The sequence below is a fragment of the Hemibagrus wyckioides genome, linkage group LG14 (assembly GCF_019097595.1).
Source record: "Hemibagrus wyckioides isolate EC202008001 linkage group LG14, SWU_Hwy_1.0, whole genome shotgun sequence".
NCBI lineage: Eukaryota > Metazoa > Chordata > Actinopteri > Siluriformes > Bagridae > Hemibagrus > Hemibagrus wyckioides.
Genome location: NC_080723.1, coordinates 3,754,337 through 3,826,425, shown reverse-complemented (window position 1 = coordinate 3,826,425; position 72,089 = coordinate 3,754,337). Strand labels below are relative to the sequence as shown.

At 38.7% G+C, this 72,089-nt stretch overlaps 3 protein-coding genes across 4 annotated transcripts in view; 1 reads left to right on the top strand and 2 right to left on the bottom strand.

The window, feature by feature from the left end:
• api5 (apoptosis inhibitor 5) overlaps positions 1–6,670 on the bottom strand; it is a 7,751-nt gene extending 1,081 nt beyond the window's left edge. The window contains exons 1-13 of the mRNA XM_058408887.1: positions 6,370–6,670; positions 5,286–5,447; positions 5,097–5,190; positions 4,511–4,576; positions 4,141–4,292; positions 3,392–3,598; positions 2,451–2,555; positions 2,165–2,254; positions 1,636–1,814; positions 1,459–1,552; positions 1,296–1,352; positions 1,069–1,175; positions 852–991 (exon numbers count right to left, since the gene is read on the bottom strand). Coding sequence (XP_058264870.1) covers positions 852–991; positions 1,069–1,175; positions 1,296–1,352; positions 1,459–1,552; positions 1,636–1,814; positions 2,165–2,254; positions 2,451–2,555; positions 3,392–3,598; positions 4,141–4,292; positions 4,511–4,576; positions 5,097–5,190; positions 5,286–5,447; positions 6,370–6,441 — 1,525 coding nt within the window. The 5' untranslated portion in view covers positions 6,442–6,670. The remainder of the gene's footprint in view (positions 1–851; positions 992–1,068; positions 1,176–1,295; positions 1,353–1,458; positions 1,553–1,635; positions 1,815–2,164; positions 2,255–2,450; positions 2,556–3,391; positions 3,599–4,140; positions 4,293–4,510; positions 4,577–5,096; positions 5,191–5,285; positions 5,448–6,369) is intronic.
• Positions 6,671–8,081: 1,411 nt separating this feature from the next.
• On the bottom strand, positions 8,082–18,132 carry prr5l (proline rich 5 like). 2 transcript variants are annotated; one of them, XM_058407383.1, is made up of 9 exons: positions 17,961–18,132; positions 15,289–15,485; positions 13,602–13,682; positions 13,435–13,483; positions 12,288–12,345; positions 11,994–12,082; positions 11,750–11,884; positions 11,306–11,426; positions 8,082–9,683 (listed from the first exon to the last, which is right to left on the bottom strand). In XM_058407383.1, the coding sequence occupies exons 2-9, from the start codon at positions 15,399–15,401 to the stop codon at positions 9,334–9,336; spliced, it is 996 nt and encodes a 331-aa protein (XP_058263366.1). In that variant the 5' UTR covers positions 15,402–15,485; positions 17,961–18,132; the 3' UTR covers positions 8,082–9,333. The 2 variants fall into 2 exon arrangements, with proteins under 2 accessions (XP_058263366.1, XP_058263365.1); XM_058407382.1 differs by having other exon boundaries at positions 8,085–9,683; positions 11,994–12,085; positions 17,961–18,131.
• Positions 18,133–35,238: 17,106 nt separating this feature from the next.
• Positions 35,239–56,668, top strand: tafa5b (TAFA chemokine like family member 5b). Its single transcript, XM_058407384.1, has 4 exons — positions 35,239–36,027; positions 42,184–42,333; positions 55,411–55,538; positions 55,631–56,668. Exons 1-4 carry the CDS (start codon positions 35,937–35,939, stop codon positions 55,637–55,639), a joined length of 378 nt encoding a protein of 125 aa, XP_058263367.1. The 5' UTR covers positions 35,239–35,936; the 3' UTR covers positions 55,640–56,668.
• Positions 56,669–72,089: the final 15,421 nt, after the last annotated feature.

The following is a 72,089-nucleotide window of genomic DNA, read 5'->3' as shown; positions in this document are numbered from 1 at the left end:
CAAAGATTTGAGCGAGTGTGACGAAGGTAAGTGTGATGTCTAGACCACTGGATCTGAGCATTTCCAAAACTGCAACTCTTGTTGGGTGTTCCCGGGCTGCAGTGGTCAGTATCTATCAAAAAAGTGGTCCTTATCAAAAGTAAGGAACAGTGGTAAACCAGCGAACAGGGTCATGAGCGGCCAAGGCTCATTCATGCACGTGGAGAGCGAAGGCTTGTGTGGTCTGATCCGACTAACAGAAGTTAATGCTGGTTCTGATAGAAAGGTGTCAGAATACACAGTGTATGATGGGTCAGGGGCCATTTTGGCAGCAAAAGGGGGACCAACACCAATATTAGGCAGGTGATCTTTGCCGTAAGATCGGGATAGAGATTTCATTTCACGTTGATTAACTCTAAACAGTCTCCATTTACGGTGAGAGAAGCAAGGGTACTGCATACAGAATGCCATATTGACACTGATTTATTTAGCATTTTAAAGGTATTTCATAGGTAACTTTGCTCCAGTTTTCTTATCCTATGCTTCTTAAAGTCCTAAAGTACTAACAGACAGCATACAGCTGTCTTCTGAGTCTAGCTTTTTCAAGTCCTAGGATCCAGGTCATGACAACCATACTTTGGATGACAATTAGGAATACAGTGGGATATTTAGGTCACAATTTTTTGTGTTTGCCATGGACACTAGACTTTAAGTCATGTATCAACAGTGGCACCCACTAGAGATGGGACTGATATTCAACACCTTACCAACACTAACTTATTCCAAAATTTATGAGGTACCAAGGAATGCCATTCTATTTTCTTCTCCTTTGAATGGCTACAGTTCACAAAATTGAAGTTTACCAAACTCACCATAAGTAAAGTTCCCAATGCTAGCACTGTATTTCCCACTCGGGGGGTTATATATTTGTCTTGCATCCCTCCTGGGCAAAGGGGAAACTTTCTTTCCAATGGTTCCTGTAGGCACATCCTCTCCAGAAGAGCGTTTTTGTCTACAGGATAGATAAGAGATGTCAGACCATGAGCGTATCCCCCAAAAAATACTTGCAAGTAGGGATAATTTGTTTACCCCACAACAGCTGCTGCTGCTGCTGCCACCGCCGCCTCGGTCTTTTGCACTGGTTTCCAGGACAAAGTGACAGTGCTCTTGTAGGACGGAGGGTTGTGGAAGAGATCCTGAAACAGTTAGCAAGATCAACATTTAAAAATGTAGAGATCAACAATAAGCAGCAGTTGATTTATATTATTTTTCCATTCACTTATGAGACTATGAGAATGCTTAATTAAAAGCATTACCTTGATTAGGACATTGATGTTGTTGGTAATTTTCAAAGCCACCACTTTGATTTTATTCTAAGGGAACACAAAGCACAAGTTTATGAAGACCACTAAGCATTCAAACACCAAAAGAGGTACTATATATTAATCCATAGGGGAGGAGTTAACAGTTTAACAATACCTCTTCAGTCTTTAGAGCATCACCAGTTTTGCCTTGCAAAGCCACACGGAGTTGGCGGATATACACTTGCAGTCCTCGTGCAAAGTACTGCAGCCTGTAGATTCAATGACAGGAATGAAATTCACTGGGGATAATACACAAAATAAACTGACCGGCAGCCAGGGCAGAGACACAAACCTGATCTTGAAGTCTTTTAATTTCTCAGCATTGACCTTGTCAATAAGAAAATCTGGTAGCTTTTTGCCCAGCTGGTGGAAACTGAAGAGCAGGCATTCCACATAGCTGAACTGGAGCTTTGGTTCCTCATTCCCAGCATTTTCTCCATTCTCTTCTTCAGGAGGCAAAGGCATGAACTCCTAAACATCAAGGAGAAGACACAGTCCATTATTTATATATAAAAATGGTACTGGTTACATTTTACACAACAGCAAGATTTCCAATACTTCTTCATATGCAATTTAAGCTCTAATTTGTTGTAATGTATGAAGTAGAAATCATTTTAAATTAACTCCAGTTTCAGGGAAAGTATTTCTGTGTATTCTGTAAGCAGAAAAGACAAAAACTACAGCATCGACACGACAACAGTTTTATTCCATCTCCTCTGAGCGATCAGGTAAATCCAGCGTGAAACAATGAGTACTTAAAGCTAAAACGTAATTCCACACAAATAAACACTGTTTAGTTCCACAGTTGATTAGAAGTTTACCAGAAGTTTCTCAAACAGCATCATAAGGTTAGACTCGAGTTTGTCCATGTCACCACAGTACGGACTCATCTCAGCCAGCAGTTTCAGAACCTGGAGAAAAATGATAAGGGATAACATATAGGGGTCATTTTGTTTTTTAGCTATGCATATATTAGTTACAACATATTATAGGAAGAGAGCGACAAGATGAAAGTAGTGGAATTTTAATAGCACCGTGTTTATCTATTTAAAAATGGGAAACGTCTTTTAAAAATCAGATTTGCTGATTTATACACATGATGCTCACTTCAAGCTGGATGTCCAGTTCTGCCACAGGGCTGGTGAGCATGCTGAGGTTAGGCAGAACATGTTCGCAAAAGTACGTCACAAATCGAGTGGAATGTACATTTTTCTGTGGATTCAGAAAAAAAAACAATGTCAACACGTTTCATGCAAACTGACTGCCTTTTAACATACACTATGTTGCCAAAAGTTGTGGGAAACTCCCCCAAATCTTTGAATTCAGCATACCAAGACATTTTGGACAAGCTTTGTGGAACACAGTTTGGGGATGACCCCTTCCTGTTCCAACATGACTGCACACCAGTGCACAAAGCAAGGTCCATAAAGACATGGATGAGCGAGTTTGGTGTGGAGGAACGTGACTGGCCTGCACAGAGTCCTGACCTCAACCTGATAGAACACCTTTGGGATGAATTGGAGCAGAGACTGCGAGCCAGGCCAAAACTTAGATGTCTGCCTTTACATTCACATGAATGTAATATGGAGTCGGCCCGCCCTTTGCATCTATAACAGCTTCAACTCTTCAGAGAAGGCTTTCCACAAGATTTAGGAGTGTTTATGGGAATTTTTGACCATTCCTCTAGAAGTGCATTTCTGAGATTAGACACCGATATTGGACGAGAAGGCCTGGCTTGCAGTCTCCGCTCTAATTCATCCCAAAGATGTTCTCTATAGGGTTGAAGTCAGGACTCTGAAGTTCCTCCTGTTTGTGCAAACAGTTTGGGGATGACCACTTCCCCAAACAAAGTCCATAAAGTTGGGAGCATGAAATAGTCCAAAACGTCTTGGTATGCTGAAACATAAGAAAGAGTTCCTTTCACTGGAACTAAGGGGCCAAGCCCAACCCCTGAATTCAATGATTTGAAAGGGTGTCCCAAAACTTTTGGCAATATAGTGAATATAAAAAGACAAAAAGGATCTTGATTGTACTGCAGTCCAACTCACTGAGAACAATGGAAGTGCCTGGCGAGTGCACTGCAGCAGGCGGTCCACGCTGTCAGCATCAGCAGGGTTGAGGGCCTGCTCCAGGTAGGCCTGTTCCACCACCAACTCAACCAGCTGCTGCCTCCCGCTCACCGTCTGCAAGCTCTTCAGGCCGGACAGAACCCGCATCAGAAGCACAAACTCCTCTCCAGTCACATCCTCCAAAACCTGTGCCACAACACAGTACATAGCAAGAAATGATCATCTTAACTGGGACAAAGTGCCCCTTGATAAAACATTAATTCACACATTTTACCTTGCCGTGACCATGAGCCTGTTAGGATCAATTCCAAAATCTTATTAACTCATCTGCTTGATAAGTCCACATAAATCAAACTTTCTAGTATATTCCATATAAATCTTAATCATAGACAGAGAGATAATGGTCCTTGATGCGCTGAAGATGAAGTAACATCTCTGTGTGACAAACAGGAAGAAAACTATTTAAGAAATAACATTTCAAATCTTTTTGACCTTGCTGTGACCTTGCCCCTGTTTGGATCAATTCCTAAATGCAATCAGTTCACCTGTTGACTGATTCCATATTGATCCTACAAACATTGTGTACTCCAGTGTTAAAATGTGGAGCTCAACACAAAATGCATGAAGGTAGGCAAGTCTGCCCTGGTTGAAAAATGAATGAATTTTCAGCTTCCCCAAGAATACAAACAAAATGAAAAGTCATCTAAACTTGAATCAGGTCATCTAACCTTTTTTGTCTCTGTGAAGATAAAGTCCTCCACTTCCTTGGTCAGGGTTTCTTCTGGCATTGCCTTCAACTTGGCAGAGAGGAACTTGATGGCTCTTTCTCGTACAACATCCTCTCCCTGTAGAATTTGACTGAAAAGACCTCCAAGTGTCCCTTGGAAAAATGATTTTAAAAAAATTTTGCACACTGGACTATTTCACAAAAAAAAGCAAAAAACAAAAACAATACAAGAAAATCTAGAGGAAAAATACATGCCAACTAGTCACTGTTTTCTTATATATACATTTTTACACTTAGAATTTAAAGTTAACCAAGCTTTTACAACTTGCAAATTGAGTTCTAACAGTGAAAGAAAAATGAGAGTAAAATACCTCTAGCATCAATTTTGAATATGGAAATCAGTGCTGTGTTTACTTGGTTGAATTCTGCTGCATCATCTGGGAATGGGTGAGAAAATGCTCATAGTCAAAAAGGCTTAAACAGATCACAATATCACCACATCACAATATATTTTCACATGCACAGAGCAGAATTCTGCAGCTAAAATAGCAGTAAATAAAAGCCAGGTGAAAATGGCTGTCAAAGACAATGTGGACATGGATTAGTTTATCCAGATTAGCGTAGACATAGCCTTACACTAACAAGGTAATTTTTCTACGTTGCTGTCGGACTGGATTGATGTTTGATTTTTCTTTTTTTAGTATTTTTATTGTGCAGGTTTTAGGCTATACTGTAGACATCCTAAATGTTGAAAACATGATTTTATCTTTGTTGCGACCTTGATACTTTCTTCCACACTGGAGCTCTGGTCACTGAGTTAAATTCCTTGTGTGTGTAAACATACTTGGTAATACATTTCTTTCTGACTTCTGATAGAGCTTTTTATAAATCCTTTAAAAATACACTTTTAGCTTGTGCTCTCTAAATTTTACCAGCACTTTTAATTCACACAAATACCTGTCTGCAGTAGTTGTGTGAGGATGTCTGCTACTCTTGGTAAATTCTCTCCAGCAGCAAAGCGTGGAAGTTCTTTGATGGCCTGTCGGCGAATCTGCAAAAGACATGATACAAACAGCCAGGTATTGACATGCATTGAGCGCAACAACTGAGGATTTTTTTTTTGTGCCCAGAGAGACATGACCTTACCGATACATCTTCATCTTCACACAAATCCAACTGTGCGTTAATTGCTGCATCTGCCAGGTCTGGAAAACTGCTGAAGAACTTTGGAATGAACTGTGCAGCCAAACGCTTCTCCTTTGGGCCTCCTTTCACACCATCCAGAATAACCTGGTATGCATCTTTATGCTGGAACACAAATAGTTAAATGACATTCTGATCAGTGCAGTAATGAACCGAATGGCATCGCCATCTCACAGCTCCAGGTTTAATTACGACCTTGGGTTACGATCTCTGTAAAGCTTCTTCACATGTTCTCCTTGTGGGTTTCCAGTTTCTTCCCACCTCCCAATGACATGCTGGTAGTAACACTGTCTACAATTTTTTGCCTTTAAGTTTGAAGGAGTGTGTTCATGGGGGCCGGTCATGGACTAGTGACCCTTGCTAGGTCTATACAAGCCTACCAGTGTTCCCAGCATAGGTTCTAGACCACAACCAGTCTGATCAACATAAACCAATAAGATGAATGAATGAATGAATGAATTTAATGAATGAGGAGTGGGACTTGTAAATCAAACGTCTTCCGAACAACAATCTACTCATTCCTACGAACATTAAAAACTCGCTTCTTAACTTTTACACAAATCAGCTAGCTCTAATTACCAGGAATATTTATAGGTGGATAATTAATCTGAGCATGTCTTTAAGTAAGACACATAACGCATCCCCTTTAATCATGTTCTGAAGCATAAATATGACAGATCACCCTTCACTATTTACTTTACAGCTACAAAGTGTTAAAGTAGCTCAAACCCTAAACACTACAGATTATATATTACACTAAGGGACTGTAGAAGCCTTTCACAGCCTGCAGTACACCTTTAAAAACGACTGCACTCTGGTAGCTACATGGCTGCTGGTGAGGTTAACGTTAGCTTAGCTTCGTTAGCTTAGCTCACTGCTGAAGGCCGTGTATGCGTTTTCTGCAAGGTAAAGACCACCAATTGAGTTAACTAATGCATCATTAATCCACTCACGTGTGGCAAACTACAGTGCATATGTATCGCATGTGGAAATGGTGCTTGTTTATAAGTCCCGGATGAACACAAACCTGACTGAGGTCCTCCTTGGCGTCGGCAAGGATGCCGTAGTTACGGTAAAGCTCCTCCACTGTAGCCGCCATCTGAGTCAATGAGTGCGCGAGCAATGCAAATGAAACGCCTGCTTATTTTCCCTTAAAACCCCTCCCTGTTAGCGCGTGCTGCTCTGGCTCGTCCGAAAACGGCGAAACATCAGACTTTTCCTCTTAAATACGACACTAAACGCTTCCGTTCGCGCGCTAGCTTCAACGGCTCGTGCGCTAACTCGTCGCTGCTTTTCTGACGCGCGGGGGAATACATCAACTTTCTATGTGACGCTGGTTTCCTCATCCGCCTGCACAACAGCTGTTGTTGCACTGCCCCCTTGTAGCACGGAGTGGGATTTACACACAACCGCCCATCTATCGCCCTATCTATCCATCCATTTTCTATACCCGCTTTATTCCTGATTAGGGTCACGGGGATCTGCTGGAGCCTATCCCAGCGCACATTGGGTGAAAGGCAGGGGTACACCCTGGACAGGCCACCAGTCCATCGCAGGGCCACTGCCCATCTAGTGTAGGTCAATACACTAGTAATGTAAATGCTGCCTCACATGCATGTTTGTGAAGACTGGGCATTTGTGAGGGTAGTGGTAGTTTGGGAAATATTTACAGTTTGGTTAATAGGTTACAGAATGTCAAGAGTTAGGAGGTTTGTGGGCCACCCTTGCAAGTCACTCAGGTTAGCTCATTAGGGATAAAGTAGTTTAATAATTTAATTTGATATTTTTTTTCTCTCCTTTCTCTGTTACTCTTCTTTTGTAAAGCTGCTTTGAGACAATGTCCATTGTAAAAGGCGCTATACAAATAAATTGAATTGAATCGTGGGCCAATTTTCATTTTAATAGGCTCCAGAATCACTCCTTTCCCAGAAATGGTAAAGTAATGAAACCTGTTCAGTAACCTGAACATAAGTAAGATAAATAAGTAACAAATACTTATGTTCAGAATCCTGAATTATTCCAGAGAAGATACAGGAACTCTATTTGTTGTGTTTTGACAGGAAAATAAAACTGAACTGTATGTCAGCTGCATGACATTAGAGTCATCCACAATACCAGCATATCTTATAAAAAACAGTCTGAAATGATCCTGGCAGAATTTTAATTGGCTGGTTGAAATCTCTATGTAGTGAAATGTCAGAATTCTCCATCGCCCTTATTGTTATTGCCTCTTCTTCTTTATTTGATTTTACATTCTTACCTGAACCCCATATTAAGTTCTAAACAGCCCCTTTTCAGGTACACAACCTTGCTGACTTATGAGAAACCGGTGCATTTCTCTTTTAATTCAGTATATTCAGAATTCAGAGATCTGACACACTGCTCAAACACCCCTATACCTTTACACTGGCTTTTTTAATCTCTTCCTGAATAAAGCCATGCTTCTGCTAATTACGTCCAAAGCCCTGCCCATCCTTATACTCCAGCCCACACACTCAGATACATTGGTACTGAAGGGTATCGATACCATTGTGACCTTTGTGGGTGGCTGATGATTCAGTGTTGTGGCCTCCAGACCCTGGAACATCTGCTCATCTCAAGACTCCTATATATATTTTGTCCTCCTTGCGATTTCACTGTATGACTGATCAAAATCATACACTTTGCTGTCACCCAGAAGACACCAGTAGTAGTATTTGTTATCCCCTTGATTTTTAATTGAATTGCAAAACATGTAAACGTTTATGAATGGCATAAGATAAGTAAAAAATAAAACTTCCCTATATTTAATACACAGAACGTATCCATGGTCAAAGTCTTCTTAAGTATAACCCTCAACTTTGCTTAGCAGGGTCACACTCTGCAACACTCCCACACAACACTCCCCCATTTCTCTGCAAGGATCAGCATTCAAATAAGGCCACAAAAGCTCCTTAACTGCTTTTCTATTCTAGGAAGACTACATTGATTAAGACTTGATTTTAGTCCTGAAGGAAACAAGCCTACACGTGAGTGTCCCACTGGATAGGAAACACGAACATCAGACATGCAGTCACGACTGCATCAAAAGAAATATAGTGACTAACCAAGAACAGAGAACTAACACTTTATTACTACAAATGTGTCCCACACTGCACATTGATTAAGACAATATTGTTCAAATTGAAATTAGAATTAAAATATTCCATGCAATACATTACTCTGTAGACCAGAACATCAGCAACTCCACTACAAACAAAGTGTACAATACATACTAAAATGGCTCAAAACAATTAAGTGTCACACAGTGTAGTCGGGTCAATAATCCCAAACAGCTGAAAGCTCAGGAAGATTTTGCCTAATACTGCATCTGTGTAAACAGTGTTAGCTCAGCAGAGCTGAAATTCCACATAGCTTTGCCACTTCTACAGCAGAAAAAGAGCATGCCTCTCTTAGAGCGCAGCACAGGACACGACTCAGCTATTTATAGGAACTCCTCATTCTCATGCTTTAAACATTCAACCGAATAATAATGTTGTTTCTAAATGAGCATTAAAGCTGTTCTTGTACTTTTCCAACACTGGTAAAAAAAATTTTGTACAAGACACAGTTGTGTACATGTGATAAATGACTATTTATGTAAATTGATGGCCAGAAAAACAGTACACAGTCATTGATATAATCAATTTGACAGATCGTGTATAGCCCCTCTGGCTGATTAGGAGGACGTGGAATGCTGCTGAATACTTTAAGTAGTCAAATCGGCCCATTCTGCACTTTAACTGCTGTGATAATCCCAAAGGCTCCACTAATGTGATTAATATAAATACCTGAAATAACAACAGTTTTTTTTTTGGTGGTGGTGGTGGGGGGGTAATGATTCTTAATTGTCCATTCTGCAATGTGTAGACTTTTGTCAAGCACTGCGTCTTAGTGCTCACACTGAGTCTGTATCTGTATACAGTATCGTTTTTTGCTCAAATGCAATACTCCATAATCCATCAAACAGTTTTCAGCTCGTCTCAGCACTGTTCTGGCATATTTGTGGTTTTGTCATAGTCAAATGAGAGTCCAGGATGACCAGTGGCCGGGAGAAAGGCTTGGGAGAAGCAGTTCTCTTTACTTTTGTCACCTGCCCATTATCACCACCATCAGTTCTGTTTGTCATGGAGAGAAAGTGGATGTCTGAATGAACGTTGGCGACTGTGTGGCGCCGTATTCCACCAACCCTCTCCAGATAGGCCTCGCCTTCCTGCTCCATGAGAGGCGTCAGCAACGATTCTGTAGCAAAGTGTGTGATGGTGATCTCCGGCTGGCCAAAGTGAGGTGCAGTCTCCAGACTGGAGTTTTCCAAATGACACCCTGGTGCAAGAGTAGAAAGAACTGGTTACAATTATGTCTTAATATGATTGACTGGAACAGTGTAATGCAGGGGTGTAAAACATACAACCCACAGAACAGGACTGGTCCCACAAAGGATCTAATCCAACCCACTAAATGAACTGATAATCTGTGTTCTGGATTAAAATGGTTTTGTGGATTGTAATTGAATTGAAAGATCCAAAGTGTCCACTAGGGGGCACAATAGCACATTAAACTAAGGGCCTTAAACTTAGCTATCAACAAAATAAGCTAATGATACAGTACATAATTCTGTTATAACCATGTCTCTTTTCATAGGAACTAATAAGAGGAATAAAAGTAACAAAATTAATAAGCAGTTAGTGTCACAGCAATTAGGTAAACACGTATCCAATAATATGTTTTATTTGTAAGTAATTTGTGAACTATTTTGGGTTTAATTTTCTTGTTTGGCGATGAATTTGCATTTCATTTGTTTTGGTTGCAATCAGCATATCATGTGGCAGTAGCACAGTGTAGATGCAGGTCAAAGGCTTCAGTTATGGCTCACACTGAATATCAGAATGGGGCAGGAAAAAAACGGGACATGGTTGTTGGTACCAGATGGACTAGGTTGAATATTTTAGAAACTGCTAATCTCTTTGGATTTACACTCTCTCTCTGACAAAGAATGGTGTGAAAATCAAGAAACATCTTGCAAGCGGAGAATCTGCAGACTGTAACACCTTGATGATGCAAGAGGTTAAAGGAGAATGACCAAACTAACTCAGATAAGCAGTCTTTACAACAGTGGTAAGCAGAAAACTGCAAAAAAATTCAGATTCCTGTTCTCGGCTGTCAGGAGCGGAACTGTATGTGGTCTTTTGCTGTTGTAGCCCATCCACTTCAAAGTTCGATGATGAAATGCTTTTATGCTCACTACAGTTGTACAGAGTGGTTATTTGAGTTATACTATATTGGCAAAAGTTTTGGGACACCCCTCCAAATCATTAAATTCAGTCCTTTCTTTGTGCACTGGTGTGCAGTCATGTTGGAACAGGAAAAGGTCATCCCCAAACTTTGTGGGAACATCCCCAAACTGTTCCCACAAAGTTGGGAGCATGAAATTGTCCAAAATGTCTTGGTATGCGGAAGCATTAAGAGTTCCTTTCACTGGAACTAAGAGGTCAGGCCTAACCCCTGAAAAACAACACCTGAATTCAATGCTTTAGAGAGGTGTCCCAAAACTTTTGCCAATACATTGTACTATACCCTTTCTTGCAACTCAAACCCATCTGCTTATTCTCCCTCTGATCTCTGCCTCTTCAACAATGTTTGGGATTTCCACACACAGGACTGTTTTTTTCCACTCAGGTTTGTTTTTCGGCACCATTCTGTGTGAACTCTAGAGACACTCTGTTGTGTGTGAGAATCCCAGGAAATCAGCAGTTTCTGAAATACTCACACCAGCACATCTTGACCTGGATCTTGCGTGACATTTTTGGACTGCGCTGTTGTCACGATTGGCTGATTAGATAACTGCATGCATTTGCAGGGGGACAATGGTTTTATGTTCAATACTTTTGTGCATGTACCTGAACACTTTTGATACTTTCTATTAGTCTATTAAACTAATATCTTACCTGAAGAGGAGTCTCTGTGGCTCTTGTGGAGGTAGTTACTCAGGTAAGGTGAAATCACCATATTCACTAGTCGCTCAAGAAGATAGTATTCTTTACTAGGCCCACTAGGCTCATGAATGCCCTGTGTAAAAAAAAAAAAAAAAAAGCCTACAGACATTAGATATGTAGCTCTAGAGGAAGTGGATTTATTTTAAAAGCTGATATTTAGCTCCTGATAAATATCAGTAACTCTGTGTTACTTTGTAAACCTGTGCATGTGTGCATTAATATGCAGGATAACATTTATCTTTTTTTAATGTTTGGTCAGTGTGCTTGTGGCATTTGTGGATGTTTTATGTGAATAAATGTAAATTAAACACTGGGCTACATTCATTGCGATATTTAGCAGAAAATTCAAATGCTACTGTCTTTAAATAGTCAGGAATAGTATCATGAAATTCCCACCTGCAATATGAGCAGCATCTGTACTATGGCAGAAGGATATGATGTGGTATGTAGCATGTTCTCTAGAGAAAGCTTCAACAAGACCTGGTCCCTAAAACCCAGCAGAGCCATCTGTCTCACAGTCAGCTCCTGACCCTGTGAGCATGCATGCACACACACACACACACACACACACAATCACCACATTGTCTACGGACTAGGGCTGGCGAACAACATTCTGTAGTGAATGACACTACTCAGTTACCTGCACAGGATAGAATATGGCTTGAAGAGTTGGCAGGATCTCTGTGAAAAATGTTCCCCACATCTCAGACAGAGCATGGAGACAGTTTTCTTCTGGGAGGGAAAAGAACCAAAGAAGAAAATCTTAGCTCACATTCCATACTACTTTCACAATAGCCTACACTAGAGCTGGAATAGGCCAAGAAAGTACTCAACATTCAAGATTATACATTATTTTTTGGTACCCTGAACCTTTTGACCAAATACATAGAAATGGTATGCCAAGCACTTTTGTACTACATATTTTAGTACTGACCATCATGAAGCTGAATTTTCTCCAATATATGTGCCAGTCCTTTGTTCAAGAGCTGATCCTATGTCAGATAAAATGAAATAAATGTTAACGTATAGAAAGTATTTATTAAAATTAACAAAAATGAAAAGTCAAGAATTATTTACACCCATCATATTTGGATTGAAGTACATGATGAAGCTGTATAATACACCATTTTTCCAATCAAAGTGGTTTTTGCAGTAATTTTTATTCTGCAGAAAACCCAGTTTCACCTGGAATAGATTGACCTGCAGATAATAGTTGGAGACAATGTTGGACATCCTCCATGAACAAAATTTCAGAATGCTTTTTATTTCTAATTAAGCAGACTTCCATCTCAAAGCATGTATTCAGCAGGGTTCAACTCGGGAGACTGAGATAACCATTGCAAAACATTGCTATTACATTTCCGGAAACATTTCTTTAATCTGATTTGGATGCATGTTTCAGTTCATTTTACAAGCAGATGGTGAGCTTGGGCAGAAAAAAGACTTTTCTTCTCATCTGACCATAACACATGGTTCCTCATATAGTTCCATTCATGCGTATTCATGCAACTGATGCTGTATTTTTGGGTTGTTCTGGGTTTGAAATGCTACCCTTCCAAAAAGCTCTTCCAGTCATTGTTGACTGGGCGGTGGAAGATTAAGTGGTTAAGGCTCTGACCACAAGATCAGGGTTCAAGCCCCAGCACCGCCAAGCCTTTGAGCAAGGCCCCCTACCCACCCTGCTTCCAACCCAGAGGCGCTGTATCATGGCTGACCCTGCACTCTGATCCCAACCTCCAAGGGTGCCGTAATGTATGTGACAAATAAAGACAACTTAACTTAATTCTAAAACTGTGATCTTTGAACGTTCTCACCATCCTCTTCACTGTACAGGGGAAGGCCCCTCCTCCTCCTCCTCCAATGATTTCTACTTCAACTTTTGATCTTTCTTTTTATGGACCTGATTTTACTTAATGGTAGTTCCTAGACACTAAAAGAAATTAGAAATGATTTTATATGTGTTTTCTTTTATTTAGATTAATTAATTAATGTAATTTTTATTAAAATGTTTGAATTTTAGAGGACGCAAAGAAGAAGATTTAGTTGAAGATTTTCACTTGTTATCTGAACAGTGATCCCACCTGAAAGTATTCTGTGATGAAGGAGCCCAGTTCTGTCCTTTGAAGCCACCTGAAAACATACAGATATAATGGAGGCAAATGAGCTAAAAAAAAGTCATGATTTCTTGCGTGGAGTACATCTTTATTAATCAGTGCAGATTTGTAATTTAGTGTATATTTTTCACCACCTGATGCTTTCATTCAGGCTGTACAGCTCATTGGTCTGTAGCCCTCCTCCTTGGAATACTTTGATGACCGCAGATTGGACACTGCGAAGTACATCAAGTGAATTAATTTCTAGAAACCAAAAATGCTCCCACCACACCTTTGCAATATAGAAATTTTTAGCACACAACGAGCCTTAGAGAATTGCACAGTCATGCAAAGATAATGAGCAGCACTTCCTCAAGAAGTGTGCCACATAAGCATTTAAAAATTTCTGCGTAAATCCTTTATGACTAAATGAGGATGTGTATTTCCGTCTCCAGAGTCACCGTACCCTCCCTTTTCGGCCCTGAACCCCCTACAACTGAATAACATCCTGCTCACCACTTCCTGAGAGTGGGGCAGCAGCAGCCGTATTTCCAGACAGATATAAAGTGGGCAAAGGGTGGAAGAGTTTTTTTTTTTCCTTCTCCATACTTGTGCACAGTCAGCATTATTTTATATAGGACAAAATATGTACGATGTATAAATATATAAAGTAAGTGTGGAAATCCATACACATTTTAGTTTGATCATGTTTCTATGGAAGCGATGCAACAGTCTACTAGTCGAGAAGCTAGCTGTTTTTATATTTAATTAATTAGTATTTATTTATATTTAATCCATTTAACGAGAAGTAATGTTATTTTAAACTTGGTTTCTTTAAGTACTCATTTCCCTTAAAAGAGTTTTAATTAACACTGGTATTCTGAAATATAGATATTCATCAGTGAAGCTGCAGGAAGATGACAATCATACATAGGCTAAAATGGTTAGCAGAAGATGGTAAGCTATAGAGAAACAATAAATACATTACAAATCAGATATTTAGAATATGGCGTGTTACATTCCCTAACTAACATTTGCCTGTGACCTTTCTCTTATCATCGTCTCCTCCAATTCAATTTAATTGGACAAAAAAAAAAAAAAAAAAGAGGCAGAAAGCGCTCATCGTTGGTGACTCACGAGTCATTTTCTCATCTCCAGACACTCTGAGTTATTGAATAAGTGGCATTGTGTATTAGAAAGTTTGGCAGCAAAGACATTCAATTTTGGTTAACATTTGCTACAGCAACAAACCCTAGTTTCCCTCTGCCCTGAAGTCTTTCTGATTCTTCCTTCTGCAGAACCCCGCTCAGATTTTTTTACAGCTCTGGGTCATTTTGGAAACAATAGACCTGGTGGGAAGCCTAGTACTTTGTGAGAATTCACAGTAAGTAGGCTAAATGTAAATAAACACAATCTATTAATGAAAAATGAAAAAAAAAAAAATGCTCACAATAGTGGTGTTGAGGAATTCTATGTATAGTTTACAGTAACAACACAAGAGCCTGCGATGTTTTGGAAGTTAGATTTGAGCTCATTGTATATGAATCACATTGGCGACAAAATGTACGCTCGTAAATATTTCAAAACAAAACCAGTTCTCTAAAATAGGCTATTTATCACCAGAACAATCTGAATAATTTTGTGATACTTCTCACTCAAAGAATATCATGCCACAATATTACAATTTCCCTTTAAAAGCCATTCAATTCTGTCATCTATTAAACTTCACAAAAATCTAGTTGAAATTGTGTTTTATCTAAAAGGCATCATTCTACATAGTCGCAAAATACATAAGTAGGAGTTTTCAAATACATCTGTATGCCTGTAAAGGCTTACACCCACCTATTCCAGATACTTGCATTGGAGAGTTGTAGAGATGGTGAACTGGCGTGAAAGCGGGCCAGGTCTGACAGCACTGGTGAGCTCATAAAGCGAGGACGGCGAAAAGATCCCATTATATACTCAAAGTGAAGGCCACCAGGTAACAGGAGAATTCTAGTGCAAATGAGCTCAAGTCAATTTGTACTTCCTCTCTGGAACTGTATGCACGTGAGAGAAAATGAGTACATAACGGTTACAAGAGGGTTGTTTACACCGTATTTATCTGTGGTGACTCACAAAGAGATATGTATGTCATACTGAAAGCCACATACAACACCTACTGAGTTCACTTCCTTTAGTCGGAGCTCTTCCTGCCTAACCTCTGCACGACGGTGTGCCTCACATGACTGATATCTACTGCATACAGTATAGATATTTATTTTGATTTCATTGAAGTAACCGTCTACCAGAATGGCCTGTTAATAGAATTCTGAGGCTGCTGATGCATGTGAATATGACAGCTGTCTCCCTCATGTCATCATCTCATGCATGCATATTTAATGAATGCGTTGTACATTTCTGACTCAGGCCATACTGCTCACACATATCCAGGCAGCAACACTGCAGCATGCTGTGGCTCAGGCCCACACACATCTGACACCAGATTCAACAGTCTAAAATAAAAAGTTTGTCAGCAGTGTGTCAAAATTATAAATGCATCACTTAAAAAAGGCACACAAATCTGAGAGTGACTGGTCACACTATGCAGACTAGTAATATGGGACCCTGGAACTTGTGCACTGTTTAAAAACAAAGCTACAGAGTGGACATTTCCAAGAAGCCAATTACACGGCTTAAGGTAAGGCATAACAAAAAGAATGTATCTATCTATTAAATAATTTTATTACGCAATATATACACAGATAGATAGATAGAATGAATCTATCTTTGTATATATAGCATAATAAAATTATTTGTCATTTTCTATCTATCTATCTATCTATCTATCTATCTATCTATCTATCTATCTATCTATCTATCTATCTATCTATCTATCATCTGTCTGTCCGTCCATCTGTCTGTCCGTGATTAGCTGACTAGCAATAATATGGGACACTGAAACTGTGCACTGTTTAAAAACAAAGCCACAGAGTGGACATTTCCAAGAAGCCAATTTCCTGTAACTGTGATCAGATTGATGTATTACACGGCTTAAGGTAAGGCATAACAAAAAGAATGTATCTATCTATTAAATAATTTTATTACGCAATATATACACAGATAGATAGATAGAATGAATCTATCTTTGTATATATAGCATAATAAAATTATTTGTCATTTTCTATCTATCTATCTATCTATCTATCTATCTATCTATCTATCTATCTATCTATCTATCTATCTATCTATCTATCATCTGTCTGTCCGTCCATCTGTCTGTCCGTGATTAGCTGACTAGCAATAATATGGGACACTGAAACTGTGCACTGTTTAAAAACAAAGCCACAGAGTGGACATTTCCAAGAAGCCAATTTCCTGTAACTGTGATCAGATTGATGTATTACACGGCTTAAGGTAAGGCATAACAACAAGAATGTAAACAAAAAATGACATGCACTTTTTGCTTGCCATCTGGTAAACACAGGCATGTAAGCTTGGCAAGATTATGCCCAGTTCTGTTGATTCATGAGCAGCGTTTGGGCTCTTGGAAACACACTGTAATGATAGCTTGCCTATGAAAAGACACGAAGTTAATCAACATAATATTATATTACTTCGGACCTCAGACGTAGGATTTGTAGTTTAGTTTATATCTGCGCCTTTGTGTGGAGACGTTTAGAGAGTGAAATACTTTTTCTGCTTTCCTGTGATGGTGCAGTCATGAGAAGCCATTCACAAGGATTAAACTAGTTAATGTAATTAAAACACACAGGCCCTATAACTGAACACAGACTTGATTAGATCATGTCAGCTTAGCTCAAATGAGAACAGTATTTTAGGAAAACTTTGAACAGGATTCAGAAAGGAAGGCTAAGGCTGATATAATAATAATAATAATAATAATTGACACACAAATATTTTTTATTTCCCTGCTGAATAATACTGCTTAGTCTGACCAGCAACCAAAACAAAGACTTGGTCAAGACCATCCTTATCAGCTGCTAAATGCTGGTAGATAGAAACTGTATTTTTTAATTAATTGTAGACAATTTATTTTAATCTAAGGCAATTCATTAGTTTTTTTTTAATTAGCTGAGTCCAGTAATCAGGACGCTGGGAAATACATGACCAACTCAGGCAACTTTGGGACCTCAGATTAAACTGGAGTCGAAACTCTACCACTTAAAACAACAATGTCTGTTTAGAAAAATGATCTTAAACGACATTTTACTGTACACTTCATTTAAAGTTTAGGAAATGCTGCAGGTTTAAGCCGTTAGCTCGTAGCCTGAGCCGCGTGAGGTCAACATCAACACTGGCTGAGCTTCTCAGCCGGAGAGCATCACGGCACTTTCACTTCGAGGTCACAAAACGACGGTTCAGAGAGCAGCAGCAGCTTCAACTTTTATTTATAACAGCAAGCATGAATAAGTTTTCTAATAATAATGATAATAAAAAAACGAAACTACTGCATCTCGGACAAGTGAACTGCCTGAGCGCGCGCGCGCGCGCACACACACACACACACTCACCGAGTCGCAGCCTGTATAAAGTTTCCTCAGGGTTTCTGAAACACTCCTTTCTTAGAGCATGCAATGTGTGTCGAAGTATTAATATTAAGCACACAGCAATAAAACTAAAAGACTACTGCTTAGAAGGCGATGAAGTGAGCTTTGAACCAGCAGTGAGTGTGTGTGTGTGTGTGTGTGTGTGGGAGGAGTTAGAGTGTGTGTGTGTGTGTGTGTTGCACGTTACTGCTTCTCTTAAAACCGCACACAAGTGGCACTTTTCATGACAGAATACGCGTTATGCGTGTTAATGTGAAGTTTAGCTTCTGTGTCCTGTTCATCTTGTGTCTCATTCCAGTCTCTCCTCAGATATCTAATAGCTGCTATATCTGCATCAATTATTTTCGATGAACCCTCTCAGTGTTTATTAATGTAAACGAGGTGGAGCTCCCAAAGGCATGTGTGCACGTGTGTAAATTAGACAGATATCTATCTATCTATCTATCTATCTATCTATCTATCTATCTATCTATCTATCTATCTATCTATCAAGATAGAACCAATCTGTATATATATGTAGCATAAATTCATAGGTGAATAGATTCAGTTAATGTTCACATCAAGCAAACATCAGAATCGGTGGGAAATGTGATCTCAGTGATGGTGGCTGTGATGGTTGTTGGTGGCAGACTGGATCTTCATGTAAAATTATGTGGGGCAAATGTCTTGTCGATGAGAGATGTCAGAGGAGAATGGCCAGACTGCTGGGGTATTGCCAGCTGACCTAATTTACATTCTTAATCATTTAGAGTGGTAAAAAAAAAAAAAAACCCATCTCAAATAAAACACAAAACTTCCTTCCCTTTTAGTGGTTCATTGCGGTTTGCAGCTGTTGTTGTTGCTGTTGGTCATAATTTTGTATTTTGTTTTGTTCAGTCATGATATTTGACGAACATCGACATGATGAAATTCTAAGCTAAAGTGGCACAAATTGAAACAGTAGGCTTTAAAAGACTGGGGTGCATTTGAATCTTCAGATTAAAACATCCACTAAGTAATTACAGATACTCCTCAACACTCGAACTGTCATCGGTTTCACCTTCCTGTTTCTTGTATATATACTCTGCTGATTCATTACTGAACTTGACATCTGCCTCGGGGCTATTTATTCACAACTCTGCTGATTTTTCTGTTATCTGCGTCACCAGCTGTACTTGTCTTGCTGTACTGACTTGTGCCAAGTACACTTGACAGATTTTTTTTTTTTCCTTATGCTGGTTCACATTTCCTGACTTGGGCAGTAGGTTTAAATTTGATGTGGTTAACAGGTGAACATTAGCAACACACACACAATAATACTATCCATCCATCCATTTTCTATACCCGCTTCATTCCTAATTAGGGTCACGGGGATCTGCTGGAGCCTATCCCAGCACACATTGGGTGAAAGGCAGGGGTACACCCTAGACAGGACACCAGTGCATCACAGGACTACATATAGACAGACAACCACACACACTCACACCTATGGGGAATTTATCAATCAACCTAATGTACATGTTTTTGGACTGTGGGAGGAAACCAGTAAGCCCATACAGGCATGGGGAGAACATGCAAACTCCACACAGAAAGGACCCTGCCTGTTTGAAACAGGGAACTTCTTACTGTGAAGCAACAGTGCTAACCACTAAGCCACCGTGCTGCCACAAAAATGCTACTAAAAGTTAACTATTATATTACATATAAAAAATATGAGAATTAAAAATACTATATGTATATATGCACTGGAAAGAAAAGGAAACCCAGAAAGCCTATAGTATACAGTATATATGAGCCAGGATCTCAATGTATGCTCTCTAAATTTTGTACAAATATCAAATAATGTTAACACTGCTGTCTATATTCTATATTCTATAGAACTACACCATTTAGTACATACCTGCATTCAAACTACACCATTTAGTACATACAAGCATTCAGATTATTTGGGAATGCTACAGTGTATACACTATCATGGCCTTCGGCACCTAACAGGGCATATTTGGAAAATATTCTCAAGATTACTTTTATAACAGATCTAAAAAAAAATAAAAAATCAAACCAAATCTACAGTGTCTGCACATACGTGAAGTCAGAACTGAGGGTTTTCTGAAACTTATTAACTAGTTAATTGACAAACACAATCAAAATAGCTCAATGTTTTGGAGCACTGCACTCTAGTGACGCCTAGAGGTCAAATCTTGTAAACGCATCTGGAAAACAGCAATAAAAATATAGACGACCTTCCTACGTACGTAACTTGTAAATGGTTTTATTTTTAACAATAGATTTTTTTTATTTAACATTATCATAACATTATAGTGCAGAATAAAGTATTAAATATCCACCAACTGACCAGAGCAAGTGCAATGGGAGCAGCAACTAAATGGAGATTAAACACTAGTACACAGGAGTGCAGCATCATTTATAACATAGCTGTCAATGCTCATAGTAAAGTACTTTTAAATAAATAAATAAATAAATAAATAACGCCACATATCTTATTCACTAAATACAGCAGGTATTTTATGTGGTCCTAATAAGGGAACTCAGCTCAGGGGTTGAGGATGACTTACCCTATAATGCACTGTAGATGGCAATGTAAGACCACTTTATACTTCTTAAGCCCTACGAACTGCTTATCATGACAATCAGATCATACCTGATTAGATTTATCCACTGAAAGAAATCAGCACAATATATGAAAGGAACAAAACAAAACAAAAACAAAAACAAAAAACTACTAACATTTTTGGCTTCAATATAATACAGTATGTCACTAATACTCCTTCCTGACATTATTCTTGATGTGCAGATGGTATTCGAGGTTGCAGACCACTGGGAGAGCATGACAACAGGAGTGCTGTGTGTAACACTGATACACAGACAGAGACAGATGTCAGTGGGCTCTAGTTAGAGCCATCTACAGCTTCTATTTTGGCTTGGCTTTAATTGCAAAATGCTACTTATCAATCTGTTATCAAATATTATTGTTGCTGCCTGACCTGCAGAAGCATGTACATCTTTACAGAAAGGTTTTTATCCCTGGACACTGTAGATTTTATTTACATATTGTCTTGACTCTGCCTGATTCAGTTATTTTACATTTCATCTGGGACTGGGATTGAAACCCCCTGCTTTAGAATGCACTCAGTAGGCAAAAATGACTGCAATCAGACTATCTACCTCATTACAATTACATTATTAAATGCTATGTTTAGCTTGAATTGATAGGAATATTTATCTTTAAAGATAACAAATATGCTAATGCATATGTAGCCATCTGAGAGAATGGGAATCAGCAAATTAGCAAACCAGACAATATTCACTGGATGCAAAAATTGATTCCTTTTCTACTGAGCAGAAAGAAAGAAGTAAAGAAAAGGAAAAGACACACAAAATAATCCACCTCTAGTCCTGACAGAAGGATTTATGCTAGCTCTGCACATGAGAGGTTTGCTCTGGACAGGAACAACAGCTTCAGTCTTCAATGATTAATGATGGGAGCAATGAATCTATGAGACAACATGGCAGAAACAGCATTTGCCATTCTCTGTTTCTCACTTTGTGTCTCGCTGATGCTCTGTATATATTACTTTTTAACACAATTGGATTTTTTGTCTATAAACTATATCTTTATTCTTTATTCTTGGACCTGCAATTTACCTCGTATTAATAATGCTTGCTATTATACTGTCTGTCATACTTATAAAGCCTACTTTTTATTTAAGGGTTACAATATTCTTTGTCCTATATCAATCCATCCACCCACCCATCCATCCATCCACCCAAACCCACCCACCCATTCATCCACCCATTCATCCACCCATTCATCCACCAAATACATCCACCCATCCATCCATCCACCCACCAAATACATCCATCCATCCACCCACCAAATACATCCATCCATCCACCCATCCACCCAAACCCACCCACCCATTCATCCACCCATTCATCCACCCATCCATCCATCCACCCACCAAATACATCCATCCATCCACCCATCCACCCAAACCCACCCACCCATTCATTCATTCATTCATTCATTCATTCATTCATTCATTCATAGGAATAGTGAGAGTAGATCTGGAGCCTTAGGCTCAAAATCCCCAAAAAGTTCAAATAGATTTAACAAAGTTGTTCCTCCTGGAAGTTTGGAGTATAGCTATAATGTAACAAACTGTACCTTACTATAAATGATTTCCTCCTCTTTTTTCCACAGATTTTCTAAAGCAACACCAACAAAAAGACTTAAAGAATTTTAAGAACTTGGTTTGGAGTAGGACCGGACATACAAAGCAGCACTACCTCTGAATTATATATATATATATATATATATATATATATATATATATATATATATATATATATATATATATATATATACATACACTATATTGCCAAAAGTATTCGCTCACCTGCCTTGACTCGCATATGAACTTAAGTGACATCCCATTCCTAATCCATAGGGTTCAATATGACGTCGGTCCACCCTTTGCAGCTATAACAGCTTCAACTCTTCTGGGAAGGCTGTCCACAAGGTTTAGGAGTGTGTTTATGGGAATTTTTGACCATTCTTCCAGAAGCGCATTTGTGAGGTCACACTGATGTTGGACGAGAAGGCCTGGCTCTCAGTCTCCACTCTAATTCATCCCAATGGTGTTCTATCGGGTTGAGGTCAGGACTCTGTGCAGGCCAATCAAGTTCATCCACACCAGACTCTGTCATCCATGTCTTTATGGACCTTGCTTTGTGCACTGGTGCACAGTCATGTTGGAAGAGGAAGGGGCCAGCTTCAAACTGTTCCTACAAAGTTGGGAGTATGGAATTGTCTAAAATGTCTTGGTATGCTGAAGCATTCAGAGTTCCTTTCACTGGAACTAAGGGGCCAAGCCCAGCTCCTGAAAAACAACCCCACACCATAATCCCCCTACACCAAACTTTACACTTGGCACAATGCAGTCAGACAAGTACCGTTCTCCTGGCAACCGCCAAACCCAGACTCGTCCATCAGATTGCCAGATGGAGAAGCGCGATTCGTCACTCCAGAGAACGCGTCTCCACTGCTCTAGAGTCCAGTGGCGGCGTGCTTTACACCACTGCATCCGACGCTTTGCATTGCACTTGGTGACGTATGGCTTGGATGCAGCTGCTCGGCCATGGAAACCCATTCCATGAAGCTCTCTGCGCACTGTTCTTGAGCTAATCTGAAGGCCACATGAAGTTTGGAGGTCTGTAGCGATTGACTCTGCAGAAAGTTGGCGACCTCTTCGCACTATGCGCCTCAGCATCCGCTGACCCCGCTCCGTCAGTTTACGTGGCCTACCACTTCGTGGCTGAGTTGCTGTCGTTCCCAAACACTTCCACGTTCTTATAATACAGCTGACAGTTGACTGTGGAATATTTAGGAGCGAGGAAATTTCACGACTGGATTTGTTGCACAGGTGGCATCCTATCACAGTTCCACGCTGGAATTCACTGAGCTCCTGAGAGCGACCCATTCTTTCACAAATGTTTGTAAAAACAGTCTGCATGCCTAGGTGCTTGATTTTATACACCTGTGGCCATGGAAGTGATTGGAACACCTGATTCTGATTATTTGGATGGGTGAGCGAATACTTTTGGCAATATAGTGTATATATATATATTTTATACTTTTTATGCTGTTGCATTATGATTTTTCCTCACTGGAACCCATTTAGAGGACCTGAAATCCAAACTGCATGCCAAGCCTTCTCACTTAGCATCAGGGCCTGACCTAGTGGTCCTGTGGAGAAATGAGCAAAAATCGCCAGAACCACACTCCAAAATCTAGTAAAAATCCTTTTTAGACCAGTGAAGGCTGTTAGAGCAGCAAAATGAGCACCAGGTCCATATTAATACCCATGGTTTTGAAATGAGATGTGCAGCAAGTGCAAAGGGGTGTGGCCACCTGTGCATGATAAGGCATTGGCTTCTTTCCTGACCCTTTATTAGTATAAAACATTTACATTTATATTTACATTATTTGGCTACCCTTTCCAAAAAAAAAAAAAACAACATACAGAAGTACTTCATCATCCATTGTCATCACTGATAGTCGATCCTTACTCTAGTGCAATATTCCAGAGAGGCAAAGAGTGTCATGAAGCTAAAACACTAAAAAGGAACTGGTTTGGAATTTAACACGTATATTTTGGAAATTAGACATGATATGCAGTGCAAGTTTAGTGTTCATTTAATTGGTTAAGGAAGATCTGTAGATTGTTTATTACAGTACAGGAAAGAATCTTGATGCACATCTTGTGTATTGTGGTATGGTGGTTCAAATCAAGTCATGCTTATAGTGCATTTAGGTTAATGGATAAGAGATTCAAGAGATTCAATCAAATCCACAAGGGATACATAAAGGATTTGGCTAAAACACCCACAGCATTTCCCACAATCTGCATGAACTGAAGAAGAATCATAAAATATTCAGAGGTTACAATTTGGCTAGCAAACTGTATGTTATCTATCAAAGACTGAATTATTGCATATTCTGTTGGAAAGGTTAAAATCCATACAGTCCTACTGACCATTTCTGCAGGGAATTTTTGGCTGAAATATAGTTGTGGAAAGTTTTTGCTGTATGAACATGTATTCTGCTGTCCTAGCATTCAGTGATGCTTAACACACTGTAACGCGGGGAAAAGGATTGAAATGGAGAAAGAGAAAAACTAATCCGGCCATTACCAGGGCTAAGAGTAATCCTGCTCCACATAAATGAGACTCTCTGATCCTCTCCACACACATTACTTCCCTTCAAAAGGGGTCTTTGCTGAGTTGCCAAGCATAGAGGTTTCTTGTGTAGCACCACTGCATATGTGATGAGGGGGGAAGTCCAAATCAAGCTATATAGTAAATGGTCATTCCACTGCACGGCATTATTGTTTTTAAAATTATTATTAAAAAGTATTTAATACAGGATGAAATATTGAAATCGTTCACATTGGTCTATATTTACCTCTCCCATCTGATGTTTGAAAAAGACAAATGGTATAATTTAACCATCAGATATAACAGTGATAGATGCAAGTTCAACTCCTCCACACAGCCACCTTTCCCTGGCGCTGAGTGTTCAGCTCCTCCAGAGTCAGATAGCCTTAGTGTTCAATTTTTAAATGTAATAAATGTAGCTAAAAATAGAATTGTTAGACTCTTTATATGTTTCATGTCCAAGCAGAAGAAAAACACTGACACTTCTCCTGTTAATGACAATGTAGGCGCACAGAGCCAAATCTGTCTTTTGACTTGTTTGATGAAAAACTGAAACGCTTTCACTGGCCTGCAAATTCACCAGAGCAAAATCCTATAAGATTTTCTTTTTGTCTGGGGAGCTCTTTTGCTTACTAGGTGTGCAATTCAGCAAGTTTGTTGGTGCCTATTTTGGTGTTTCACCTGCTGTTCCAAATAATTCCACAAGTTTTCTATAGCATTAAGATCCAGTAATTTTGCAGGCCAGTCAGTGTGTCCCTGTGTTCCCTGTGAGCTGGCATCCTGCAATGTGACAATGAATGGAACATTTTTTGGATGTGGAAAATCTGTACCTTCTTATCTAAACTTGTATAAATACTTCCTAAAAAAAAGGCTACATTACGAGATAAGCATACTATTTCATAACATACTGTTTCAGGCATAACATTATGAGCAGTGAGAGGTGAAGTGAATAACACTGATGGTCTCTTCATCATGGCACCTGTTAGTGGGTGGGATATATTAGGCAGCAAGTGAACATTTTGTCCTCAAAGTTGATGTGTTAGAAGCAGGAAAAATGGACAAGCGTAAGGATTTGAGTGAGTTTGACGAAGGGCCAAATTGTGATGGCTAGACCACTGGATCAGAGCATCTCCAAAACTGCAGCTCTTGTGGGGTGTTCCCGGTCTGCAGTGGTCAGTATCTATCAGAATAGGTCCAAGGAAGGAACAGTGGTGAACCGGGGACAGGGTCATGGGCGGCCAAGGCTCATTGATACATGTGGGGAGCGAAAGCTGGCCTGTGTGATCCAATCCAACAGACGAGCTACTGTTGCTCGAATTGCTGAAGAAGTTAATGCTGGTTCTGATAGACAGGTGTCAGTATACACATTGCATGACGGATCAGGGCTGTTTTGGCAGCAAAAGGAGGATCAACACAATATTAGGCAGGTGGTCATAATGTTATGCCTGGTTGGTGTATACTGTCTCATCTTATTTAGCCCTTTTCTCTGAAAGAGGTCCTAGAAGCTGTGTTTTACGGAAAGCTTTCCTGATTATATATCTTAAGATGAATAATAGAAAAACACAAGATAAACCCTGGCATGACTGTACCAGTGTACCACCAAGCTGCCTTGAGCAAGGTCCTTAACCCTGTCTGCTGTAACCCTGGGTGCCATGTAACCCACCCTATATGCTCTGCCTCTAGCTTCTAAACAAGCTGGCAAGTATGATAAGAATACATGTGGCAAAGGTTAAATTGCTCCTTATCATGCTTCCACTATCACTCAGGAAAACTTGGCTTTTCCTCTGCTTTTCATTCTGCCTTTTTCCCCCACTACACCTCTGTGTTGCACCCCTGGGATGGCTAAATGGATAAACAAACAAATAAATAAATACTGTAAAGCATTAATAAGGATGTTGCAAACAATGGATATGCAAGAAATTGCATTACATAAACAAATCATAACTGTGATAAGGGTATACTACCTAACCACATACTGACTGGGACCCTGAGTAGTGAAGGACATTTGGAGGAAATGGGTGGAAAAAATAGAATAGAGTGGCAGCTTGGGAGCGCTGGAATGTGAGATCTGTAGTTTGCACACCTGAGGTGGGATATTGCAAGTGCACAGACTGACAGAATTTAGTGGTCAGCCTCTTGGGAGATTTCAATTCAGAGTTCTGAGACTGGAATAGGCAGAAAAGAAAAAACAGAAAGTGAAATAATAAGTGAATATATGTATTTTTATCAGCATGTTTTTTTTCTGTATACTGTAATAATTTATAATCCCACCATTCTGTGTTACCCAGAAGAGGATGGGCTGCGTTTTGAGCCTGATTCCGCTCAGGTTTCTTTTTCATGACACTGACTTGTTCATTAGAGCTCTATATCTACATATGGATTTATGTTAAGTTACTCTGTGACAATTGCTATTGTTAAGTGCTATGGAAATTAAAATTGAATTGAATTCTTAGATGGAAACATGGTTAGTGTTCATGTAGTGATGGAACCCTTTGGAACCATTGCAGTGCTGGAGCATGGCTGTGGGGGAAAAACTCATTATCATCTTAATAATCATTCTTCTTATTCTCTGTGAAACATTCAGAATAGACTACTATAAACTTATTGTGTATATGCTACGTGTATGTATATGTATGTATCTCTCTCTCTCTCTCTCTCTCTCTCTCTCTCTCTCTATATATATATATATATATATATATATATTACAGTCATTTCCTTGCTCCAGCACATAGCTAATGCCACTTATCAAGGAAATGATCAAGCCTTTTATTTTTGGAGACAAAGAAAATATGAAGCAGAGAGAGAGATAAATAGTTAGTTTATATCAGTTACAGGGGATTTCTGTCTCTGTTTATGAGAATTCAATCTGTGTCCTTTATGTGGAACATGAACCCAGTTTTGCTAAATGAGCCATGGGAGGTGATGGAGAGAAACAGAAAAAGACAAATGGGCAAAGGCCAGGACTAATTATGGATTAAGAATAGGGTCAGAGAGAGGTTGCATCTGATCTGGTTGAATGTGTGGGATAAAGTAATTGTATTTGATTAAGGATTTGAAGATTGATGGCCCATATTTCTGTGATCTGATGCAACCTTCACACATACAGTGATTTTATCACAGCCAATTGCTGTACTATGAAGTTGCCAAGTAGGCGTTTCTACTTCTGGTTGCCACACACCAACGTTCATCAGTGTGTGGCACAACTAGCGTTCCAAATAATTTGTCTAGCCACTAAAATTAAGCATTATGGAGAAAGAGAGTTTGTATAAAAGTGTATATATGCAACATACACTATTTTGCCAAAAGTTTTGGGACACTCCTTCAAATAAATGAATTCAGGTGTTGTTTTTCATGGGTTGGGCTCGGCCCCTTAGTTCCAGTGAAAGGAACTCTTGCTTCAGCATACCAAGACATTTTGGACAATTTCCTGCTCCCAACTTTGTGGGAACAGTTTGGGGATGACCCCTTCCTGTTCCAACATGACTGCACACCAGTGCACAAATCAAGGTCCATAAAGACATGGATGAGTGAGTTTGGTGTGGAGGAACTTGACTGGCCTGCACCCGAGTCCTGACCTCAACCTGATAGAACACCTTTGGGATGAATTAGAGCGGAGACTCTGAGCCATTCCAAAACTGGGACATCTGCCTTTACATGCACATGAATGTAATATGGAGTTGTCCCACCCTTTGCAATTATAACAGCTTCAACTCTTCTAGGAAGGCTTTCCACAAGGTTTAGGAGTGTGTTTATGGGGATTTTTGACCAGTCCTCTAGAAGCGCATTTGTGAGGTCAGGCACTGATGCTGTATGAGAAGGCCTGGCTCTCAGTCTCCGCTCTAATTCATACCAAAGATTTTCTATGAGGTTGATGTCAGGACTCGGCCTTTATGGACCTTGCTTTGTGCAATGGTGTCATGTTGGAACAGGAAGGGGTCATCCCCAAACAGTTCCACAAATTTGGGAGCATGAAATTATCTAAAATGTCTTCATATGCTGAAGCATTAAGAATTTCTTTCACTGGAACTTAGGGGCCGAGTCCAACCCGTGAAAAACAACACCTCAATTCAAAGATTTAGAGGGGTGTCCCAAAACCTTTGGCAATATAGTGTATCATACAGGATGAAGGAGACGCAGTGTGTGCTCTTTGCCATGAATCACATGCACCATGTTTTCTTCATTCTTATTGGTAACCACTGCATCATGTCAACAACAGTAACTTTATTATTATCACTTAATTATGTCCTCTCTCTACTTTCTTTTTCATACCTTGAAGGTTGGAATTCATCAAGGGAATTCGGAAGGGCTAAACTACTGACTAGGTGCTGGAAAAGCCATCTGTTCAACAAACAGCACAACAAATAAAACAAAAACAAAAGGCTCATAGTCCTCTTAATTTGAATAACATTGTCAATGGTAATAGAAATAACATACAATTAAATTCCTATTTGCAGCTCATTTAAGATACCAAGATATTAAAATGATGCTCAGTGTGTACTCATTTAATTTAAGACGTTTAAGTTAATTTTTGTCCAGCTCCCTTCATCTTGACATAGTGAAACGTACTGGTCATGTTAAAGGTGTGTTGCTGCCTCACAGCTCCAGGGACTCCAGCTCCAGCTTGAACTTTGGTTGCTCTCTATGTTTAGCATGCTCTCACTATGTTTTTGTAAGTTTCCTGGTTTCCTCTTATGTCCAAAAAATAGGAGAATCCATATTATAAATAATTTTCGGTGTCAACTTGTCCCCCCCCCACCCCTCCGCCAAAGGCAGAGGTAAACTGTCCTACTGTCTTTTATTTTCTCCCTGGATCTAAAATAACCCATATCCACCTCTAATCTATAGAATATGCAAGGTGGGTTTGGAAGTATAGCACAATTTCCCAATCATTTTAAACGGGAAACTCATTCCTAGATATATTGAAATAAACTGTACAATTCAGTACACTATGAGTCAACCTTTTTTCCGCATAAGCTACAAAAGAATACAAATATAATGGGCACAAACGGAAAAGAAGCTATTTTAGTCTTTTTTAAAGCATTGCTTGTTTTACTTTTGTTTGTACTAGATACAAAGAAGCATACAAACCCTCGGGCTCTAACTTCATATTAGTTGATACAATTCCAATAAAAAAAAAAAAAAATAGAACAGAATGACTGACAATAACACATTATTATGTGATGATGAGTAAAAGTGGAACTTTTTGGTTTGTCAAGTTGTAATTTAATAGAGTGACTTGTCAAAGACTCTATAAATAGGAGATTGGGCAAATACAGCATCTGTTTTATGTTTGAGAACACCAAAGGAAATATCTCCCAATTTCTGAGATCTTCTGGTTCCTTATTTATAACTATATAATATAATACAAACATAGGATTAGACATTTTTGTATGCATAACATGTCCCTGTATCCTAAGCTGGCTTGAAACATTTGCCATAAAACTGTTTAAATGTAATTTGCATGATGGTACTGAGTGATAGAATTGATACTAGAAATAAAGATGAATTCATCCAGAATAATTAGATTAGAATAAGCAAATTAATATGTGTGCAAGAATAATAATTGGCTTGTGTGTACCCAGTATTATATAATCAACAGGATGGCACTGGAGTATAGCATTCAACCTTATTTAATTTTTGATTCAGCTCATGAAATAATAAAGAAGACCTTTATGGGTTGAACGTATTGTATTAGAATGACCGTGGCCTGAGTTTGGCATGTCTGCCCCACTGTACCTGTTCTTCTGTACCTGTTCTTCTGCATGTTCAAGATTAACATCATTATTAAGTCATTGTTAAAAAGGAAATGTGAGAGAGGAAGAAAAAGAGAGAGAGAGAGAGAGAGAGAGAGCAACAGAGTGAGAGCTTTTTTAACTAACACGGGGGAAATATTCCCTTAAGACACTTTTTTTCAGCTGAAGCAGTGAAAATTCATTTTTATTTATACGTCTGAAGATTGGCTTTGTTAGATGTTGATTCCTGACTAAATCCTGCTTTCTTTGCTATTGATTTATTTTTGCAGACTCAAGAGTAGAACAAGATCTTGTATGATAAGAAGATTTATAGAAGCTGGAATATGTTGTTCTTCTAAGCTGTGTCTGGAAGAAAATAATAGACAAAATTCTCCATAAATACTGACAGTAAATATTAGATATTGTTTCATCATTTTTTTGCTGAAACCCTGTCATGAACAGAACTTTTGTAACTTCATTCTTCACATATGCATCCATCACAAACATCTCCTTTACACAGCACATACAGCACAGCTTCTTTAGTAAATTCTCCATCTTTTAACATCTCCAACGTATCTGGTTGTACCTTTAACACTCTACAAAATGCTAATCATATTTTAATGCAAATAGACTATTGCTATTTGCATTTTAAATTATTTGAAAGAAGCTTTTGAATCTGATTATATAACACAAATGAGGATGTACTTACATGCTTCCTTCCAGTCATAGCAGATTATATTTGGGTAGAGTCTTACGTTAATCTGTATTTATTTATTTATATTTGGTGCACTTATTTGTGCATTTGCTGTGGTTTATGCATGTAGTCCACCCACTCACTCATCCTACAGGTTGTGTGATAATCTATAACTCCAGTTCCTGAAAATGAGGAACTGTGCTTTCCTTGCACAAACCAATTAAATGTGTGAATGATGTATGAACAAATGTCAATACAGTAAGTGCAGATGTGTACAGTGTTAGGAGTCTGTCTATCTATCTATCTATCTATCTATCTATCTATCTATCTATCTATCTATCTATCTATCTATCTATCTATCTATCTATCTATCTATCTATCTATCTATCTATCTATCTATCTATGACCCCTTCCTGTTCCAACATGACTGCACACCAGTGCACAAAGCAAGGTCCATAAAGACATGGATGAGTGAGTTTGGTGTGGAGGAACTTCACAGAGTCCTGACCTCAACCTGACTGAACACCTTTGGGATGAATTAGAGCGGAGACTGCGAGCCAGGTCAAAACTGGGACATCTGCCTTTACATGCACATGAATGTAATATGGAGTTGTCCCGCCCTTTGCAGCTATAACAGCTTCAACTCTTCTGGGAAGGCTTTCCACAAAGTTTAGGAGTGTGTTTATGGGAATTTTTGACCATTCCTCTAGAAGTGCATTTGTGAGGTTCTAATTCATCCCAAAGGTGTTCTATCAGGTTGAGGTCAGGACTCTGTGCAGTTCCTCTACAACAAACTTGCTCATCCATGACCTTGCTTTGTGCACTGGTGTGCAGTCATGTTGGAACAGGAAGGGGTCATCCCCAAACTGTTCCCACAGAGTTGGGAACATGAAATTGTCCAAAATGTCTTGGTATGAAGCTGAACCATTAAGAGTTCCTTTCACTGGAACTAAGGGGCCGAGCCCAACCGCTGAAAAACAACACCTGAATTCAATGATTTGGAGGGGTGTCCCAAAACTTTTGGCAATATAGTGTTGAATCTTCTTCTGAACATTACGTTTTTGTTAAATTCATGTTTGATGTCTGTTCCAACATTACTAGCACAATATAGTTTTATATAGTAGGTTTTATAGTTTAAATAATACACAAAATTTAAATGCAATATGATTCGACATGGTTGTGTCTCCATATGATACATTTTCAACTCATTAAAAAAGCTCTGTCTGATTATGGGACTTAGGTTTCCGTCTTCAACTTAGGAAAACCATTCATCTGTATGAAAGTAGAAAGCAAAAAAAAAAAAAAAAGCCCATAAAAGTTTGGAAAAAGCGAGCCACATTTTTAGTTTGTTTCTCAGTCTTTGTTGGAGAAAAAATTTCAGCATGGTACACATTTCTGATTTCAAAAGCTGCTGAATTATCTGAAGTATGGAGTGCTTTATTTTGCGCACAGCTTTAAATGAGTTGAGATGTGACAGCCATGTCTCCGTATCTCAGATGTGTTTTGGAATGCTGCAATCCTGCAATATCTACTTTCTCTGTGAAACTTCCCAATCAGATCTGTGATTTTTTTTAGTCTTATAGCAGCAGCAGAAAGAGAGAGTGAGAGAGAGAGAGAGAGAGAGAGAGAGAGAGAGAGAGAGGGAGGGAGAGCATATGTGTTATTAGCAGTAGTCTGTATGGCTTGTGAAAGAAGATGTGCTTAGAAGAAGTGTGTTTTTTACACTGCTACATCCTTTCCTGATTAGAGATATAGAGGAAGTTACTTTTTCAGAGGCGGGAGTGTGAGCTTGCATTTTAAATGTTTATTACACCTCACATATAGCTTGCAATACTTTATGATGAATAGCTTACTTTGTTATGCAATCTGTTGAATGCATTGTTTTGCTCCACTAGGAAAGAATACTTTGCTGATGTTCAGATAGCTCAAAAGAGTGTTTTTATTTTTTGTACTGTATTAGTTTCCATGGGTAGTTGGTTTGGTAATTGTTTGGTCTATTCTATGTCTGAAATTCCGTCTCTCTGTGTTATTTCTTTTGACTTATTAACATGCAAGCTAATAAATGCCATGCTGCCAACTGTCTAACCTTACCTTAAAACTAATTTATTGCCACTTGGCACAATACCCCCAGAAAAAGTTGTGTTGTCATGAATACACATTTCTGTAGAGATAAAACAAAAACAAAAACACACACACACACACACACACACACACACACACACACAAACACAAACTTATACAATCTCCACAGGAAATGGTATTTTATGGTTTGCCTTGAAAATGACCTACTGTGCTTTGCATAGTAATGATGCTGAGGTATAAATTCATGCTGCATTTAGAATGAAAATAGTCTCGAGTGACCTCTTCGCAATAAAATGTATAAAGTGCTACTTTTTTATTGCTACTATAAGTTTTTCCTCCTGTCTCTCGGTGGTACTGCCCATCTAAGTAAATGGAATACAGCCAATGACTATTCACCGATCATGCGTAACATTCTGAGCACTGACATATTAGGGGAATAACACTGATGATCTCCTCATCATGGCACCTGTTAGTGGGTGGGATATATTAGGCAGCAAGTGAACATTTTGTCCTCAAAGTTGATGTGTTAGAAGCAGGAAAAATGGACAAGTGTAAGGATTTGAGCGAATTTGACGAAGGGCCAAATTGTGATGGCTAGACCACTGGATCAGAGCATCTCCAAAACTGCAGCTCTTGTGGGGTGTTCCCGGTCTGCAGTGGTCAGTATCTATCAAAAGTTGTCCAAGGAAGGAACAGTAGTGAACCAGTGACAGGGTCATGGGCGGCCAAGGCTCATTGATGCACGTGGGGAGAGAAGGCTGGCCCGTGTGATCCGATCCAACAGACGAGCTACTGTTGCTCAAATTGCTGAAGAGGTTAACGCTGGTTCTGATAGAAAGGTGTCAGAATACACAGTGCATGATGGGTCAGGGCTGTTTTGACAGCAAAAGGGGGACCAACACCAGTATTAGTCAGGTGGTCATAAGGTTATGCCTGGTCAGTGTATGTCTCACTGAAAAAATATTCAAGTTTAAACAGTAAGTCAACATCATAAGAACATTCCTTCTCGTAGCATTCTACTTTACATCATTAATACACACAATGACCAACATGCTTATTTTAATTATTCAATACGTAAAACATATTTCATAGCCTTTTTACAGCCTACGTAGCTAGTGATGTCTGTCCAGATGCTCACCTTCCTTCAACTGTTATTCTTCAGGATTCTGCTCCTTTTCATTGCCAGTGATTATCAGAGTTGACAGTCAGTAGGCTAATATGTATTCAGCACAGCGTGAGACACGTGTTGTGTTCCAAAAGCTCAGCTACAAGTGCTTCAGTCACAAAACTGCTAAATAATTTTTACCACAAAGAACAATCCTAGAAAATTTAAGGTGTCAGCAAGAACAATCTGAAAATCATTAGATCTTGTCAATGGGGTGCATCAGAAAAGTGAAATAATAGTTGCGAATTGACTATAAAGATTGTGGTTGCTATTATGTGTGGATAATTTTGTTCTAAATGTATTAACAACCATCAGCAACTGTTCTTTCTTTTAAGGGGCGTCATTAAAAAAGTGGAGATCTTTGACTTTATAGGGAATTATCAAAACTCACATCGCCATCTAGAAAGAATAATTTTGAGCTTCTTTTTTTTTTTTGAGACCCATTCAGAATCATCTTATAAACACTTTATAAAAAAAAAAAATGGTATCAAGCTTAGATATAAAATCAATCAATAAAACAAACAAACAAACAAACACTAATGATATTTGACCTGGACTGTTTATTTGACACAAATTTCTAGTTGTCACAAGTGTTATGGGGTCAGTTTCAAATTAGAAAATTTGGGATTTTAAGGGTTGCTGTTTCAATTTAGTTCAGAGCAGTTTATGGAAATTACAAAATTACAAATACAAAATTTCTATATGCCCCACACGCAGGGAGTCTTATTAAGCATCTGAGTCATACAGAACAGCTCTTATGCTATTAAAAGACAAATGACGACAAAACGTTAGATCTTGAGGTCACCAGTCACCCTTTCCTTTTCCTGTAGCAGTCGGGATCGCCCTTGGAGTGACGTTTTAAACCTGTAGTGACGTCGCCTAAAGAGTAGTGTATAAGTCCAAACCTGCCGGGTATTTAAGCAGAGCTGCTGCCTAAACCGTGTGAGCAGCGTGACGCACAGAGCTGTGTAACTGTATCCAGGAACAAGCGCGTTTCAAGCGTACAGTAATAGAGCTCTGCAATACAATATTGGATATATGTGTATATATGAGGTATGCTCTTGTCTTAAAAGGATGAGGAAGACTTGTATCTGCACCGAGCGCGTGAGAGAGTGAAGACAACCAATGCGCTGGCGAGCAATTTGCGGAGTTGGTCAAGAGATCACAAGCACCTAAAGGAGCGGGCTTTTCGTGGTCATTTGGTGGAACCCGTGTTCGTTTTGTAAACCGTGATGCGTAATGAGAGTTGGCAGAGAAACAGATACCGATACCTAGGCTACTAAGGACGATTTAAGTCACTTGTCCTTTGCAGTTTGCCTTTGCAGCGCCTGAACTTTTTTCTGTGAGCGTTTCGCTGCATGAAGCTTGGGTCCTCCGCGAGCCTAGGTTGCGACGGTGGCATTAAATAGATTTTCTTTCTCCTACATGTAAGGGATTTTTAAAAAAATATCTTTTTCCTTTTCCTTCGTGCCCTGAGAAGATGTCGCACTGAGTCGATATGGGATTTCGGCAGTAACGCGTTTCCTGTGGGCAGACAGAGCACGGACATGCAGCTCGTGCGGGCGGTTTGCGCGCTCGCGGCCGCGGCTTCGGCCCTTCTCCTTATTCTCTTCTTTCAAGCGCGCGCTCTGCGAGAAGGTAAATTGCACTGGCACGCGCAACTGATATATAAACTACATACTGTAGTGTAACTCTACTCTTAGACTGCAATATGTCACCGTGATCAATAATAAACATGTGGTTCTCATCTATCTTAAATGGTAAACATTTGTATTAAACTGCGATATTATCTTTATTTTTCATTGTACTTAAAATGAGGGAATCGAATACAAGTAATTTCTATTAATATGATACTGTTCATGGGCCATTTCAGAGCACTGCACTTGGGAGCGATAGAAATAATGGAGAAACAACAGGGTTGCTCTTAGTGTTTCATTTTAAAGTGTTTATAGGTGAGTGAAGATAATCCCAAAGTAAACAGTTTAATTAAATCTATTTATTTGCCTGCCTCCTATGTTAACTTGACCCCCTGACACCCTCAATAATGCAATAACCATAACGTTTCCCACTGTTATTTGTAATAAATAGCAGGCCTTGAATACAACTGTATGCTGTAATTTAATATACATTTTGAAAGATTATAGACTTCAGATGCCAGGGTACAGAAATGTGCAATTGTTGTATTAAAGCAACTGGACCTGATTGGTCCTCCATGTCCATGGCATGGAATATTGGGTGTTATTATGTGCATAATATTAGATATTTATCACAGGTCTCGATGAGGAGCATCCAGTGGCTCCTAACATATTCAGTTCATCCAGATTAATGAACACTGAATGACAGACACAGCTGACCCTGAGTCGCCCCTTTATTATAATCACTGATGAATTAATCAGTATTGGTGATAATGCTGCTCATACCATAGAATGACCGCTGACACTGATTTTGTCTGCAAGGTATAAGTGAATATACAGGCTTGTGCTGGCTTGCTGCCATGGTAAAAACACACCACATGTAGGTTTGGTTACCACAGTAACAAGCCAGTGATTAAATATAATTGGGCAATGCATATCTTTGAGTTTCATAAAATCAGAAAAGGCAAACGGTGAATTCCAGCATAGTAATATTTGGCATCTGCCTAAGTACCTCTCATTTTTCTCACACTGAGTGATGCTGGGTGGTGGAACTGGCAGGCTTGCTTGCCAAGCTTGGAGTGTAGCTCATATTGTTCAAATCCCTCATTTATTTATAAAGTCATGTTGGCAAGTTAAATGTTTTAATTTACCCAATAAATTATTTGGGATGAAAAATATTCAGATATATTTTGCTCCTATTTACTCATCCAGTTGCAGTCTGTATACTGGCTAAATGATCTCTGAAGTAATAAATATCCCTTTATTTATGGGCTAGATGAAATACACTGTATGAAGTACATCTGTTGGTCTCACTTCTGGATTTTTGTGTATGTATTCCAACCTTTGGGTGGTATGATAAATATAAATCATAAATGTAGGGTCAAACCTTGACTCTTAGTTTCCAAAAACTGATATCAATTCAGGAATTTTGAGAAGTGGATGCCTTCAACCTTTTTTGGTAGATTTGTGTGGCCCGTGACTCCAACTACAACATTTTAATACACCACATAAAGATACATTTAACTGAAAATAATGTACCTTCTTAAACATATTGTTGTGGCAATGTTTTTTAAGACCATGCCTAAAACCTAGATACAGTTTTCTAGGCATTCTGTACTGTAGGAATAGAATATAAATATTTACTAGCAAGGAAAAGTAGTTTCAGGTTTTAGGCTGAACTACAAGTGGTTTTTATAAGATTATATTACATATAGTCACCAGTTCTAATGGTAATAAAGAAATGTAACATTAGTCACTATGAAATCCTAAGCAATTCATATAAATTTAAATGTATTTGTATCGCAATTCTAATAATAGACAATGTCAAACAGTGGATTTACAGATATCTGTAAATTATTCTATGTCCCTAGTCGAGAAAGCAAGAAGGAACCGTGAAAAAGTCCTTCAGACGATATGATGAGGAAATCCATCCTCTCCATGGCACACCATGTGTCATACCAGGATTTTGATAGTGGGATTCCCAAATGTAAAATATCTAAAAATAGCAAAAAGACCCTCTAAAAACATGAAATGGGACATGTGTATTCTGGTATGTAGTTAGTGATTAAATAGATACAGTATTACATCCACAAATATACTGTCCAGTTTATTTGTGGTTTGCAGATTTGAAACCCTGACAGCTGGAAGTGAGCATTGCAAATGATGTGTTTGGCAGTGATAAAATGGCCTTCTACCTGTGCATGAATTTGTAGTTAACATTTTTTGTTAAAATGAGACAGCCTATTGACTCAGTAAACTAACACCAGACTTATAAATAGCCAGTACGAGAATTATTGAACAACTGCATACCTGAGCTAATGTCTTTAAGAAGGATATATTTTTCTTAAAGTTCAGATGCCATGCTGGTGGAGTCAGCTCTGTGGAGTATTATGTGATACAGGAATATCGTAGGATACAAATTGGCATTAGACAATTCTTGAAACAAGAACTTTGTCTCCGATGGGGATGGAGAGAGATAACCACTAGCAGTAATAACATCTGATTCGTTATTCGTCATGAATGATGGAGCCGCTTGAAGACTGCAAACGCTGCAGCTCCCAGGGTGAAGACATTTTAGATTTATATATGTGTATATGTATATATGTGTACTTGCAATTCATGTTTCATTCATTTGTATCCCCATTGTGAAAACAGGATTATCTAAAATGTTAGACAGTTTACCATATCTAATAATTTTAAATGAGTTAAAAACAGACACTTGACATATTGCATGATTAATCAAAAAAGTTATTTTAAAAATAATAAATGTATTAGCATTCAGGTTTTTACCATGCTGTAAGGCTGATTGCACAGAGCAGAAGACCTGGCAGAAACGTAGAGGCTTGGCTCAACTGGTTTGGCACTGGTGCCAGTGACTGGCTAATGAACGTTGCATGCACCAGTGAGCAGCTGGCATCTTCATTTCCATCACCAACTAGTCTCACCCATCCCCGGAGAAAAGAGAGAAGATGCAGGAAAGATCGGGGATTAAGAGTTACTCTTTTGCACTGCTCAGATTTTTTTTGGTTTATTTTAAGGCTTTAACACATGAAATTGGAAAATCTGAGATGCTTATTTACTTATTTAAAAAAGAGACTTAGTTGACTTAATACACAAGGATGTATTTATTTTATTAGGAACAAACATTTCTGTTTTCAGCTGATTAAATGGTTGGGGGTTGATTTACCAGGATTTTATATGGATGTTATAAATAGCATTTATACCCAGCTTTAATCTATTGTGTAGTATGACTACATGAATTGTAATTGCACTGGAATGCGGATAACCTAGTGGTGCATTCTTCAGTGTCCATTCCTGGTCTCCTGATGGTAGATTCACTTTTCACTCCATCACTTTTCTGACAGAGTGTAAAGGATGGCTTTTGAATTTCAGATCAGGAGAGGCAGAACACTCTCCCGCTCTGAGATGCGTGGTTGGCAGCTCTTTCATCCCTAAAACGCCAGGCTGAGGTATGCATTGAAGTATGCAAGAGATTCAGGAAAAAAAGAACTCAGACACAGCAGACATTTTACTGTCACAAAGACCATTCACACAGACAGAGATTACGTATAATCCATCTTGAATTAGGCTACTTAGCATGCCTTTCTATAAAAGTTTCTTGTGCACGTGTCACACCAAGGCGAGTGAACAGACAGAGAAAAAGAAAAGTTTCTTGCAAACCATTCTGATGCTTGTTTGTGTAAGTTATCCTAGCCTAGTGGGAAGAAGGGATAGAGTAAACAGAGTAGTGGACCCCAGAGAAAGAAAACGAGGGGGCTGTTGTGTTTGTCCTGCAACGCAGGCCAGGCTTGAGCCGAATGAATGCACAAGGTATTAAAGGAGGAGTGCTTGAAGTCTGAATTGATTCACCACAGGACCATGCTTCACTGGCAGCATGTTGATGAAGCTCCATGAATGGCTCCATGGACTCCAGCACCCTTTAGGCCTCGGTCATTAGGGCCTATTTTTGTCTGAGATTACGGAATGATTTTCATTATGGGGCTCAAAATTTTACCATCTATGATACTCTCAGAGAAAATAGGTTCCAGTTGTTTTGCTAATGTTATGTTTGAAGTAGTAGGGGATTTTCACACACACACACACAACTTGGGATCTTGATGACTGAGTGTCTTTATTAAGCTATATGCTGCACCCCACAGCAACATCAACATAATAGCCTCATCGACTAAAAAAGCCATATACACTTATAAATAATCCAAATGCATAAACAAAACAATTATCTACAGAAACACAGGCAAATGCTGAAATATTATTCCATCCATTTATAGACACTTGAACTAAAAAAGTGTTCTCCTGCTTCTTATAGGAGAGCTAAGAAAGTGATTAGTTTTTAGCTTTGCCAGTATTATCACAACCTCAGGTAAAGTAGCACAGTATGATTCCTGCCTCCAGTCTGTGTGTGTGTGTGTGTGTGTGTGGAGTTTGCATATTCTTGCTGTATTTTAGGGGTTTCCTCTGGGTTGTCTGGTTTCCTCCCCCAGTCCAAAGACATGTAGTATAGGCTGATTGGCATCTCTAAATTGCCCGGAGCATGTGTATAATTGTGCCGACGGGTTCAATACCCATCCAGGGTGCCTCCAGCCTTGTCCGAGAGCAGGATATACTTCATGCTCACCTGGACCCTGTGTAGGATAAAAGGCACAGACAATGGACAGATGGATGTCTTGGTGCCATAAAAAATTTAAAAGGGCCTCATAGTTTCTCTCCCCGTTTTCATCTAGCGAAAAAATGTTTAATCCAGATCTTATATCTCTCCCAGTGTCTCAAAATCTAGGAAATGGATACCAAGCTTTGAAATGTTGAATTTTTTACTTCATTTGTAAGCAGATGTAGATGACAGTAAGTCAGGCTGGTTTGGGAATTTCTAGAGTGACGGCATCCTGACAGTCTGTTTAGTTGAACCATTTTTATCAGGCGCATTGAAGTGATCACTGAAACTGAACTGCATTGGTTTTTTATTGATATGTGCAATCCAGTAGACACTGGAGCACTGTAGCGTGATGCTAGTAATCTTAAGGACACTCAGTGTTTTTGAGAGAACAGTACAATAACTTTGGGAACTTTTGGGAGGAAGAGATGAAAAGTGTGGGTGATGGTGAGGGGGAGGTGGTAAGTGAAAAAAAGAGGAATCAAATCACTGTTGAAAATGTTCCAGTAATCACTAAAGCGCTCAAGCAACTCAGCTGGGAGAAATAGATTGGCGTGAAAGTACTTTCAGATTTTATGATGAGCGGCTCGCAAAAAGGGTTGTCTGGAGGACCTGCTTCAGTTTTTTATGGCATCTTTGACAAGCCCTGCAATATTTCTTTTGCTACTTCTGCTTTAAATGTAGCTTGAAATATGGGGTGTAATAAGGGATTTTTTGCATTCTGATGAGTCTCAGAGGCAGAGAACGAGGGAGGGGAGAGGATGTAGAGATATTTGCTTGTGGGGTTGAGTGTATATTAGGAATTAACAAGTTTTTACAATCACCTACTTGCTAAGTTGCCAATATGTTTGTCCACTTCTCAAAAGTCTTATATCTTTATAGCTGGTGTGAGCATTTTCTTGGCATTTCTGTAGAACATGTTAAGGAATATAATAATATTAAATTGTGGGCACAAACTCAGCAGAACTCTAAGCAGCAGAAAGAACCGTCTTGCCATCTGTCAGGCTAATGAAACATCTACTCTGATTTGTTTGGAACAAGCTGATTCTTTGTTGTGATTTGTTTTTGTGTATTTATCTAGCTGGGAAATTGTATTGGATTAGCAAATGATTTAACCCACCACATCTATTATAGGTTTAGATTCTTAATTCAGTGGTTGCTTCTTTGTTTTATCTGTCTTCTTAATTGGAATGTTGCTGAAAGGACCATAAATTCAGCCCATAAGTCCTAATATTGCACCTATACTACATTCTGCCCTGAAAGAGCTAAAAGGGCATGGATTTTAAAATAATTGACTACAAAAAGCAAACAAAATCATCTTTGTCAGATCATCATATCTATTGTCATCAAATCTAGCAAACAGGACCTAACCAGCAATTCCTAACAGGACCATTTATTCTAAATACAATGGGACACAAGTTTTAATTGAACTTAATTCTAAAAAAAAAATTAGGATATAATTTTTCCATGCCTTTTGTATTTTTATTTCAGGTCAGCTGGCAGCAGGCACATGTGAAATCGTCACACTAGACCGAGACAGCAGTCAGCCAAGGAGGACCATCGCACGGCAGACAGCCAGGTGTGCCTGCAGGAAAGGCCAGATTGCCGGCACAACCAGAGCCAGCCCGGCATGCGTAGACGGTAAGAGCCAGGCGGCATTCATCCAAGCATTGGTGCCACTGTATGCGGACCCAGTGGAGCACACCAGAGTAGCGTCTGATCCTAGAGATTATGCTGTCTGCTCACCAAAAGGCTGTATGAAGCATTACTCATAGGATTATGACTATTGCTATGAGTTTCATCACTGTCTCTTTTTGAATTGGGGCCACCTGTGCAAGACATCAGTCAAGGTGCTGGATGCTTGGGAAAGCAGGATCTTGAGGGGATGGGATTTAGACTGTGGTCTGAAGGGCTTGTGGTATGCCTTTTAGATATGAAATTTAGAGGAATTAAATGCAGCACAAATTTCTATGTTTTTAAACCGCTTTTCATGTTTTGAAGAGCTGCCTTATTATTCTCTCACAGATCACATTTCATGGAGATAATCTCATATTAACCACACATTCTTCATAGGTTGTAATTTCATTCATCTGCCTTTTTCTCTGTCTCACAACATGACAGGTTGATGCTATTGATTTCTGTGCAGGGTGAAAGGGAATGAATAGACTCTATTGTTAGACAACCACAGTAGCTTGCAACCCGATTGCTGGCCTTGTGATCTCCACACTGGATTAAATGATGGCTCTTCAGAGTGACTGACCAAAGTATACTGTTTATCTGTGTCCTTCGACTCTTTCCCATCCTTGTGAAAAGTCAGGTAATCAGAATGACTTTGAAGTCAAAGGAATAGAAGATACCACTGTCTGCCATTGTGCCAGGCCTTTCTGACATGTTCAGTCAAGCGATTGCTTGGCACCATGTAAACAAGCCTTGCTGTTGGAAAGTGAGCTATTTTCCAGTCACACATGAAGGAAGTAAGGAAGCAATGCCAAAGGCCCTTAGTATCCACCAAACCATAGTTAAAGTGATGATGATTAGACTGTTGGTCAACAAATACAATTCTGCCAAAGGCCAACTTTTATTATCTTTGGTTCAGTAGAACACTGTGAAATACTCTAACATTTATAATACACTTCACTTTTCAGGCACTTAAGCTACTTTGAAATATAGTGTTGATTTTATTTAGCTCAAGGGCATGGCTAGCATGAAAAGAAACTTTTTTTTTTTTTATTTCGCTCTTTTATTGAAGATGACAATAAAATATACAGGCATAGATCAAAATAAAGAATAGATATAACGGACATCATTAGTCATATACTGTAGGAGGTAGATATTGCACAGTTCATAAGTAGTTTGAAGATACATTTATTTATTTATATAGATATATAGATATTTACTGAGTGATTGATCTACTACATTTATATAGAATTTATATATACATACTGAAATTTTATATTCACTCTTCCAATAATATCTTAGATTAGACCTCCCAAATTGTCCTCAAAGTATCAGAATATCATGTTTACTGACCAGTAAATTCATATGGCAACCTTCAATATTCTCAAAGCTCTGTCCATGAATGCAGAATATTTTCCTGAATCTATTTACAAAAACGTTCCTTATGACGTCTCAGTTTCACAGTTGCATGATGCCTCAGCTTTTATAGCTTTTTCAGCAGAAAGAGTACATAGTTACGCTAAACAAATTGGTTTAATTTACAGTGAGAATGCATGCTGTATGACGAATCCTTCTCTGCTAAGATAAAGTATTCGCAGGTGTTAAGGCCTGCTGCACATACAGTATCGGATTATTAATATGCCCCACTTCTCTCAGTGTTTACTGAATGTAATACACTGTGCAAATTATCTTATTAAACTTCGCCGTGTTGCAAGAAATGTCTTACATTTACAGACTTTACAGAGTACTATATATTGCCTCATTAACTCTATCACTGCACACCCAGTAACTGAAAATAAGGACAGATATAATTGGTTGGTTTAAGAACCACAGTCTGTTCTTTCTTTCTTTTTTATTAAAGCTGAAATACAGAGAGAGAAAAATAAAACGTGATACCAAGCTTCACTAAACTCAGAAGGACATTAGTTTCTCACCCCACCTCATCAAAACATCAGCAGCATATCTCTCTATTAATTATAAAATTGAACAATTCTCAAAGTTCTCCAGTTCTGTGTGGTACACTTACTTGGTGATATTTTTGTGGTTTGAGGCCACATCGTGGCAAAAGTGTTGCAGGTTAATTAAAAAGACGGCAAAATACAGGTCACTCTGATCCTGCTAGACATGTGCAACAGAGTTTTGTGGGGTTTTTTTTTTTTTTACATTTTGCTGGAATTCAGCCACAGGTTACGTTACTCTGAAGAGAATGGTTGGTTCACTTTCATATCTGCTGAGATCTCTGAGTAATAATGTACAGTCATTTAACTGGAATAGTGCTCAGATTCTACTAAGCAAATCTATCAAGCATTTCTTTTGAAGCATTTTCTGTTGATTATATCTCTCTTGGAATAATATACAATATAAATGCAGTGTGTGTGTTCAGGTTTTCGTACTCATTAGTGCTAAGGGCATAGTGCTCATACAGCACACAAATACAACCTATACAGTGTGTTTCCAACATTGTGTGCAGTTTTGGGGAAGCGTTTCGCCATCTAGTGTATATAATAAGTGTATATTATAGCTAGCTACTGCCAACAGTTATTTGTCAAAGCAAAGACTGCATGAAATAATACTACAGAGCTACTGTACTGGTTTGGCATAGTTGACTTTAACAGTAACTATCACTTGATGGTATCATGCCTCAGAGACTTTCTCCAAGGTTTATGGTTGCATTGTATGTATTTTAGTTTCGCATGACCTTCCTGTGGAATTCTGCTCCAAGTGCGATTAAAGTTTTAATGGCTTCACTGAAATGAGCGGCTCATTGCCTTCTCTCTTCCCATAGCCAGTAAAAATAATTTAGTAGCAGTCTAAAATCCAAGTCACTGGAGATCCATATTGACACGCTTTCTGAATAAATGAAAGCATTATGGAACAGTATATATTATGTTGATTTTTAAAAAAAATTTTTTTATGAGTAGATATGCTGTGATGATGGAGAACAGTGTATAAACTCCTTCAGTTAATTAGATACTTGATTAAAAGACATTTGCCTCATGGGGAGTAGCAAAGAAAAACAGACTCCTTTCTGTGTCTGTGTTGTTTTACTTGAGCGGTTGCTCATTGCTGAATATGAAAGGCCACCATTTTCCTCAGTGTTTTTTTTTTTTTTTTTTACAGTTTTTCTCAGTTGCTTTGGAGCATTTCTCGACTCATCCTTAATATTTGCAAACCAGTAAGTGCATTCTCAAAACAATTTGTACAAACAGCACAACACACTGGATTTCTTGCAAAAGCATGTACTTTACTCAAAATCCTTAGGTATTCTCTCAAAAGTAAGTTTTTGTGTCAATGAAAATGTCATCGCCATCAGAATGACAAGTCCTTTTGTCATTGTTTATATACGGTATAGTCAAAATGTTTAGTCATATTGTCAGAATGACAGTGCATGGTTTCAGGATTTCCTGATATAAACTATGGTTTGGACTACAGTGACTGACAATGCAAAAGGCTGAATTTCTTCTGTATGGGATCTATGAATTTCAACTGCACAAATTAACACATTACTGTATGTGGGATATTGATTGTAAGCGACCGAACAGGATTCACACTTTTATTGTACTTTACTAGTGGACTGAAAAAAAAAAAGATTTACAATATAACATCATATAATGTCGTGATAGAAAAGAAAAGGACACAAAAGCACAATGGGGAAAAATATAAAATTACAAAAGGTAAACATAGGAAACACCTCTTAGGCAAAACTGTGCATGCCGTTGTCTCTCTATACCCCCTGACGTCCCAGTCTGTCAGGCCACAGATTCTCATCCACATCACAACAGATATCATCCCTTGCAATACAGCGTGGAAAAAATCTTCTGGAATGTCTAATCCAGCCTCTGCAGGCTTCCACTGTGATATCCTCACATGTTGCATCCATGGCAGCCGGAAGGGTTAGTCTGAGTATGTGGCTGGCAATTATAGACCTTCCATCTCCATGCTGAATAAAACTCCTCAATTGGGTTAAGGAATGGGGAATAGGGTGGGAGGAATTGCATCAACATTCTGTTATGGGTCAAAAACCATTGCCTGATGATGTTTGATTGATGAAAACTCACATTATCCCAAAGTATCACATATTTTGGCAAATCATCTAGAAATGGATGGAAATCATCTCATCAGGGATGAGAGCCCTATAGAGTGTCTCTAGGAAGGTGAGGAGATGCTGTGTGTTGTATGGGCCTCTAAGGGGAATATGAGTTAGCACACCCTGCTCTGAAATAGCAGCACACATAGTGATATTTCCTCCCTGCTGGCTTGGCAAGTCAACAGTAGCTAACCCTGTGGCTGATGACATTTCGACCACGTCTTCTGCTTCTGTTCAGACTGAAGCCTGCCTCATCCACGTATATGAAGGTGTAAGGTGGTTCACTTGACTCCAATTCCATTATACGCTACAACCCAGAAGATACCCAATTAGTTATGCATTTTCATTTCATTTCACAAGATACAGTTATATCAAATGTACACACATATTGCGTGTTATTTTCCTAAAGCTATAGCAAATGTATATAGGTCACACATACTGTAATATATATAGTCAATATAAGAAGTTTATGTAAATCAGTTACTGTATGCACAGTAGAAGTTTTACCTGTACATACTGGTACCGTAGCTCCTTCACTCCTTTCCTTTCAAATGTCCCCATTCCTTTCAAATGGTACGCGGTACAGCTGTTTCATGGTCATGTGGTGTCTTTTCAATACCCTGTCAATAGTTGAGATGCTAACAGACTGTTGTCTTCTACATTGGCCCTCTGTATTTCCCTTAGCCTAATTGTTTGCTCTGACCATGGTGCAAATAGCCTCCTCCTGCTGAGGTGTGAAAAGGGGTCCTCTGCCACCCCTACGAGGTAATCTTTCAGTCCTGTGTGGAAAAAATACACTAATACAATTCAGATATACACTATATTGCCAAAAGTATTCGCTCACCTGCCTTGACTCGCATATGAACTTAAGTGACATCCCATTCCTAATCCATAGGGTTCAATATGACGTCGGTCCACCCTTTGCAGCTATAACAGCTTCAACTCTTCTTGGAAGGCTGTCCACAAGGTTTAGGAGTGTGTTTATGGGAATTTTTGACCATTCTTCCAGAAGCGCATTTGTGAGGTCACACACTGATGTTGGACGAGAAGGCCTGGCTCTCAGTCTCCACTCTAATTCATCCCAAAGGTGTTCTATCGGGTTGAGGTCAGGACTCTGTGCAGGCCAGTCAAGTTCATCCACACCAGACTCTGTCATCCATGTCTTTATGGACCTTGCTTTGTGCACTGGTGCACAGTCATGTTGGAACAGGAAGGGGCCAGCTCCAAACTGTTCCCACAAAGTTGGGAGCATGGAATTGTCCAAAATGTCTTTGTATGCTGAAGCATTCAGAGTTCCTTTCACTGGAACTAAGGGGCCAAGCCCAGCTCCTGAAAAACAACCCCACACCATAATTCCCCCTCCACCAAACTTTACACTTGGCACAATGCAGTCAGACAAGTACCGTTCTCCTGGCAACCGCCAAACCCAGACTCGTCCATCAGATTGCCAGATGGAGAAGCGCGATTCGTCACTCCAGAGAACGTGTCTCCACTGCTCTAGAGTCCAGTGGCGGCGTGCTTTACACCACTGCATCCGACGCTTTGCATTGCACTTGGTGATGTATGGCTTGGATGCAGCTGCTCGGCCATGGAAACCCATTCCATGAAGCTCTCTGCGCACTGTTCTTGAGCTAATCTGAAGGCCACATGAAGTTTGGAGGTCTGTAGCGATTGACTCTGCAGAAAGTTGGCGACCTCTTCGCACTATGCGCCTCAGCATCCTCTGACCCCGCTCCGTCAGTTTACGTGGCCTACCACTTCGTGGCTGAGTTGCTGTCGTTCCCAAACACTTCCACGTTCTTATAATACAGCTGACAGTTGACTGTGGAATATTTAGGAGCGAGGAAATTTCACGACTGGATTTGTTGCACAGGTGGCATCCTATCACAGTTCCACGCTGGAATTCACTGAGCTCCTGAGAGCGACCCATTCTTTCACAAATGTTTGTAAAAACAGTCTGCATGCCTAGGTGCTTGATTTTATACACCTGTGGCCATGGAAGTGATTGGAACACCTGATTCTGATTATTTGGATGGGTGAGCGAATACTTTTGGCAATATAGTGTACTTACACATGTTTTTGTGTTACAGAATGTATATACACTATAACAGCACGTTCCACACTGGTGGATTACAGACCTGTTCTCTCGACGAAATGTTTGAATAATTGAAGAAACGGTTGATCTCCCAATATTTGGCTGTACCCTCTGACCCGCCTCAGCCATTGTGAGGCCATGATTGACAACATGGTCCACAATAGTGGCTCTAATGTCATGTGTCTATGTCTCTGGCCTCTTCTTCCTCTTCCTCTATTTTGCCTCCTTACCATTCCAGCATGTATCCTTATTCTTATTCTTGGCTCTTGACCACGTTCATTTCCTGGTTGTTCATCCATTTTCAACAATTGTAAATCTGTGTTTTGCCCTTTATATAGGCATGCCGATTATAGGTTCACGAGATTCACCTCGAGAGATTGACCTGTTTTAGAGAACTAGTTGATCATTGGTTCTTCACGCCTCTTCATTAGTGACATTCAAATTTCATCTGCACAATTCGTCAATTCAAGACACATTTACAAAAAAACAGGGTTTTTTTATTTCTTTTTTTTGGTTGAGATTTTGACAACTGGTTTAACTATTTTGCATTCAGTGACTTGTGCAATGAACTGATGCTGAAATGTTTAGGGGGTTAAGATTATTTAGATGAAACTAGTATAATATATTTTGATCAACATGACAAACAAGTGATAATGTAGGAAACAGCAGACAATTGTACACAATCAATTATATGAATGTACAAAAGCATTTGTAATTTGATCAAAGCAACGAGAAATGTTCATATGATGCGCACAAGCGACTAAATGATGTGGTGGCTGAACAGGTAGTTTTGAGAATTTCATTTCTGATCTGAGAAATACTCCAAAGCAACTGAGAAAAACTGTAAACTGACGTGTTTATCGAAGATACCAATAATTATTTAAGAAATTGTACAATAGTAGCATTAACTCTACTGGATGAATAGATAGATTAGAATAGATAGATAGATAGATCTACAGACAGACAGACAGACAGACAGACAGACAGACAGATAGATAGATAGATAGATAGATAGATAGATAGATAGATAGATAGATAGATCTACAGACAGAAAGATAGATAGACAGACAGACAGACATTCAGATAGATAGATAGATAGATAGATAGATAGATAGATAGATAGATAGATAGATAGATAGACAGACAGACAGACATTCAGATAGATAGATAGATAGATAGATAGATAGATAGATAGATAGATAGATAGATAGATAGATAGATAGACCTACAGACAGAAAGATAGATAGATAGATAGATAGATAGATAGATAGATAGATAGATAGATAGATAGATAGATAGATTGATCTACAGATAGATAGATAGATAGATAGATAGATAGATAGATAGATAGATAGATAGATAGATAGATTGATCTACAGACAGACAGAAAAGTAGATAGACAGACAGACAGACAGATAGATTGATTGATCTACAGACAGACAGATAGATAGATAGATTGATCGACAGACAGACAGACAGACAGACAGACAGACAGACAGACAGATAGATAGATAGATAGATCTACAGACAGACAGAAAAGTAGATAGACAGACAGACAGACAGACAGACAGACAGACAGACAGACAGATAGATAGATTGATCTACAGACAGACAGACAGACAGACAGACAGATAGATAGATAGATAGATAGATAGATAGATAGATAGATAGATAGATAGATAGATTGATCTACAGACAGACAGAAAAGTAGATAGACAGACAGACAGACAGACAGACAGATAGATAGATAGATAGATAGATAGATAGACAGAAAGGTAGATAGACAGACAGACAGACAGAAAGGTAGACAGACAGACAGACAGACAGACAGACAGACAGATAGACAGACATTCAGATAGATAGATAGACAGACATTCAGAAAGATAGATAGATAGATAGATAGATAGATAGATAGATAGATAGATAGATAGATAGATAGATAGATAGATAGATAGACCTACAGACAGAAAGATAGATAGATAGATAGATAGATAGATAGATAGATAGATCTACAGACAGACAGACAGACAGACAGACAGACAGATAGATAGATAGACAGACATTCAGATAGATAGATAGATCTACAGACAGACAGAAAAGTAGATAGATAGACAGACAGACAGACAGACAGACAGATAGATAGATTGATCTACAGACAGACAGACAGACAGATAGATAGATAGATTGATCTACAGACAGACAGACAGACAGACAGACAGATAGATAGATAGATAGATAGATAGATAGATAGATAGATAGATAGATAGATAGATAGATAGATCTACAGACAGACAGAAAAGTAGACAGACAGACAGACAGACAGACAGACAGACAGACAGATAGATAGATAGATTGATCTACAGACAGACAGAAAAGTAGATAGACAGACAGACAGACAGACAGACACAGACAGACAGATAGATAGATAGATAGATAGATAGATAGATAGATAGATAGATAGATAGATAGATAGATAGATAGACAGAAAGGTAGATAGACAGACAGACAGACAGAAAGGTAGACAGACAGACAGACAGACAGAAAGGTAGACAGACAGACAGACAGACAGACAGATAGATAGATAGACAGACATTCAGATAGATAGATAGACAGACATTCAGAAAGATAGATAGATAGATAGATAGATAGATAGATAGATAGATAGATAGATAGATAGATAGATAGATAGATAGATAGATAGACCTACAGACAGAAAGATAGATAGATAGATAGATAGATAGATAGATAGATAGATAGATAGATAGATAGATAGATAGATCTACAGACAGACAGACAGACAGACAGACAGACAGATAGATAGATAGATAGATAGATAGATCTACAGACAGACAGAAAAGTAGATAGATAGACAGACAGACAGACAGACAGACAGATAGATAGATAGATTGATCTACAGACAGACAGACAGACAGATAGATAGATTGATCTACAGACAGACAGACAGACAGATAGATAGATAGATAGATAGATAGATAGATAGATAGATAGATAGATAGATAGATAGATAGATAGATAGATAGATAGATAGATCTACAGACAGACAGAAAAGTAGACAGACAGACAGACAGACAGACAGACAGACAGACAGACAGAAAAGTAGATAGACAGACAGACAGATAGATAGATAGATAGATAGATAGATAGATAGATAGATAGATAGATAGATAGATAGATAGATAGATAGATAGATAGATAGATAGATAGATAGATAGATAGATAGATAGATTGATTGATCTACAGACAGACAGACATTCAGAAAGGTAGATAGACAGACAGACAGACAGACAGACAGACAGGCAGACAGACAGATAGATAGATAGATAGATAGATAGATAGATAGATAGATAGATAGATCTACAGACAGACAGACAGACATTCAGAAAGGTAGACAGACAGACAGGCAGACAGGCAGACAGGCAGACAGACAGACAGACAGGCAGACAGGCAGACAGACAGACAGACAGACAGATAGATAGATAGATAGATAGATAGATAGATAGATAGATAGACCTACAGACAGACAGACAGACAGACAGATAGATAGATAGATAGATAGATAGATAGATAGATAGACAGATAGACAGACATTCAGATAGATAGACAGACAGACAGACATTCAGATAGATAGACAGACAGACAGACAGACAGATAGATAGACAGACATTCAGAAAGATAGATAGATAGATAGATAGATAGATAGATAGATAGATAGATAGATAGATAGATAGATAGATGCTTTATTCATCCAATGGGAAATTTACAACTTACAGCAGTATCCACATAGGTCCACATATAAGCATAGGTAATAAGGTAATAAATACTAAAAATTTAAAGGTACTAAAGGTAATGTGCAAAATCCAGGTATGTGGAAAAACTGAGTGTTTTCAACGAGTCTTGTGCAAATCTGAGTGTATTGAAGAGTCCTGTGCGAACCGGAGTATACGGTGCATAGAGTACTAGATATATATGCTCACTGATGTAGGTCTAGTATCTCCATTTTTGGGTCTTCTCTATCTGATATTTCCATGCTCAAGGAGAGTGTGTTTTTGTGATTGGACTTAAATGAAATAGAAGTATTGCATCCTGCTATAGTTTGGTTGTTTACGCGAGGAGTGGCAGTTTCCACACAACACCTCCGAGAATCTGCTGATGGCTCATTAGTGCAGCAGTCTGCGAGTAGCACTCAGTCCTTTGCACACTGAGAGGTAATAGGATGCTCTTTGGCACTTGTTTGTTTGTGTTTGTTGATTGTTGTCACTCCATTAGACAGTACTGGAGCAGTGTCAGACAGTGTGGTATTTGCATACTTATTGCATACAATCTGGTCCTGAAAATTATTGCATATACAATTATTGACATTATCTGTTGGATTGCACAAAAAGTAATCATTCTTACTTCAACACCCAACTAATGGACTGTAATAACAGGATAGAAGTTCACAGAGCAGAAAAGATAAAAGCTTCGTGTTAGCTGCCTGCTGGATCTCGGGGTTTGCTGATTGTATGAAAATGACAGTGGGCGTGATTGTGGGATTTTTTGATTTACCTTTTAAAGATGATTTTACGTTTTATATTACATTTAAATTGTACTAATTCCTCTCTAACATTTTTAGCTTTTAGCTTAAATGTATTCTTACATCCTGACTTGTATGTAATAGAATTAGAATATATTTCTAATATATGAGTCTACAAAAAAATACAGTAAAGTCAGAGAAAGTCCCAGTGGATAATGTAAATGTTAAATTATCACATAATATTACATAATATATACTTATAAGGAGGGTAACATGGTGGCTTAGAGGTTAGCACTGTTACCTCACAGCAAGAAGGTCCTGGGTTTGAATCCTGGGTCTGAACGGGCAGGGGGCTTTCTGTGGGGCCTTTCTGTGTGGAGTTTGCATGTTGTGCCTGTGTGGGTTTACTCTGGATTCCTCCCACAGTCCAAAAACATGTACATTAGGTTGATTGGTAATTCTAAATTGCCCATAGTGTGTGTGGATGTCTTTGTATATGTGTGGCCCTGTGATGGACTGGTGACCTGTCCAGGGTGTACCCCTGCCTTTCACCCAATGTGTGCTGGGATAGGCTCCAGCAGATCCCCGTTCCCCTAACTGGGAATAAAGCAGGTATAGGAGATAAATGGATGTATATACTTATAAAGGCATGCTTTTTACTTTATGCTATTTTCATCACATGCTAAGTTAGTCTGTAATTACATATGCAGGTATAGGCAACTAGACAAGCCCTCTGATCCGTCTGATCACATAAAATTGTTTTCTATTTGATAAAAACAAATAAAATCTGTTTGTAGGGTGATCATTTTAAATGAACACATAAATTCCAGTGTTTCCACCTCCGGATGTGGCAAACCGAACAAAGTTAAGGTTTTGGAGTGGCTTAAACCCCATTGTGTCAGGACCTTAAAGAGGCAGTTCGTGCATGAAAGCTTCCCAGTGTGGCAGAATTAAAGTGATTCTGTAAAGAAGATTGGGCCGCTGCTCCTCCACAGCAACGTGAAACACGTGTCTCCAGTTATCATAAGTCACTTTGTCACTGCTAAATCTGGCACAACCAGTTATTACGTTTAGAGGGGGAGCGATTGCATTTTCATGTGGGTGATAAGTTATAGCATAACCAGTGGGTGCTGCAAAACCATTTCCTTTTAATAAATGAAATGGCCATTTAAAAACTGTGTTTATTTATAGTGTAACAGATATGCAAAAATGAAGGAAATCCCGAGGGGGCAACTAGTTTTCGTGGCAGTGTTCATTAAGCCTCTGAAACTTACTGAAAACTGTATGAAGAAGAAGAAGAGGAAGAACAGATGTGCCAGTATTGTTTAATCAGATTAAAATAGTTTACATAAATTACATTTATGGATGAATAATGATCCAGATCATCATCAATTAAAAAAATAAACCTTTAGAATACTGACTGCACTACCTACTTTTTGTTATGTTTTCTTTGAACTCTGTGTAGAAGTTATTATCTGAGTCAATTTATTACCTTTATCTGTATCTGAATTGTTAGTTAGTATCAGTTTTAATTCTCAGCAGATTTATTTTATTCATTTCTCTCTCTCTCTCTCTCTCTCTCTCTCTCTCTCTCTCTCTCTCCCCATCCTTCCCTCTCTAAGGGACAATATGTCATGGTATGCAAATGAACATACATGGATGCCCCAGATATTATAAATAGACATTTGGGGCTGATTACATACAAAAAACAGTCTTACCTCAGAAAAAATTGCTTCTTTGTTGAACAAATGGGCTTCATATTTTGAGAAGGACTTATAAGATGAAGTGTGGGCTACTGTTTATTTTTTATTTAGGCTTATATCTCTGTTATATGAAATGCTCAAATGTTATCCAATATTATCAATGATAGAAATTATTATTTTTTTGTATAAAATTGAAAGATCTTTGAATCAACACCAAGTTTTTGATCAATTATAAGCCGTCAGAACAGCTTCAGTGTGCCAGGTCTCTACAACTGTACTGGATGTATGAACCAAAAGTTTGTCCATCTGTCCAAAAGCTTTTCTCTAGACCAAAATGGAGTACATGTGAAGACCATAACATGTGATTTGCATTATTTTCATCATTGTACTCATCATTCAGTGAGCCCTCATGGCTGGTGAGGACGTTATCATCCTGGTCGAGTCTATTCTGATAAGGATTAACATGTTTATAAATGCAATCGGTCAGAATAACATTGTACTGACCCTTAACACTGAGCGGACAAATCATGCCAGGTGTAACAGAGCCACCAGCTTTTCTGTACCTTTGTTACATGTCTGAATGAGTAATTCTTGGTGATGCCTACTGTTTTTCTGTTTTCAGCTCATATCGTGAGGAGCAGACAGTGGTGTGAGATGATGCCTTGCTTGGATGACGAAGGCTGTGACTTGTTAATAAACAGATCAGGTTGGAGATGTGCACAGCCTGGAGGCAAAGTGAAAACTACCACAGTAAGCTACTTTTTATTATTTTTTTTTACTGCAATTTGTCTCTCAATATTAATACAGATATATTTAATCACAAAATGCTGGTCATTCCCTAGGTATCCTGACATCAGCTGTAGTTGAGGCTTCTGTGAGGAGGTTTTGGATGTAGACGCTCCAATCCATCCTCTCTGGCTACAGCTAACATGAATATTTTCTAGTCTGTTTTACCATCCATCAATAAGGGGAGTAAAGGCCTGCTCCTGGTTCTTGTGTTCACGATCGGATTGATCCGGCAACAGAACGGATAATGGATTGTTCTGAGAAATTTATAGACACATACTGCTGGACTGAGCAAGATTGTGGATTTTTCTCTCCAGTGACATAAAATTTTACAGACCAAAGAAAACCGACTGGACACCAAGATCCTACTTGGAAGGATTTTTGTGATGTGAGTTACAAGTGATAAATGCACAATTAGACAAACAGAAAAACACAGTATTATACACTGAACACACATACACCTGATGGCACAAAGAGAAATAAGGACATTTAAAAAAGACTTGAATTCTCAGCATCTTTTTTGGATGTATCAGTTGGTGCTTATGCTGCATAATGAACATAAATCAGATATGCTGATGACATGCCTGCTGATGACATGTGAAAAGGAACGCTGGTGGAAGACTAATAAATATTTTTTCAAAGGCACAGAATGTATTTAATATTTCTTATGTTGTAATTTTCTAGAGTTGCTTATTTAACAATGTGGTCATGTGTACAACCATAAAAATGGATTCATAATCAGCCATGTCCTTGCCATCATGAATTGTCTCCTCAGAGGTTTACTTCCTCTAAAGGCACAGTATTGACAACCTATTATTTCAGCACTGTATAAAGTACAGATAAATCTCACAGTAGATGCCCTTTGTCATGAAATTGCTTATGTTCACGCCCAAAGCATATGATAGCTATTGTTAGACAAAGGCACTAAAAATTTTCATCTTCATATATTTAGTGTAGTGCCTCTGTGAATTTTGTGTCAGGTGCTGCTTTTGCCCTTGTCCTCTACTTTTCCCTGAGTTCAGAGTCTGTGGAGATATGCTGCTGTCATCCAGGCTTCAAGCTTCATTTAACATCACTAACAGTCTGCATACATTATACGGCTCTTCTTATTACTGACACACTGCTGCTGTGGCCATGTTGAAGTGTTCCCTCACTGCAAGTAATCGTATGTCAGTGGTGAGGGGTTGTATGCTTTATAGGCGTCACTGAATAAATTTCCATGTACACTGGAGATTTGGAGGAGAACTAGCATCTCTTTTTCAATTAAACATATTCTGTGTAGGCACCATTTTAATTAGGCTCTTCAATTTCAACTAATATATTGTCACTTATTATGATATCTGGTCAACTAATACTAATTTTGATGCCATTCCACAATATTACACCATGGGTTAAGAGGCCTGCAGAGAAACATGAACTCTTTGCCAAAGACAAAAAAATCTTCTAAATTTATGATCCTAACCTGACATGACATATTGAACCCTCACAAATTTCAATACACATGACAGAAGCCTTACTCATTCATCCACAAAGTAAATGAAAAAAAAAAAAACAGACTTGGCCAGTTCCTCTTAAAACCTCATTTACATTCTGCCAGCTTCTATTAAGGATGAAGATTGGGACAATGAGTAAGAATATGCATGGAGAAGAAATCCAGCTGAAGTCTATTATGGTAATCTTGTCACTTCTTACCAAGCTGGCAGATGACTTCGCCTCAATTTGACCTTTTTCCTGAGATATGCTGCACTAAACACATACCAATAATCACCTAGCCTGGGAGCTAGCTTTAACTTTATTATATGATTACTTGTCACCAGTATCAAGCATGGATTAGAGGCTCTTAATGTTGAGTGACAAATAGGAGTTTTGGCAAAGCTAAGGGAGTGTCATGCATGTAGCTATTAATACATCATTTGCTAGCATAGGGCCCTCAATTGCTCAGTTGTATAAAATGAGATAAATGGTAAGTTGCTCTGGATAAGGGCATCTGCCAAATACTGTAAAAGGGCATTTGAAGGTGGTGATAGCTTGAGTGGTTAAAACTCTGGATTGTTGAGACGATCGGTGTTCAAGCCCCAACACCAACAAGCTGCCACCATTGGGACCTTGAGCAACCCTCACTGTTGGAGTCCCTGTGCTCTGACCACAACTCTCCAAGGATGGGCTATGTGAAGAAAGAATTTCACTATCCAGTAATGTGTATGTGACAAATAAAGGCAATACATCTTTCCTGTGTAAAACTTTAAGAAATATTGGGATGCGGTAGCTTAGCGGTTAAGATGTTGGAAGGTTGTCAGTTCAAATCCCAGGTCCACCAATCTGCCACTGCTGGACCCCGGAGCTTGGTATAAAAAATGAAATTTAGACAAGGGCGTCTGCCAAAAGCCAGAAATGTAAAGAAGAAATTTCCCCTAATTTTGTACTGTATATAGTATTTCTAGAATTTTGAAGTACTTCAGACCAATTCGGATAATTTCTTGAAAAAAAAAGTTTACTTTTGAATCTATGGTATTGTAGTACAAGTTAGGTAGAAATCACATTTACTGGTACGTGTCCATTATACGTGTCCTAATACTAAATACTATTGATAAAGAAAGGCCATCTGCAATTCAGATGGAAACAATTAGAACAGGCAGAGATGCATACTGTTAACAGAATCCAATTGGTCTGTTAGTGATCATCATAATAAATAGCCAGGTCTCAGCTGTGCTTTTGAATAAACCTGATTTTTTTCAGAATTTAAGGGAGAGATTAAAAGTGATGTATGTATAATTGTGACAAAATCTAAAAACCGGACGCTTTTTATAGTGCAAATTTTGTTTTAAGGGGAAACCAGAAGAGAACTCTGCAATTACAGGTAATTATGTAGCAATTATAAATTTGCATGAAAAAAGCCACTGCTTACATAATGACCTGACCAACAACTTTGCACCTGGAATAAGCACAAGTAGAGGATAGCAGTCTGCATCTGAGCGGACTACATTTTTCAAAGATGTACACACACTTTACCTTATGTGTTGTATTTCATTTCCCTCTCAATAGAGCTGCCACCGAGTACCACTATAATTGTCCTTCAAGCAGATGTATTAGCAATTAATTATCTGTATACAGCAATTAAGTATCTGTAGGCAACGTTGTAATCCCCCTGCTACACTGAACAAACATTCAGATCAAATTCATTTGAATCACAAACTTGCCGACTTCACTATTCGTTCTGAGGAACCAGAACAAACTTCATTCTTAGCATAGAAACAATCTCCTTAATATGTATTGTTTATTAGTCAGTTATTAATCTTAAAGCATGTTGCTATACAGACTGTTAGATTGTGGGAGTTTATGGGGTTTAGCAGAGTCTTATTTTGTCACAAGACAACACAAGTTTTTTACTGCCTCTGTTTCTGTCTAAAGGGATTCATTAATCTAAGCAGCAAGTTTAAAAAAATGACTAAAATTTACTAGCATTATAATAAAAATGTAATACAAGCTGAATTATAATAATATAACAATGATCCTGGAATAGTTGGCCGTATAGGGATTGTCTGTCAACGTGATTAATCACGTCATAAAGTGAAATTTTAAATAAGAATGTATTTGAAATCATTTACATTTCTATTGAATTATGGTAATGAATCTTATTTCCACTCACTGTCAGATAAGCCAGAGTTGTCGCAGAGCCACAGCCTTACACTCCTGTCCATTTAAAGCCCTGGATGTGAACATGAAAACACACACAGCACCAAAATATCCTATTGCCTTATCCCAATCACCATTTCAAGCATAATCTGGGCATCACTTGGCCGCTTTTTGTCTACCAAAATATGCAGAAATTCAGCTGATTGATGGCAATGCAAGATAGACTAGAAAAGCAAAACATTAGAAAAGAAAAGACTTGTATAGCAAACAATAGTCTATTGACTCTGAGTTTTTCCAAGCGCTTGCTAACCCGATTGATTTATATCCATGACGTTAAAGACACACGAATTTCACCTTTCCACATCAGTGGCCTTTACCACAAAAACAGACAAATGGGTCAGAGGTGAGAAATTGTGCTGTCGGGAGATATCACAAACAAACAGGAAAGCTCACAGAGAGAGGTTTAATGAATGGCCACAGATGGCAAAAAAAAGTGATGTCTGAGGAAGGTTTTTCTTGGATATACAATTGCTTCCTATTTGGTTTGTTGTATATTATCAGAACAGACAACTCTGCATCCTATTTAAGCAATGAGCCTACAGCCTGAGAGGGCAACAATCAATTTGTTATAATATTTTCGTCTGTATTAATCATCTGTATTCTTTCTCCTATATATCTGCACTGAGCTTTTCCCCCTAAACAGATAATTATTCCTGGTGCTCATATAATCCTGCTGCAACACATCTTTGTGTGGCTCTGGTCATGTTCAGCCTTCTGAGTCACTCCTCAATGCTTGATAATGCAACGTGGCTGACAGCTGACCGCTGATGCTAACAATAACATGACAGCACGACACCCAGGACAAAAAGACCATCGAATGATAAATTACCCTCTTCAATCGTCTAACCAATAGCCCTTTAGGTCACCCAAACAGCTTGACGTGACATTTTTCCTGTACTGTATAGGCAAAATGCTGTCAATCAGTTAGCGCCTCCTGCACATGTGAATTGGAGAAATGTGAATTGCATGTGAATTGCATATATATATATATATATATGAGCTTTAACAAAACAGGAATCTATTTTGAATATTATAATATTTAGTTCTCATTTGCATACTTTTAAGAAAGGACTATCCTGATCCGTTTCTATAGGGACTAGACTATTTTTGTTGTACAGATTTTTGTTGGATTTCAATAAGACCATTTACACTGTGTTGCCAAAAGTTTTGGGACACCCTTCCAAATCACTGGTGTTGTTTTTCTGGAGTTGGAGCGGAGACTGTGAGCCTGACCTTTCTGTCTAGCATCAGTGCCTGACCTCACAAATGCGCTTCTAGTGGAATGGTCAAAAATTCCCATAAACACACTCCTAAACCTTGTGGAAAGCCTTCCCAGAAGAGTTGAAGCTGTTATAGCTGCAAAGGGCGGGACAACTCAATATTACATTCATGTGCATGTAAAGGCAGACGTCCCAGTTTTGGAATGGCTCGCAGTCTCCGCTCTAATTCATCCCAAAGGTGTTCAGTCAGGTTGAGGTCAGGACTCTGTGCAGGCCAGTGAAGTTCCTCCACACCAAACTCTGTCATCCATGTCTTTATGGACCTTGCTTTGTGCACTGGTGCACAGTCATGTTGGAACAGGAAGGGGTCATCCCCAAACTGTTCCCACAAAGTTGGGAGCATGAAATTGTCCAAAATGTCTTGGTATGAAGCTGAAGCTGAAGTTCCTTTCACTGGAACTAAGGGGCCGAGCCCAACCCCTGAAAAACAATACCTGAATTCAATGTTTTGGAGGAGTGTCCCAAAACTTTTGGCAAAATAGTGTATCTATTCTGTCTGTAGATGATATTATTTTGAGCAGATCATTTTCCCAAATTTACAAAACCTCCCACAGGGTGTATAATTCTGCAGTCGTTTGCTTTTAAAAGATTTATGTAATCTCCAATACTTATTCGTTTATAGTTGTATAGTCCAGTTTCAGCCATATTATTTATGATATTATCAGCAAAAAATGAGGAGCATGCACAAAATAAACATGCTAACAAAATAAAGAAGTAAAATTACAGTATCTTACAGTCTGAAAGTGTATACAATCACTTCACTCCAGTTTGAGAGGTTTGAAAACACTATAATTCTAGGAAATAATCGAATTCACCTGTTAATTAACCAGCTCATTACCATGATAAACAGCTCAGCTCAGCCTAAATGTTTAGGTTTCATCGAGATATTGATGATACTTAATATAATGAAAATAGGCAGTGTTTTTTTTCTATGTAAGCTTGTGATGTCTGTATATCTCTGCATTGTGGGTGAGTGAGGCTAAGACTGAATGCTATTTAACCCCAGAGTAGACAGAGAGAGACACCCAGGGGAAAACCGAGCCTTCACACACCTCATCCATCACACGCTCCCGTCACCATTACACAGCACTATCCCTGCGGAACATCAGCCGTCCTTGAGAGGGTTCCTATACCTACAGAGATGTGCATTGGAAGCAAGATGTCTGATTTTTCACTGCTCTAGTAGTGTGATGAAATAGAGTGGTACAGCTGGCAAACATTTTTCAATTTGATGGAGGTTAGAGTGTGTTACCTGCATGCTCTGGAAGCATGCTCAGGAACATATACAGTCAAGCATGTATTTATGAAATATAATAAATGCATCAAGAGAGATTTACGACTTCAGGTTAGAACAACAATACTAAATCATTCTAAATCATATGAAAATGTAATTTCCGGGTATTGATCTATGTACACGCTCATTCACACCTAGGGGCCATTTAATGTCTTCAGTGTGTGCATCTTTACTTCCCACTCCTGACCCACTTGAAAATTCCCTTTAGCATGCACCAACCAGTTTGAGAAAATGCAGCTGCAAAGATTACACAAACAGATGAAAATCTAAAAACGTTTACCATTTTAGCTTTCATGAAGCAAACTGGACGCACATACCAATTAGTTAAAATAAGTTTTCTGTAAAAAAAACGTGCAGAGCAACATATTCTTTCATTTACAATTTCTGGCTGTTTAAATCGAGCTTATTTACTGTGAAAGGGTCAATATAACTGGGTGAATAAATAAAGAATTGTAGTAAACTGATTGATGAGCCACAAGGGAGAAAGGGCGAGAAAGACTAAACCAGCCAGTGCAGAAGCAGAACTCTCTCAGGCTGGATGGAAATTGGTGGTGTCATTGCAGCAAATGTCCTCCCATGTCAACCAAAATTGAATGTCTGTGTTTCTAACATTGGCAGTTCACAATGCCATTTATTCAATACCTCAATCTGTCTGGTGAAGAAAGAGTGACAGTGATCTCTGCTTCACCAGTGATGAGCACTTTCAGGCCCATATTAACCTTGCAATTTTTTTCTGCCTAAATAATTTGGTTTGAAGAGATCGACAAAATCATAAGAACTTCATGGTCAATTGAGTAAGTAAACTGGAGTAATGGTCAGTAATTCTGGTTTGCAGCATATTTTGTACCAGGAACCTAGTATAGTCTTATCTATCGTGGCTGTCCTATCTAATGTGATGCACTGTTACTATTGCAAGCCCTGTTGAAATTTTCTAGTGTACCATTTTTCGTTTCATTGATGGTATTTTGGAAAAATAGTATATATACGAATTCCTTTAAAAGAATGGATAATACGTAGCTATCGTTTGGGAAAAAAAGTCTTGAAGAATGCAAGGTGGTGTCCATTTGAAAATCTCTTACCAGACACCTCAAATATCTGCAACTAGTGTCTGTTCTCTTTTATATCTTGTATACAATCTGCTATCTCTCTTTCGTTCCTGGAACAATCTCCAGTATCAAAGGCAGTCTTTTCAGCAGCACACTCTATAGAAACAGCTTTTGTGAAGCTTAATGTAATTAGATCAGCCAAACCATCCTCTGGTCTGATCCTTCTTGACCTTTCCATACCCTTTGGCATGTTAATAACAAGACTCTCCTCTCCCTCATCACAAGCCTTGGAATTTGCCTTGCTGCAAGACATCCCAACATTGCTTTATACCTAGGAGGACAATACAGTCAGACATGCAGACTCTCCACTGGTGCCCCACAAGGCTTAGTACTTGGTCCTCTTTTATTTTCTTTCTAGGTTCACTGAGTCAGTGAAGTAATATTCTGTGGGGTTTTTTTTCATACCCCTGCTATGCTGATGACAATCAACTCATTCTCGTGTTCCTGCTCATATTTCAGGATGTCTGGCAAACACTTCATCATAGATAATAGATTTTCACCCAAACCTAAATCCTAGCAAGATTAAGCTACTGTAAGATTCTGCTTGGAAATGCATCCCGACCTCCACGTCTTTCCTTAGAGAATTCTTAGAAATCCTTAGGAATTTCCTTGGAGAATTCTCGGATCACAGCATCGTGCAACACACACTGCTGTAGTTCTGGACAGCCAGCTTTCTGCTAACTCTACTCATATGTAGATTTCTCCTTTTCCTGCATCTGCCTGCCTTACCAAGTTCTCCCCATTGTCGTGTTCCCTTCAGCTTCCTATAGCTGCTTGCATCAGATTTAACCACTGATGCTCATCACAGAAACAAAAGAAATTGACTGACACCTGCTGCCTGAAGACTAATGAAACCTTGCTCTGCACAGTGCTTCCTTTGTGCCAAATGCACAGCTCTATTTGACCCAGCATCCTTCAAGGTAAATGGAAGATGTGTGTCAAGACTTTTCTTTGTGCTGGCACCCAGATGGAGGGATGAACATCCCCCTGGCTGTCCAAACAGCTGAGTCACTGTCTATCATCAAATGAAGACTGAAGAACTACCTTTTCTAAACACTCAACACCGAAGCCAGTGTAAAAACCCTGTACTATACCTTTTATTAATGTTCTAACATGCTGTTGTACTACATCTTAATGTCCGTCTAGCATGGTTTTAGCTTAATATTCTGACCCATATTCCTAGCAGGATGAATTTTTTTTTTTTTTTTAAGTTTTTGATAGAGACTATACTATACTAATACTATAAGTAATTTTTGATGAGAGCATTTAATAGATGCTTTAATTGTAAATGCAAATGAGAAGAAAAATTTGAAATTTTTGCCAATCAGACTGAAAAGAAGAAAAAAAAATCATAGCATTATGCTTCATGCCAGCCTAATTTTAGCATCCTCAGAGCCAGAAAGTTGATCCAGCAAGCAAGTGTGAAATAAAGAGAATGCCTTTGATAATCAGAATAAAAGATCTATGTAAATGTACAACAAAATGATGGCTGGCACCCTAACATAGTCAAATGTGCAAAGTGTCCTCTGTTGTGAGAAGAAAGGTTGGAACTGTAAGTGAAAAACCTATATTCCAACTGCCCCCTGAGCAGAGGGGGGAGTTGCCTCGGGAGTTTTCAGACAATAAAGAGAATTTGCTAATAATCTAAGGCAGTTTGGGTATAGAGTACTATCAAATATAGCTCTAAGCTAGACTTGATCTTGACTCTACCTTGCTCTGGGTAAGCAGGTTAAAAACATATACACAAACTAAACCACTGTTCCATCCATTGCCCCTTTGTTAAATATTAAATCCTGCGTAGCCAATTGTTCATTTTACTGATCATACAGAAATGCAACCTAAGAAAATATGTATTTATCATTTACTTGATAAGTGGCCTCTAACAAACTGGGGAGGTTCAACTCAGTCATTTTGCATTATACAAATGCATGAATTATTATATTGCAGGGAGGTCCATTTATTATGTATATATTGCTGCCCAGTAGCTATTTCTAATGGTAGCTTTTCAGGAGTGCTTGGGTTCTGATGAATGTTCACTAATCCCAGGTGTCAACTGCAGCTTTAGGCTTCATTTATCATGTGTTTAAAGGGCATGCTCATGAGGATATTAACAAGAGCGTCGCTACTGTTTAAGCCAAAGTCTTTAAGTATATGTGAGCAGTGATTTCTTTTGGTGTGAAAATAAAAAAGAAGACGTTAGGGATTCCGGATCGTTCAATCAACTTAAACAATGAACGTGTTATCGTGTGCTCTCAGTATAAAATGATATGTGAAGAGTTGAAGGAGAGGAAAAGGGGCATTTGTGAGATGATTTCTGCCAAAGTGTTTAGTTTGGTTGTTGTTTTTCAAATGAGCTTGTTCTATAATACTCAAAGGAATGGCCTCCCACAGTTTTTTCACCCATGGTCTCTGAGCACAGAAAAATCTGGATCAGTAAATGAGTGTAAGTCCACTCAGCTTTCTCTGGGTTTATTCTAATGGAAAGTATAGATGTAACAGATTCCAGTAACCTTTATTGGTTCAGTTTCCCTGATTACTTCGATCATATTTTACATGAGACATGAATAATGAGGACATTATAAGATTGTAAGACACACATTATTAAAAATGTATGATATACGATAAAATATACTATGAACATCTGCATCTGTGCCGCACATGAAGAAGCACTTTATTATGCTCTGGGTGCTTGTACTCTCTGATTTGAATCAGTGATATCAAGCTTTCTTCGGGAAAGCATTCCTCAACCCACAACACAGAGGGTATTTACCCTCCAGCTGGCTTTTAAAAAATAAACAGGGAGACAGGGCATTGGGCAGCATCTGTCCAGCTGGCAGGGAGAAAAGACTTGGGGGTGGAACCACAGCAGGAGCTTAGTAGCTGGTGTGAACTGGATACAAACCAGGGATACAAAGGGAGTGAAAGGACAGTGGTTGCTGTGATCCTTATCTATAATCTGGTATTCTGAGTCATTTAACATTGTAGGTCACCGTAATAAAGACCTTTTAACTTTAGAAAAAGAACTGTACCTAGTTATTAGAGATTTTGGGAATATTTGTGTGTCCGGAATATTTTATATTTTTCCTTCATGTATCATTCATGGATTATAGGATTTACCAAAGTGCAGTTTTCTGATCCATTACTGTTTAAAGTATTCTTGAACAGCAGAAGGCTTTTTTTTTTTTTTTAAAAAAGAAAGTGGATAAATCTCTCCCTGCACCAAGTGTGGCCTTCACTGTCCTTCATATTTCACTGTTCAGCACTCAGTAATCAACACACTACCAAGACAGAGTTTGAGCTTAATCACCTTTCGCTTTATTATTCATGCAGAATATTATGTGTGACACATAAATATGTAAATTTTGTTTGTTTATAGATGGTATGCAGAAGTTATTCTGATAAGGAAGGCTCATGAGATTGAGTGACATCTCTCATCACAGCCAGAACACCTCCCGGATTTTGTTCATCAGGAAACACGCTGAGTTTTTTCCTCTATGTACACTCTTTCTTTCTTTCTTTCTTTCTTTCTTTCTTTCTTTCTTTCTTTCTTTCTTTCTTTCTTTCTTTCTTTCTTTCTTTCTTTCTTTCTTTCTTAATCTTGTTACATTAATTCATTTCTTTCCTTCCTGCCTTATTTCCTTCCTTCATTTCGAACATTTTTAAAGGGCTAAATGTCACCAGAAAAGTGCCATCCATTATTCTGTCCCCATCTTAAATGCATACTGTATTTGACCCAGATCTCTTGTGACACAAAGAATCATGTAGGGGCAGTAGGTCTAAAAATCCAGGAAAGGCAAGCAGGAAATTACAGGTGTGACACAGAGCCTGTGGAGTGTTGCTGGGCATGAGCAGATGGATCAGACATGATTACAGCTTGGAGATGGAGGAACCATCTGTCTCTCTGACTGCTTATAATGGTGAACTCAGATAGTGAATCATTAACGCAACACATGCAGCAGAGTCGACGAAGCCTACTCAGCTTTTCTACCACAGTGTCTGCAGGATATATCTATTCAGCACTGCTGCATTTGGACATTTACAGTAAGCTATTTTGAGTGCTTCTGTAACCATGTCAAAATGCATATGGTGCACGTGCTATTTAAGCACACTTTAACGATATTAAAAGTTAAAAATAGCTATTAAAAAAAATCCTTTACTTCCCTATTAAATGGTTTAAGAGTCATGATTTGATTCCAGATGCTGACATATATCCTTTTGAAACAGGACTAAATATAGAACAGCGAAGAGTTTAATAAGAGCCTTTGTTTCAAATCTGGAAGATTTCTCACCTCGACTCCCATCTTTACTTGTTGACATCCTAGATGAGAAGGTACCATGTGTTTTTGGATTTATTTTACATGTTTTGAGCCGAGCATTACCGTCAGCACTGACAATTTATACTGTGATGGAATGCACAAGGTCATCTGACCCTTCATCTGACCCTTCTGAATGATATGTTTATGAACAATTTCTGAACAGTCATCTTTATTTGTATATACTTCTGTCAATATTGTTATACAGCATTAAATAAAATCTTTGTTCAGAGTTAGCTCTTGATTATTGACTTGAGCTGTACTTGATTTTGGTAACTGACATGTCTGGTTAATGGATTAATCAAAATAAAACTGAAATAAACAGAACATTTATTTGCTTTTTAACAAATGTATTCTTACACCAATCAGGCATAACATTCTGACCAGTGCCAGGTGAAGTGAATCAGACTGATGATCTCCTCATCATGGCACCTGTTAGTGGGTGGGATATATTAGGCGGCATGTGAACATTTTGTCCTCAAAGTTGATGTGTTAGAAGCAGGAAAAATGGACAAGCGTAAGGATTTGAGTGAGTTTGATGAAGGGCTGATGAATTGTGATGGCTAGACCACTGGATCAGAACAGTATTTTATTTGCTCACAATTAAAAATCCTTATAAGACTTCTAAGTGAAGTCTCAGAAATGTATGTACCACACTTGTATGTGTGATAATACCTGCTTCTTATGCTAACCCATAATACAGAAAACTTTTACATTTATAGCATTTGACAGACCCTTATCCAGAGTGATTTACATTTATCTTATTTAAACATCTGAGCAATTGAGGTTTAAGGGCCTTGCTCAAGGGCCGGTAATGGTAGCTTCGTGATCCTGGGATTTGTAGTCCAACAAATTATCCACTGAGCTACCGCCTCCCCTAGAAATGCTGCTTAGGTTTTTAAAAAGTTTGAAAATATTAAAAAGGGTCAATTTTCAGTGTCTTATGGATCAAGAAATTTTTATGTTGTAATCTTTATTTAATATATTGTATACTCTGGTCATTGTAAAGAAAGAATATTTATATTTTTCCACACGCAGTTTCCATGGAGCAGAACTATGGTGACCTCTCTAAAAGACTGAGAGCAGGACATCTGCTGCAGAGGCCAATTATAAACTTCTCTCTTGAGACCGAATGCTAGCAAAAAAAACCTGTGCTAGTGGTGCCAGCAGACAGGTGCACTGATTCCCTGCAGCCCTGCTTCAAGAGAGAGGGAGAGGGAGAGAGAGAGAGAGAGAGAGAGAGTGTGTGAGAGAGAGAGAGAGAGAGAGTGTGTGAGAGAGAGAGAGAGAGAAATCCATGTAGGATTGCTTGGAGTGAGTGAAAGTGGTGAACATTGGCTGGGTAACAAAAAATATATTTTAGCATGGTTTATTATGCATATTCTTTAAAATTAACAACTTTATTTGGTTTTATATTCATGGCAGCAGTCAGAAAGGCTATCATAGGCCATCTTTCATCAAACAAACTGAGAAATCCTTGAGAGGCCACTGGGTTAATAGAGGAATACTGAGCTGATTAAATTTAGCTTACAATCACCGTGGTGCAAATCAAATCATATTTTAAGGATTTGGGACAAATCTTTCATCATACACTATATGGCCAAAAGTTTGTGAACACCTGACCATCATACTTTTTGAACACCCCACCACCACCACCACCACCTATATACTATACACAATTACTATAAATGAATAAATAAATAACAAAATTACTAGATTTGGGAGCATGTCTGTGGGGATTTGCTCATTCAGCCATGTGAGTTTAGGCACTGATGTTGAGTATGTAGATCTGGGGTGTTCCAGTTCCTCCCAAATATGTTCAGTAGGGTTGAGGTCAAGGTTCTGTGTAGGACAGCTGTACATCTATGTGCCAAATACATTGAGCAAGTTCTCTTTATCAGACCCTGAGTTCATGCTCTTTATAGTTTTATCATGTGAGCTGGAACCAGTGACTTCTTTCTCTTAATGAATTCTTCTTACTCATGAGCTCCTTTTCTTTTTTCTATCACTGTTTCTTTCTAGGGGCAGCACGGTGGCTTAGTGGTTAGCACTGTTGCCTCACAGCAAGAAGGTCCTGGGTTTGAATCCTGGGTTCGAACAGGCAGGGGCCTTTCTGTGTGGAGTTTGCATGCTCTCTCCCTGTGTGGGTTGACTCTGGTTTCCTCCCACAGTCCAAAAACATGTACATTAGGTTGATTGGTAATTCTAAATTGCTCATAGGAGTGTGTGTGGTTGTCTGTCTATATGTGTGGCCCTGTGATGGACTGGCAACTTGTCCAGGGTGTACCCCTGCCTTTTGCCCAATGTGCACTGGGATAGGCTCCAGCAGATCCCTGTGACCCTGATTAGGAATAAAGCGGGTATAGAAGATGGATGGATGGATGTTTCTTTCTAGTGTTTTTCCTCTGTTTCTTTTCTTTCTATTCCTCATATTACTCAGAAATCAGAGTAGCATGTTACGGCTCTCTTCTTGGTAAAGAGCTATGTCCATGAGCAGAGTGAGACATTCAGAGGGCTTATAAGGAGGTGTGGTCAGGTGCAGCACATCGAGGCTGATTACCTGAACAAGGGCATTGTGTAGCACCCAGTGTTAGGTCTGTGATAAAAGTCCATGCAGGTGGTTGTGGAGCTGCCTGAGAGGCCACTCGCGGTGTTATGAAATAAACCAAAGTCACACCCATACTGCAACTATTTTTTTAAATATACAGTCTTCTATGTTTTGCCCCAAATCTAGTAGTTATTTAGGCCTTAAAGCCATAAAATAATCATGAAATTGAGGTGCATGTGCACACACACACACACACACACACACATTTATTTATATGGTCAGACTGTTTGAAATAATCAGTCCATGGCACTGTATGTGAAATATAACATTTTTAATCATAATTCTGAAGAGATTTTAACTGCAGTTCAGTGACTGGAGATCATTTGGCCAGTTACTCACGCTTTGGGAATTTATCAAATTATATCGTGCCAATGCCCAAATTAATTAGCGACTGTACAGTACACGATTTTGGGAGTCATTAATAAACAACGGACTATTCCCATAAGTCTGTTGGAGTGTGTATTACACTTTGAGCTTTGAAAAAGAGATAGACTGCCAAATCAATGCAGCGAATCATGAATTATTAATGCTTATTTAATCCAAAGCAGTTGTGTTAAATGAAGTGAAGCATGCATATCTTTTCTTCAGAAAGGTGACATGAGGTCACAAAGGCTTACCTTTGAAATTCATTAGCAAACTATCCAACCATTACTCATTACTCATAAAGGTTAGAAAGGATGCACCGAGGAAGCATCTCTGGGAATCTCAATTAGGTACCTTAAGTACAAAAGTAAAAAGGGTAAAAAGCAACTTTTAACATAGACCCTAAAAAAAAAAATTCCACCTTAATTGGATGCTGACAATTTTGGTATTTTATTGCAGGCTTCCTGTGCTGCATGTAAGAACATCTATGACCATGGATCATTGCCTTTAAGAACTGTTTGCAGTTCCCTTTCTGCTTTTGAAAAGGAAGTAAAAGATTTTTGCTACCACAACCATTTGGGAAATGAATTAATTTTGCTGAAGTGTCTTAATAATTGCAGTGACATCAAGGTTAATTGCCTAATCTGTATTGCCATAGAGGCATCCTACTGAAATCCCCACACAATCTGTTTCAGAATGGGGGCCAGAAGACACCCACAACAGTGGGAAGATTTGACCTACATAGCGTCTTCAACAAATACATACCCTAAAATATATTGGAAATATTGAAATAGAATCGATTAAAATGTGTATGTAAGTGTATATAGTATGGCCATATTTAGGAAACAGACCAGCAGCAGATTTTTCTAGAATAACTACTGGCTAGATTTATTTGAAGTGGGTGACCTAACCTTAGCTTTTATCTTCAATACAATTCAGAAAAGAAAGTTTGAATAAAATGTACAACACAAGAGGATGCTGATCAGCATGACAATACTAAGCTGATGTCTTTTCAATTGTGCAGTTTTAAATGTGGGTGTATTACTTGATAGTTAAGCACTTGCAATATATTAGCCTACTATGACAGTGGAGACTTGTGAACAGCCATTTCTTTTCACAAATTTATACTGGTTTGACATAGACTAGACAGTTTGGGGCTGAACAAAGCTGATGATGGATGAGATATCCTGACTGCTCATTGGTAGGCTTCGTTGGACATTAAGCACAGACACATGACCAGAAATGGCCAAGCTTTCTGCTTGCAAAGCTTGCAAGATTTGACTAATCACACATTTATGCTAATATACTACTTGTCCAAATGTATGTGGACATGTGACAATCACAACCATATGTGCTTGTTGAACATCCAATTCCTCTCCTTTGCTGTTTCTCTGGAAGACATCCCATGTTTCAAGACATTCCAATAAGTTAGCTGATGTTCATGTCTGAAATTATGTACTGAATATACAGTAAATGTAAACAGTACTTTCAAACAGTTTCTATCACTGTTTCTACGAGATTCAGACACACACATTTTTTGAAAGAACACTATTAGTGGCATTCTGTGGGTCAGCAGTTTCATGTTTATAGGAAGGATCACAAGGCAATAAATACAATTTTAGGAACAGTTATGAAAGAGCCTTCCTAAGTATGTGTCAGCTAATGCTGTTTTGTTTCAGTTCAGACATTTCACTATTAAGCTTTATCACACTGGTACTGAACTGTGGAATATGGAGGCTGCTCATCATTCACATCTTTGCTGATATCTCATTCATTTTACTGAGGCACGTGACACTGAGAGTGTCAAGCTTATCAATGCTGAAATGAGACCCAGTGAAGGATAACGCTTCTCAGCCAA

Coding starts and splice junctions, on each gene's coding strand:
- prr5l (XM_058407382.1), bottom strand. CDS start 15,401: ATGGGATCTTTTCGCCGTCCTCGCTTTATGAGCTCACCAGTGCTGTCA. Junction 13,683..15,288: donor AATGCAAGTATCTGGAATAG/GTGGGTGTAAGC, acceptor TGTACTTCGCAG/TGTCCAATCTGCGGTCATCA. Junction 12,346..13,434: donor TCATCACAGAATACTTTCAG/GTGGGATCACTG, acceptor TATCTGACATAG/GATCAGCTCTTGAACAAAGG.
- tafa5b (XM_058407384.1), top strand. CDS start 35,937: ATGCAGCTCGTGCGGGCGGTTTGCGCGCTCGCGGCCGCGGCTTCGGCC. Junction 36,028..42,183: donor AGCGCGCGCTCTGCGAGAAG/GTAAATTGCACT, acceptor TTTTTATTTCAG/GTCAGCTGGCAGCAGGCACA. Junction 42,334..55,410: donor CAGCCCGGCATGCGTAGACG/GTAAGAGCCAGG, acceptor TTCTGTTTTCAG/CTCATATCGTGAGGAGCAGA.